The sequence below is a fragment of the Haemaphysalis longicornis genome, unplaced genomic scaffold (genome assembly GCF_048455015.1).
Source record: "Haemaphysalis longicornis isolate Haplotype H1 unplaced genomic scaffold, Haemaphysalis longicornis Haplotype H1 scaffold_12, whole genome shotgun sequence".
NCBI classification, from domain to species: domain Eukaryota; kingdom Metazoa; phylum Arthropoda; class Arachnida; order Ixodida; family Ixodidae; genus Haemaphysalis; species Haemaphysalis longicornis.
The window spans coordinates 119,611,592-119,682,590 of NW_027526225.1; the positions used below are offsets into that span (position 1 = coordinate 119,611,592).

General features: G+C 48.3%; 3 protein-coding genes and 2 non-coding genes across 18 annotated transcripts in view; 3 read left to right on the forward strand and 2 right to left on the reverse strand.

Moving 5' to 3' along the window:
- The first annotated feature begins 5,188 nt into the window (after nt 1-5,188).
- On the forward strand, nt 5,189-5,970 carry LOC144161823 (uncharacterized). Its single transcript, XM_077692418.1, has 2 exons — nt 5,189-5,195; nt 5,423-5,970. Exons 1-2 carry the CDS (start codon nt 5,189-5,191, stop codon nt 5,968-5,970), a joined length of 555 nt encoding a protein of 184 aa, XP_077548544.1.
- Nucleotides 5,971-12,402: 6,432 nt separating this feature from the next.
- Nucleotides 12,403-34,634, reverse strand: LOC144163411 (zinc finger X-chromosomal protein-like). Of its 14 annotated transcripts, XR_013320914.1 has the most exons (8): nt 34,426-34,634; nt 30,251-30,352; nt 25,401-25,490; nt 25,011-25,066; nt 23,980-24,053; nt 22,418-22,577; nt 16,164-16,421; nt 12,403-12,967 (listed from the first exon to the last, which is right to left on the reverse strand). XR_013320914.1 is itself a non-coding variant. In XM_077694393.1 (7 exons), exons 2-6 carry the CDS (start codon nt 30,338-30,340, stop codon nt 16,292-16,294), a joined length of 510 nt encoding a protein of 169 aa, XP_077550519.1. In that variant the 5' UTR covers nt 30,341-30,352; nt 34,519-34,634; the 3' UTR covers nt 12,403-12,967; nt 16,164-16,291. The 14 variants fall into 14 exon arrangements, 3 of the variants coding, with proteins under 3 accessions (XP_077550519.1, XP_077550517.1, XP_077550518.1); XR_013320918.1 differs by lacking the exon at nt 25,401-25,490 and having other exon boundaries at nt 23,980-24,087; nt 30,264-30,352; XR_013320916.1 differs by lacking the exon at nt 23,980-24,053 and having other exon boundaries at nt 30,264-30,352.
- A 668-nt stretch (nt 34,635-35,302) lies between these two features.
- Nucleotides 35,303-35,375, reverse strand: Trnaa-agc (transfer RNA alanine (anticodon AGC)). The gene has a single exon. It is a non-coding gene; the product is annotated as a tRNA-Ala (tRNA).
- Nucleotides 35,376-35,689: 314 nt separating this feature from the next.
- Nucleotides 35,690-35,762, forward strand: Trnar-acg (transfer RNA arginine (anticodon ACG)). Its single transcript has one exon. It is a non-coding gene; the product is annotated as a tRNA-Arg (tRNA).
- Nucleotides 35,763-68,298: 32,536 nt separating this feature from the next.
- The window catches only part of LOC144163416 (metalloprotease TIKI2-like), a gene marked incomplete in the record, with an annotated part of 173,637 nt that continues 170,936 nt past the window's right edge, over nt 68,299-70,999 (forward strand). Inside the window, 1 exon segment of the mRNA XM_077694396.1 lies at nt 68,299-68,534. Coding sequence (XP_077550522.1) covers nt 68,457-68,534 — 78 coding nt within the window.

The following is a 70,999-nucleotide window of genomic DNA, read 5'->3' on the forward strand; positions in this document are numbered from 1 at the left end:
ATGGTTTAGCGTGAACCGCCTGGGGCGTTTTCTGCTCGCGAAAATGCGCCGCGCACGTCACAGACGCGCTGTCGCTGCCGCGGAACTAGAGTTCCTGTATATAGCTCCCGCAGGGAGCTATAGCTCCCTGCGGGAGCTATATACAGGAACTCTACGCGGAACCGCCTGCACGCTGCGCGCGGTGCTGCCGGCAACAGAAACATGGCGGCGGTTCGACCGCGAAGTGGTGACGGGAGCTCGATCGACCGCTTCTAAGCGCTCTCTAAAATGCCACACAAGGCACGCACGAAGTTGCTTGTGAGGTAAAGGTGCTTATAATGTGGGCGAAAACGGTACTATATAACATCATCCGCGCCGCTACTGAAAGCGCTCATGCAATACCTGCCGGGGTGGTAAGCCTAAACATCTCTGGCGGAGCCATCCGGCTGTCTCGAGAGCTTCGAAACTGCCGCCGTGAGGCGTGCGGCTCTCCATTGGCGCAAGTCGGCAGGCTCCTCCCACTAGCTTGCGCGACGCGCGTCATTTTCTGGACGAAGCAGAAGCTGCCGCGCGCGCGAATCGTCGACGTGGGCGTCAAAAAATCGCACGCGCAACGCCGACGCGCCCGAATCGCGTGCAAAAACCCACCATGCGGTTCACGTTGCATGTAGAGCCAGGACAAAAAAAAAAAAAAAAAAAAAAAAAAAAAAAAAAAAAAAGCAAAAGGTGCTCGCTAAAGCACAACTTGAAGCTTCTATCCCGCAAGATGAAATAAACTCTCTGAAGCCGTAACAGAGGCAAGCAAACCTCAAACTGAACAAACTGAAGTTAATCACAGTGCATTTTGAGAATTAGGGCACTTGCAACAAATGTGTTTTTCTTTGTGATAGAATGTGTTTTGTATATGCTTTTTATATGCTTCACGGACCATTTCCACAGAACGGCGCCTGTTGTATAGGTCAGGGAATTTCGTTTAAAATGGTCATGGAAAACATGGAAAAGTCAGGGAAATTGAATTAGGCAATTTGCTAGACACCCTGTTTATAAGACGCATAAATTCACTCGTTTGATAGCAATGCTCGTTGGATAAAATGAGTATTATATGACCAGTTGAGTTTATTTGCATGAGCTACAACTTCTCTAGAGCACGTTCACGAGCCATGCCAAGCTACATCAGAACATTTCTTCGCGCATCCCTAGGGAGCTAACATGAGCAATATGTGCGCGCCGATAGGTATGTACTCCCTAGGCCGCCCCCAAAGCTCTGGGCTGAACCGGGTTGTGCATGCATTCGCGAGATAAGCGGAATTGCCATGCGAATTCCCCGTGAACTGCCATGCGCACTTTTACAGAGCAGGCGAATATCGTACTATTTCACTCCTATTAACTATACAAGTCCACTTTTACACCAGAACAATGTGTGGCAGCGAGAGAAATGCCGCGTCAAGAAATTCACTACGGCAAGCGGCCGCCAGGCGCACGCGGCCATCTTTGAAGCGAATTATAAAAACGACTCGACCTAGAGCTAAAAATATTACCTTGTATATCGAGCCTACTTGCACTCAGCGCTCCTTCATTATCAGACAAAATTGATTAGGCCTTTAGTTATTTGGCGCCTTTTCCGTTCGGCTAAGTGCGACGGCCACTGTGGAATTACAGATACGAGGTGTCATCACCACAGTTACTGATACGCAACAAAAAAGTTCATTTGTAGTTGCTTTTAACTTTTATTCGTTAGCAGCCCACAGTTGCTAGCCTAGTCGTTATTTTTTAGCCTTTTTTTGGTCGGCGAAAAAAGCTGACGCCATTTTCGCCGCACCTTCCTCCCTCGTTTTGGCGGGAAAGCAATCATTGAGGTGACGTCATAGTTACTTTGGCGCCCTTTTTTAGTGGCCGCTGCAGGCGGTCTTCGCGATCCTTGCTTGTGACTTGGTGAATAGAATTGTCCAAGAAAGTTATTTCAAGGCTCGTAACTAACAAAGGCTACTCAGGAGACTTGCCCTTCGCGTTACACTAATTTTTCTTTCGTGGTTTAGGCTTGTTCATTTTGATCTATGCATTAATCAGCTACGAGCTTTGTCGCATAATTTCAATTTCGAGAATTGTCTACTGATGCGTAAGCAACTTCCTAGCCCCCCCACCACCGCCCCCCCATCCCCCCGTTTTGTAAACCTGACGTTACCTTGGTACCGTCTTGCGCGTCAAATTCGTGTGTGTTCCAAAATGCTCCCATCAGGATTCTGTGTGATTGGAGGTACAGAACTTGTGATAGCACCCGACTTTTTCCGCTGCACATACAACTGGAATAGGTTGCCTTGCTAATGCACCACAACACGTGTCCAGAAAGCTTTCATCCGTATACTGTGTGATCAGAGGTGCGAGGCGCGACAGCAGTGAACTATGACCCTATACCTCACCCCTAACTGAGCAGAGAACCCTTAAATGAGGAGGTGCGATCCGTCGGTATTGCCTGCCTTCAGCCCAATTCTTCCATAATATGTTCCTTGAACAACTTGATAGCTGGGTGGGAGAGAACACATTTTCTTGGTGACCCCAGCCACTTTGTAAGGTCACATTTGCTTGGGACAAGAAATCAGTCAGAGACACCAGGATATATACAAGTGCAGTTTGTGCTCCGGGTTATTCTGATTGTCCTCAATCGTCCACAAGCAAGGCCACCAAAGCGAATAAGAAATGTCCCGCTAGTGGCTTGACTTCGTGCTTTTCACACGACTCCATTTGTGATAGCTGCAGATATCACAGACGGTGGCAAATGGAAACTACGAAATCGGGCCACTAGGGTGACATTCCTATTAGCATTGGTGTTGCCTCAAAGTAAGTCTTGTAGGAGCAGTGCTATGAAATGTATGCCCCCGTTGTGTGTTTTAATCGATAGAAGCCAGCTGGATGGCAAGCGGTACATTATCTTTGAAGTGTAAGTCGTGTGAAACATTTGGGTTGTGTCTTGTGGGCCATTCCAATTAATTTTGTTTGTGCTACCTTTTTCTCGTGACTTTCATGTTCTTTCTGTGTATATGTTCTTTGTGTGTATAGAAGCTGAACGAAGAGCCAGCAGTCCAATGGAGTAGTTAAACCAGGCGGGTGAAGCAAGTCATTGAGATGAGGCTGAACACCGGTGACCATCTAACACAAGCCAGAAATCCTGCCGCCAGTGGTGCAGCCAACAAGTCACCTGTAGTGTGTGCACTGGCGCAGGAGCCTTGAAGGAACACTGAAACACATTTTGATCAAACAGAAAAATCGTGCATTTCACAGCTCTCTCGCCTTCTGTTCAGCGCACAGTGATGCCTTGTTTTTAAGAAGTAAATTGTTCAAGCTAGCATTCCTGCTCTCTGCAGTTCCTTTCCATTTTTTTCCTCAAGTTAAAAAGCACGTCAGAAAACCTCCGAGGCAAACCAGGGCCGACTTCACTCAATCATTGCCATCATCCTGAAAGCCTCTTTCCAGGGGCTCGTACGTTTGCTGCAAAGTTTGGAATCCAATCAGACTTGGTGTAGCTGCGTCCAGGCAAAATCAGCAATTCTAGTCCTTTGAGAAACTTACCAGAGAGCTTGCCACATGCAAGTGCCACACTTACGCTGTTGGCTGGCAACAAAGTTTCTGGCCGCCACGTCCTGGCAGCTGGCCAGTCGCACTGTACTCTGTGCCACTCAAAAACAGCGACAAAAGTTGCACCTTATCACTGCAACTGGCAGTTGCTCAGGGGGGCAACAGGTGTATTATTGCGAGTATTTTTCAAAGCACAAAATAAAAGTGCCAACAGAAACCAAGCAAACTCAAATGCTCTCGCGAGCGCAGCATTGTACCGCAACCTTAGAAGTCCATAATGGTGGAAAGGGGCCAACACAGTGCTTGCCTGTGCACCTTAAGAATCAGCATAATCTTGGTGGTTTCTCTCTTCCAGCATCGATTGTGGTAGTGTACGTGTGAGAGATGTGATAAGGAAATCGTCGAGGTTGGTCAATGCTTTGTTTTGCAACTTGGGCCTGACCTGCAGGTGGGCTTTTGGATTTGGGTGGACTTTTGAAGAGACTTCCACCTCAACCTTGGTAATGGGTCCATTCCATTGCGCGTTTGGCTCTTCCTAGTAACCGTAGGCCATATAAGGCGTGTGCGGGCAGGTATTTGTCAGTACATCGAGTAGATTCTGTTGCACACCTTCAAATTCATGATGATGCTGTCTTGCAGGTTGCGCTTCTAAATTTGGTCAGATCAATGAGATACCCACGCAGGATCCAGGTTTTGGATGCTCTGGTGGTCCTGCAGTGCCTGCCACAGAGTCGGACCCAGCTCTGACTGCAGAACTAAAACAGCTATAACAACTTGGGGGGTTCGAATTATGGTCCTGAGTTTTTGCATCACTGATTCGGATATGTATCTGTTCATTTCAAGGAAGCCCAATCATTAATGCCCCGAAATGGATCGTGTGCTGCTCCCGAAACTCTGCGCAGCTCACATCAAGGGACTTCATCCATTATGCTGCCTTTGCCAGTATACATTCTGCATCCCTCCCCTACGTCAGTGCTAATCAAAATTGAATGGTCACTACTTAGATCAGTGGTCAATCTCAACCACGAGTATGCTGGGGCCCCCTTTCAAACGTGCAAAAGTGATAGGGGACCCCACGGTAATTTGTGTCGATAATTTGCACCAATTGCAGCTAAAGTCGCCTGCACACTCATTGAATGAGTTTGTATTCTGACTCATTCTGGCTCAAGGCATGCCGCATTTCCCAACAATTTACTCTTGCAGCTAAAAGTTACCCAAATGCGTACATACTGCTGTTTGTCTGTCTTGCTTTTTTTTTGCGCAGCTGGCATGACATGCAAAAAGCCCCAATAACACGCGCTATACGTAAGTACAAGTCATGCAGTGAAGCCACCTTTTTGCATTGCCAGCATTGAGTGTGCAGTGCGCAGTCAACTTGTGCGGTCGTGCTTTTTTTGAGCTCCGGCAACAGCGTGTTTCTACAGTGAAGGACAGTGGAACTTTCTCAAGTGTAGAAAAGTGGTACACTGTGGTAGCTGTTCGCGGCAAGCAGATGCAGAGGAGCTTTAGCGGGCAGATGAAGAGGCAGGTGCGTGCCGGTTATGCTGAGTGGTGTCGCGGCTAGAACACGTACAAGCGGATAACTCGGGGTTAGCTAAGCGGGTCACAGAACTGGAGGCAGCGCTAAGTAACGAACGCTATGAACGGTGGGTCGTTGAGGGAAAGTTACAAGCAGCTGAGAGGAAGCTAGAAAGGAGCATCATTTCGCCAACAAATGACGAACACCTCGGCCCATGCAGCGAAGCGGAGGCATGCACCGAGGTGACACCGGGGGTGGAAGCAACGAAAGGCAACAGCTACTCCCACGTGCTGCAAGATAGGACAGCAAAACCAGTCGATAAGCCGGGTACCAGTAAAGAGCGGCACGTGGCAGATGATAGTGTGGTAATCATTGCGGGTGACTCTAACATGAAAAGGACCAGCGCTGCAATAGTGGAAAGGGTAGAAGGGGATAAGCCTGTAAAGGTGGGGTGCTTCCCCGGTCAAACGATGCAGACGGTGATGACACAAGCGAAGGGGCAGCTGGCGTTGTCCAGTAAAGCTAGAAACCTTGTGGTGATTGCCGCGGGGCTTAACGATGTTCTAAAGGGAGAGGAGGGAAAACTTGGCCAGGAGATAGCGAAGGGGGTAAAGGACCTGCGGGCGACGGCCCCAAATGTGCGCATTGCAGTCTGCACCGTGCCGGAGGTGACGAAGCAGGGCGTGGACACCGAACGGGCAGTACTCGCTGCTAACAGCGAGATCATGAGGCGCGGCAGGGAACTTGGGCTTGAAGTGATAGACGTGAACAGGGTAGTGGGCAGCATCGGACATAGGCAAGCTTTTCAGTGGGACGGGATTCACTTCAGCCCCAGGCTAGGAAACAAGGTGGGGTGGCGCTTAGGTGGGAGAGCGGTAGCTTTTTTAGGGGGCCCCACGTAGCTAAGCAAGGCAAACTAGGAGACAAAGGGGAAGCGAGGGACACTTGCACACTCAACGCTGGGAGGCAGCCAGGCCTAGAGCTAAACGGAGAACCTACGGACGTAACTGAGAGCGTGGACAGAAGCCATTTGGGTGGAAACAATGGAGCAAACAATTCTGTAAAAGACAAACACAGACCCCGTAAGCGGAAAGGGAAAAACAAATGCAATAAATATTTAATCAGCTACATAAATATGCAGGGAGGCAGAAAGCCAGATAAGTGGGTGGAAATTCAAAAGCAACTTGAACGGGAAGGAATAGACGTGTACGCTTTAGCCGAGACTCACCTCCGGGACCTAGAAGCCCCACCTATCATAGACAATTATGTCTGGGAAGGTTGCAACAGGACCACAGGAATGAAGAAAGGGGGAGGTGTTGGCATGCTCATTAAACAAGGGACCGACTGGCAGAGAGTGCATGAAAGCTGTAAAGAGCATCTATGGGTTAGAGGCACCGTAGCGGGGAAAAATACATGGTTAGGGGTTGTGTATTTATGGACCGGAAGCAGGGCTAGGGAGAAAAATGAGAAAATGGTACCCTGTTTGAGAAAAGATATAAACGAGTTCAAAGATTTGGGTGAAATAATCTTAGTTGGAGACATGAATGCCCAGTATTTGCATGGATACACAGATCACAACGGTTCTCTAGTGATAGATCCATGTCAGGAAAACCGGCTTGTACTAATAGTAAACATAGAAAGCAAGTGTGATGGACAAATAACGTGGGAAAGCGGTAACAGACAGTCTAGCATAGACAATTGTTTAGTATCCGAGACAGTATACGAAAGGTTGCGGGAAATGAGGATAGATGAGAATGGAACAGACAGCTTAGGAAGCGACCACAAGCGACTTAGCTTGCACTTTGGAGGCGTAACCCCGACAAATGTAGAAATAAGTACAATGGGAGGAACTAATTTGAATAATGAGCAGTTAAAGATCATTGATTATAGAATGGAAGATGAAATCAATAAATACCCATACAAGAATTGGGATTACAACGAAATGATTGCGTTCATGAAGGGTAAGATTACTGAAGTAAAGCAACGAAAGCGATGGAAAGGGAAGAGAAAGCTGAGAAGCTGGTGGAATAAGGAAATAAAAGAGGCTATTGACCAGCGAAGAAAGGCGTCGAGAGAACATAGAGAAGCAAAAAGAACTGGTATGGAACCGGAGGTAGAGAAGGAAAAATGGGATATCTACCGGGGGAAAAAAACTAGAAGTGCAGAAAATGGTGAGATCAAGCAGAAAAGCGAACAATAGATGGCAGAAATACGGAAGAAGGACAAAAGCGCATCCAAGAAGTTTTGGAACCATGTAAAATTACTAAGCTCAAAAAACGATACCCACCAAAAATTCTTGGTCGATGAGGAGGGGAAACATTTAGAAGGAGAGCATGCGTTGGCACATATAAGTGATTAGTGAGAAGTTTAGGGCAATAGTGGTAGGGAAACCAGCACCGATAACATCAGCGTCACAGAAGACTGCAAAAAGGGAAATAAGTTTGAGCAACCTTTATTGGAACAAAGCAGCGCAAAAGGTTCCCCCCCCGACAGCAGTGGGCCCGGACGGAATACCAATGCAACTGATAAACCTGCTTGGACCTAAAAGTAAGGATTCGTTTATGAGGGCAATAGATAAGGTGATAGAAACCAAACAAATACCAGAGGACTGGTTAGAAAGTAGGATGAATTTAATATATAAAGGCAGAGGAGACAAAGCCAGTATTGATTCATACAGACCACTCACAGTAACGTCAGTGGTGTATAGATTCGTAATGCAGGCGATAAAATCAGAAATTCAAGCATGGATGGAAGAAAATTAAATACTTGGGGAACTGCAGAATGGATTTAGGCAAGACAGGCGACTGGATGACAATTTGTTCGTGATAACGCAGTGCATTGAAATTCCGAAAGCACAGAATAGACCATTCTGGATTACGTTCTTGAACATCAAAGGGGCATAGCATATGACAACGTAAACAGACAACTGCTGTGGAGAATGCTGAAACTCTAGGGATTAGATGACGAGCTAATACAGTTCCTTGTAGCAATCTATAAAGACAATAGAGTGCACCTTACATGGGGGGATGGACAGAAATGTGCCCAGCAGGTCAACACCCATCGGGGACTGAAACAGGGATGCCCTTTGAGCCCAATACTGTTTATGCTTTACATGGCAGGGTTAGAAAAAAACTAGAAGGAAGTCAACTAGGGTTCAACCAAACCCACATGCTACAAGGCGAAGTGGTACAACAGTGTATTCCGGGAATGTTATAGGCAGACGAACTTGTTCTTTTAGGTGATAACTAGACCGATATGCAATGGCTCATAAATATTAGCGGTCAGGAAGCCACTGACCTCGGGTTAAATTTTAGCGCAGAAAAATCGTGAATGGTTTTCAATGACGCTACCACTGATGCAGTGTCAAACCAGCATGGCGGATTACCCAGAGTGAAGGAATATAAATATTTGGGAGTGTGGATAAACGAAGGGGATAACTACTTTTAAGAACTCACGAGGAGCAACTAAAAGGTAAAGGAAAGCGAAACGCAGCTATAATGAAGCATAGAGTTCGGTGGAGGTATAACAATATGAAGTAGTGAGAGGAATGTGGAAAGGAGTAATGGTTCCGGGTCTCACATTTGCGAATGCTGTACTCTGCTTAAAATCAGACGCTCTAGCAGGAATTCAAGTGAACCAGACAATGGTAGGCCTTTTGGCCTTAGGTGCGCATGGAAAAACAACTAACAAAGCAGTGCAGGGAGATATGGGCTCGGCGTCATTTTAAGTTCGAGAAGCGCAGAGTAAAATATGTTTTGATGAAAGGTTGACAGCAATGGATCAACGTAGGTGGGCAGCTAAAGTTTTTAGGTACCTACACTTAAAAAGTGTGGACACGCAGTGGCTAAGGAAAACTAGAAGGCTAATGATGAAATACGGAAAGAACAGTGGAGAATCCAAAACAGCCAAGGTAACCAAAAAGGAGGCAAGGCAGATAGAAACGAATAAATGGAGAGAAAAAATGGAAGCTAAAACGCCGTTAGAGATGCACAGGGCTGAGAAATTGCACATCAGAAAGGAAAATTTCTACGATAATTCCCAGGGCAGTGCTTTGCTTTTTGAGGCTAGAGCAGGTTGCTTGCAAACTAAGAGCTTTGTGGGGAAGTATTCACAAAATGATGGGGTATGCGTGGCCTGCGGAAAAGAAACAAACTATGCGACACATGGTGTTAGAACGCGAGGGTATCCCTCCAAATCTACATGAAGGGAAATATTTGGCTTCCAGAAGCCCTAGGATTTAAGGGTAGCACAGAGAAAGTTAACTTCAGGGCTGTCGAGGTGACGGAAAGAAGGTTAGAATGCTGGTGGATGAAAAGCAGAGGGGAATATTGGCTAGGACAGCTACCACCCGTAACAAAAAATAAGTATTTTGTGCCTAACAAGTTTTTTGTGCCTGCTGTAAGAGCAGAGCTAGTATTAAAAGAACAGAGTCAAACATAGGTATGTTAGTTTTTTCTGGTAAGATGACACGTCATCACCCTGCTACAAAGGGGATACCAGTAGCAATCATCATCAGCAGCAACAGGTTTGGCAAAAAAAGAAAAAAATTGGGCGGGATGGTGATGGTGGAAAAAAGGGAAAGGCCATGCAACCCACTCGCTCATTTCCCGCAACAGAACCTATGATGTCATACCAGCCAGCTCTGCGATTGGCGGAGGCTGGCAAAAGCAAATGCAAATTAGGCAGGGCTTATAAGCTAGGCGAGCAAGCTATTTGCTCTTAAATTTAGGCCACATTCTTTTTAAAGCAGTAAGAATGGTGGGACCGACAGTGGAAGTTACAAAGGCACACGTAAACATAGAGGTACTGATGCGTATTGCTGTTGGTACTGCGCTTGGTTTAGCTGCACAGGACTGCGGGGCTTTGGGGTAGTTTTAGACACTGGCCGATTGACGCAGGCAACGGTGTCTTACGCGACCATATTTGTTGACCGAGCACTCTGTTTCACGAAACGATTATTTTCTCCCTGAACAAAAACAAGCAAGGTTCAAATATGGTCAAAAACAAAGCAAGAGGCAGAAAACGGCTTGCCACGGTATTGTGGCACCATCTAGGTTTACTAAAGGTAAACAAAGGCCTTCCAATCAGCTGCAGAGCGGTCGGTTCCTGTGAAGTCATTGCAGACCACGAAAACACACAATTTAGTGGGAAAATCGAAATCTTAACTTAAATTGATTAATTTCTCAGTGAATAAAACATCGTTTGCATCTGGACAAGCGATGGGGACACTATAAAACATGAAATCTTTCGAACAAAACAAACTTGTATTTGTCTTCATGGCTCCTTTAAATATCCCCAGTGATTTCCCGCATGACTTAGATGTTTCGCCTTAACGTAAGATCCGGGAACATACTTCTGGACACATTAACAACCAATCTGGTATAAGCAGGGCGAGCTCCTGCTCCTCAGGGGAAGTAATTACTACCTCTACTGGGTGGGCCGTGTTGAAGGCGTGCCCGCAACAAGCAGGCAACAGGCGTAAGCATAGGCCCTCCAGCTTGCCGTTATGACCAGACTGCAAAGTTCCGCATGCTCTCTCTGGTTAGCAGTATATGATGAAGATAAAAATGCTTTTTCCGTTCCCCACGTTTTTGAGGGGGTCAGCTCTCTAGGTGTTCCCTCTGTTTTGGATTGCGAGGCCAAGTTATGCCTGAAAGCTCATTCATGGGCGATGATAGGATACACACCTGACCTCCTTAGGAGAAAATCAATTATATATATACATGTGTACTGTAAATAAAAAGTCTACTTCTCACAAGTACATGACAGTTTTAGCGGCTACTCGGGTTACACAGCTGCAATTGACTCGACAAAGCAATTGGCCTGTAATGATGACAATGCTCAGACGAGTCTCATGGGTACGCACTCTGAGAGTGTACGATACTTGCATAGCCTGCATAGAGGCGTCTCTCTAAAAAAAAACTCCAAAGAACCCATGCCTACCCTTGTGACGGTGCGCAAAACTAGATCAGGGCCTTTCTACAAGGCCTGCCTGTGCACTGTTATGCATCACACCTTGAATGAGAAGCTACAACTTACTACCCTGACTGCAGGGTTCCCCAAGGGCTCTCAGTTGGGCCCTCTGCTATTCAACTTGGCCATGACCAAAGTAGCCAGACAACTTGAAACTGACTCTGCCACCCACTTCCTGTATGTGGACGGTGTTACAGCCTGGGTGGAAGTGCCTGATTTGGATTCCTTTGAGGGTTGATAGTTTTGTGCTTGCCCTGGTTAGACTAAAACTAAAACTTGTGCTCTCAAAAAAAAAAAAAATCTACTGGCGGTACTGTAAACTCCAATTTTTGGGGCCGTGAAGACAATATGCAACTTTGTCTCAAATTTGAAAGAACTTAGCTCCATTTCAGCCATGAAAGATGCTTTCAACCGGAAAAATGCAAGATTGAGAAACCTTCAAATTTCATGCTAAAGAGAGCAAAAGTGTTCTATGTCTTAATCACAAAAATTTGTTGTAACCAAGCTCGTCCTGACAAGTCGTAAGCCACCTAACCCACACCAAGAAAATCAAGTCAAAATTGTTAACTGATCCATATAATATTTCTAGGCCCAGGAAGAGTGTTTGTGGCCCGGTGTCCACTCAATTGCAGATCCTTGTCAGACAGTTTCATGAACGACAGGATGAGTGGAGTTGTGAGATGGTAATTCTGTGAGGGCATCATAGGCGTACAAAAGGATGCGCATAAAAGGTGGTAAGGTGGGCAGGAATCGGAAGTGCTGAATTTCACCGCATGGTTGATGCCACACAACTTCGCAGTGAGGCTTAAGAGTGGTCTGTCAAGAACTACATATAAAGTACTTCAGAGTTCAGGGGTCTCAGGGCATTTTCAAGCAAGCTCCAAGTCACGACATTTTAGCTTTGCTGTCTCTGAAATAACTGATTTCAAGCTAGAACCCATCCATTCGAAGATATAGGATTCACCTTATCAGAGTGATGTATTAGTATGCTCTATCGGTTTACAGTGCATAGAGGTTTCAAGTTGTAAACAGTGAACGTGACTACAGCAGCTGTTTGCAAGTCCCACAAGGTTGAGGCGTGGGACATTTACTCGTTTTATTTTTACGTGCCTGGTATATTTTTCAGTCATATAACTGCTGCATAGAAAACATTTATAATTGAACCCACCAAAAAAGCATTTTTCCAATCATATAGAAAAGGATAAAGAACAACCATGAAGCCTGTCATTGGCAAATCAATGAAAAATGCAGCAATCCCCAACAGTGCAGCAACTGTATACTGCTTTGCTAGAGTTGAGAACTAACTCTCTAAGAAGCTCATATGTCCATTCCTTATCAATAAAAAAAAATGCAAACAGCACTTGCCAGAACCTCAACAATTTATTACCAAGAAACAGTCTCCAACATTCTGTGCTTGCTTCCAAAAAAAGCTCACTAATTTATCTTGACTGGCTTCGTCACAAGCTGACATAAAAAAATAAACTCTGAATTTACTCGATGGCATTGTAACTAGCACTCTTGGTCATGAAAAAACTTACTTTCCTGCTTGCAAGGATCCACCCACCCTGCATTTCAAATGCCTTCACGTGCTTTTTTTTCACCTTTGGTTTGATTTCATGTTCGCCCACTCAAACAACAAACTGCTCATTCATCCCGCTTGCAATGCTTTTTCTTCTTGCATATAGATACACCAAGCCACACTCGCGGCTACAGGCCGACTTTGTTTCGGAAGCGTTTTACCTATTATGTCATCAAATCCTCGGAAATTTCTCCAACTTACTCCCGACTCCCTGCTTTAGTCAAAACTGGCTTCACTTCTTGATATTTACATCCTGCACAGGTGCCATTCTGAGCACCTCACCATGCAGCTGTTCAGCACTTGTCTCCTTTTCGCGCCTTTTAAAGAGTTCCAAGCTCAGTTCAAGCCTGCAAAGAAAAGTTTGGCATCCACCTGAATGCAGCCGTACGGCTACAAAGGAAAGCTATACAGCTTCCTCAGAAACTTCGCAGTTGAAGAAAAATTCGTCCTGGTGCAAGATGAACTTTCCTTTGCAGAAACTTACCTACTCCACCTTGGGGATTTCCCCTAAATCTGGTCGATTAACACCTGTCCTTCACTTCAAGTTTTTGATCAATTCAATCTCGCGCTACAAACAACTAGCCTCCTGGTTAGCTCAGTTGGTAGAGCAACTGCTCTGGTTAACTCTTTCGTTACCACGCCTATTCAAATCGATCACCGGTGATCGATGATTTACGTGGCCCGTTTCGACAGGTTGTAGTCGTTTTTGGTACACCTAATGCGGCCAGTGGTTAGTCTAGGCACTGCCCTTTTAGAATCAGTTAAAATTTTCCCGCTCCGGCGACACAGATTTTTGACGGCGTTTTTTGCGAGCTGAGGTGCGTGTGTTTTTGAGGAAGGGGGCGTGCGTGACTGCTGCACTTGACAAAAAAGGATGCAGATCGTGGTTAGGCTGCACTACCATAGTATTTTTTTGGTCAAAAGGCTCCCGGCAAGTCAAATACCAAATAATGTTGTCAGCTTTGTAATCCGACAGCGTTGAGAGGTGCTAATTACTTGAAAATGGCACCAGATACTCACTAATGATCTTTGGTTCGGACAAAGGGCAGCTTTATTCTCCCAAAGCTTATTTCTGATGGTCCCCCGCATGTTTAGCAAGTGTGCCTGGCATTCTCAACGATTTTCCAGCAGTTTCGGTTTCGTTTTTGCATTGCAAAGTTCATATTTGGCGCTACTACGCAGTTACCCAACTAACAGCTCATTTGCCATGGTGCCTCCGTTGCCCGCTACTGCTCCTCAAAACAAGCATGCCGCTCGCGCTTCCACTTTATCCAAGCCTTGCTTCTGCGATAAGAGCTTCCGCTGAAAGTCAAACGATAACACCAAGTCGTCGGGTATCAGTTCAGACGAGGAGAACGCTTCCAATTGGCCTTGAACGCCGCCAGCTGTTCACCGGCCAGTTTCGGTTTCATACGAGGGTATTTCCGGAGGTCTAGTGTCGCTTCTTAGTAGTACTGTCTATTCTGACAAAGTTTCCAACAGCCTTGTATTTGCTTCTTTTCAAAATTGTTAGGTGGCGCTGCAATGTAGTAGGCTGGTAGTGCTGAACTCGCTTCATATCCCGACGGCGGCTTGGTGAAAGCTTGCTGGGCATTATTCTAGCGCATCGTACCTTATTCCTGCAAGCAGGGCTGCCATAGTGAGTCAGAACATGATTATAAACCGCAAATGAAAGTTCTGACTGATAAGTGATCATCAGAACGTCAACAAGCATCCACCAAAGAGTTTGGTTTTCAACTCCAAGCAGACTTTTTCACATCGCTTGCTTGCCTTCAATATTGTGCCGGTCATAATCACTGACAAGGTGCTTTTTACATCACTTGGAAGCTAATTGGGGCCTTTAATAATGTCAAACCACCAGATTTCTTCTAGAGAACCATCCAAAATAGCAAAATTTGAAATAATGGTTGGGCTTCACCACATAGCACGGGCACCTTGCGGGCTAACATTTTCTTTTATATCTGACAAATTGTACTGCGCAACTCAATTTTTTTTCTAGGGCGGGTTTTTGAAATGTTTACCTACGAAATGTACCGTATTTACACGATTGTAGATCGACCCTTTTTTTCAAATTTGACAATCCAATGTTGGGAGGTCGACTTAGAATCGAAGTCGAACCGTCAACCGCTAGTAGCGGCAAAAAAAACGAGAAATTGGGGGTGCTACGAGGTGGGGACTGCTTTGCACCCTAGTTCCCGTGGTTATGGTCTAAAGTGTGAACCGCATGGGGCGTTTTCTGCTCGCGGAAATGCGCCGCGCTGATGCTGCCGCGAATTCTACCCGCATGCTGCGCGCTGCGCGATCGGCGGCGGCAATATGGCGGCGTCACCAGCCGCGAACAGGTCTGCGAACAGCTCCACGACCGCTTTTAACCGCTCTTTAAGATATCACTAAGGCACAAACGAAGACGTTTGTGCAGGAAAGGAGCTGATAATGTGGTCCAAAACGACACTATAAAGCATTATCCGCGCCGCTAGGGAAAGCGCCAATCAAATATCCGCCACCGTGGTAAGCCTAAACATTGGCGGCACCAGCCGGCAGGGGCAAGTCGTCAGACTGCTCCCACTGCCGCGCTCGTCACGCGTCATAACGAGGTAGAATGGTAGAACTTCAAAGCAGCAGAAGCTGCCGCGCGCGTGGAATCGTCGACACCGGCGTGAAAAAGTTGCCCGCGCAACGCCGACGGGATGGTGGGAGGTTAGTAAATCGCGCGCGGCCGCTCCCGTCAGCCGCCATGTTGTTTGTTTTGGTATCGCGCGGCTGTGGCCGCTGCCGGTTGCTTCGATGATTGTCATCTCACAGTGGGTGTGCTCTTCCCGCTCAACCCACAGCGCATGGTTATTCCGGGTGCTTTTACAAAAGCTTTTCTTTAACAAATACCGCGCATACCGCGAGCGCACGGCTCTTGTGGGAGCATCGATCATTGATGGTAGGGTAGAGACGCCGTGTGGGTTGACGGTAGAGCTTCTCTTTGATACGATTTTCTAGGCGGCGCTCACATTTTTTTTTTTTTTTAGAGATTCAATTTTGTGGGGGTCGACCTACTTTCGAGTCGACTTACAATCGTGTAAATACGGTATATTCCAAATTTTTTCTAATATTGGTGGTTCATTATACACAACTTACTTTTTTTTATTTTCTTCGACGCGTGGACAAAAATTTCGTATTCGATAATTTTTTTCGCAATCATTATTTGGGAAAACATTATTAAAACTGGTGTCGTTGGAAAGCGCGTGGAATAATCTGCATGTTATGTCTTTGCAATGTGTGCCTAACCAATATGTATAGCACAGAAAAAATGTTTTGTTAGACCCCTCAAAATTGGTCAATTTCCCGCGGTAACGAAAGAGTTAAGCTGTGGTCCCGGGTTCACATCCTGTACCAGGACGAATGTTTCTTCAACTGCGAAGTTTCTGAGAAAGCTGTGTAGCTTTCATTTGTAGCCGTACGTCTGCATCCAGGTGGATGTCAAACTTTCCTTTGCAGAAACTTACTACACCTCGGGGATTTCCCCCAAAATCTGGTTGATTAATCAGTTCAAGCCTGCCTCCCTTCCTGCATGAGGATGCCTCTTGGAGCGGAGTGTTTCCTACACTCTGAACGGGTGGTGTCAGCTGTGTGTGCAGCCTTTCTTTAGAGGCCCACCAAAGTGAAGCTGACGCACTCTCCAGTCACCTCTGCCTTGAGTGAGCCCTCACGTGGGCTTCGAGATCTTCTCGGCGGCGGTAGCCCTTCTGGCAGACTTGGCACACGAAGGGCCGCTCTCCCGTGTGCCCTCTTTCGTGCCTGGTGACGTGCGACCTGCGTGGGCATAACAGAGAAAAACAGAGCAAAGTTAATTCCTCTTTTGCAAAATCACCTGTGCAAGAATCGGTAAGAATAAAGACTTTGATTGAAAGTAGGTGCATTCACGCAAGCACATGCCTTTAAAGGGACCCTGAGGTGAATTTGTCAAGCTTCTGTTTTTGCTTGCATTGTGTAGGCTGGCTCAAATAAATACACGTTCCATCGTTTATCCGGTCGATAAGGCGACTATTTATTTTATACAGCCCGAAAGAAGAAAAACTACCATGCGCGGTCTGCGGCGGATGCACCAACTAAAACAGTGACTGCGACTGAACAATCTCCAAGATTAGAATTCAAACCAGTTTTGGTTTCGGTTTTGTGAAACTTGGTATCCAACATTATCGTTGGCTGGGCATACAGTTAAGCCTGGATATAACCAAGTTGACAAAAATTCGCAATTTTTCGTTACGTGCAGGTTTTCATCACATGCAGGTTTCGAGTTAATACTTGAAAGCGTGGATTAGTTTTTGGTCACTGCTACACTTGGTTGCATGCTAATGCACAAGTAGAAAAAAAAAATACTATGTCTTTGATGCTTCAGGCTCGAAAGTATCATCACCAGCACTCTCCTGCCACACCAAATCTGTGGTGATTTCAATGCACACAACAAAATTTGGGGGAGCGCACAAACAAATTCTTGTGGGGCAAGACTCGCCGAGCTGAAAATGAAATATTGTGTACAGCCACTTAATGATCGGCAGTGTTATGTCCCTGAAAAACGCAGCAGTCAGCACCTGCATTGATATTTCGTTTGTATCAAGCCATTTCGTATGAAAATTTGCTTGGAGAACAGATATATAAATGAGAGGAAGCGATCACTATTCCACTTTCATATCCTTTCCCAATACGGCCATGCATCGAGGTGGAAGGAGGATCAAACTCAAGGACTGGAAAGCCTACAAAGCCCAGGCTTTGTAGGCTTCCCAGGAGACGACGACATTTCAACCACCGCCAACTGCCTTCAGGAGTCTTCCCAATTCACAACTGAGCATCTCAATGTGAAGATAGACCAAAACTATGAAAGATTATGAGCCCTTTGCAGGCGTGCAGAATGAAAGGCGTGATGCACTAAGAAATCAGAAGAGGTTTGAGAGGCTCGCAGAACGCAGAGGCAGGTGAGACGCCACTTTTACTCAAAACTGGACGTTCGCAAGCCTCTATCGCGAATTTGGCATGCCGTTAAGGGAATGTGCAACAGTGCTCAGCAGCTACACACCCATTCCGAGCGCTATCATTGCACAACGGCATTTTACTGAAAGAGGCGACAGAAGAATGTTGTAGGTTACCGTCTAGAAGATCAGTACCTCCAACACGGCCCACAAGTGCCCCCTCCGAAGCCCCGCTTGCAGATTGCCACACCAACGACCTACCTTTTTTCATACATGAACTCAAAGCAGCCATTTCTCATGCTAACAAACGTTATTCACCAGTGCAAGACAAAATAACCTACGAGGCCATTTCTCACCTGTCCCATCACTCTCGATTGCGTCTCCTAGAATATTATAATTCAATCTGGCTCTATGGCACAGTACCTTCCCAATGGAAACTAGCTAAGCCATCCTAAAACCTGGTAAACCACCAACGACGTATGATTCTCATGACCAATAGCTTTGCTAAGCTGTGACGGTAAAATTAGGGAGAAAATGATATTCAGAAGAATGGCCTGGTATATTGAGAGCAAAAAACTCTATCCACCTCAGATGAACGGTCTTCACGAAAATAGGGAAGTTATTGACAACGTGATTGCTCTAGTTCCATCTCTGGAAGAAGAGCTGCATAATGTATGCTTTCCTATTGCCGTATTTTTAGACATTAAATAGGCCTTTGATTCAATTTTTCATGACTCCATTCTGACATCCCTTGCTACTCTTGGGTTTGGTGGAAAACTTTACGCTTGGATTTCAAGCACCGCCAAAGTTGCAAGGGCAACAACTTTTCATGACCATGCCGGAAGGCCCAACCTCTTACTATACTATACAAAAAGGAGTACCTCAAGGAGCCATATTGATCCCTCTGCTATTTAACCCACTTTTATCCACATAAAGCAAGCACTCCCACCTGACGTTCATGTCACAGTTTATGGGGATGACATCTATATTTGAAGTGCGTTGCGATCGCGTCATACTACGAGCAAAAAGTACAGAAAGCTCTTGCAAAAATATCTGCATACCTCTCACCGAGAGGACTGCATCTTCCAAGAAAAGTGTTGCAATTTTTTACTTGCAAGCACATGAAACGATATCCACTAGTTCCTGTAGGCTCTAACCTGCAATATATACGAAACCAAAGATTCCTCAGAATCTTAATAGATCGGAATCTTTCCTGGGCTCCTGAAGTAAAAGAACTCCATACGAGAATAACCACAATGTCAAAAATCGTTGGGTATCTTGCCGGCAGTCGCTGGGGCAGTGACTGTTGCTCTATGGTAGTGCTCTGCAAAGAATATGTCGACAGCCTGCTGCGTTACAGCCTCGCTGTTCTCCACAGGCTTCCGCAAACAAGCAGAAAGCAGCTAGATGCGGCCAGACACAACTGCCTCCGCATCTGCCTCAGCCTCCCAAAATGGATGTTGTGCTTAGGTAGGATCGCTGAAGCTGGCTGGCTGCCCTTGGACAGGATTCGGCTCCAGGAAGCTGTGCGAATACATCTACAACATCGGCTGCACGCGAAAACCCATATACTAACACACATGGTTGAAAGTGGTTATTCGAGTTTAAGCACTCATGACATTAAATCTTTCTGTTCCCTCCCAGGCACCAAAACCAATGCCATCTAACTTCCCACCCTGAACCCTTTCGCTCCACCGTATCAGATGCGGCATCCCCGGAACTGACTCCAAAAACAAAAAGAGCATGCCTCAAGGTGTACTCCTACAATTACCACTTCACTATATTAGCCGGCTGTCATCATCATAATCATCACCATCATCATCAGCCTATCTACGCCCACTGCAGGGCAAAGGCCTCTTCCATTATTCTCCAATTACATCGGTCCTGTGCCAACTGTGACCAGTTTATCCCCGCAAACTTCTTAATCACATCTGCCCATCTAACTTTCTGCCGCCCCCTGCAACGCTTGCCTTCTCTAGGGATCCACTCTGTTACCCTTAATGATCAACGGTTATTTTGCCTGCGCATTACATGCCCTGCCCACGTCCATTTCTTCTTCTTAATTTCTACTAACATGTCTTTAACACCAGTTTGCTCCCTGACCCACTCCGCTCTCTTCCTGTCCCTTAATGTTACACCTATCATTTTCCACTCCATTGCCCTCTGAGTCGTTTTCAATTTAAGTTGAACCCTCTTAGTGAGCCTCCAAGTTTCTGCCCCGTAGGTGAGTACCAGTAAGATGCAGCTGTCATACACTTTCTTCTTCAGCGACAATGGTAGGCTGCTATTCATTATCTGAGAATGCCTGCTGTACGCACTCCACCCCATTCTGATCCTTCTAATTATCTCTGCCTCATGGTTGGGATCTGGGGTCAGAACTTGGCCTAAGTAGATATATTCGCTTACCACTTCCACTGTCTCGCCACCTATCTCAAACCGCTGTGCTGTCCCGAGGTTATTGATCATTACTTTAGTTTTCTGCATATTAATTTTAAGGCCCACGGTTCTACTCTGTTCGTCCGGTGCGGAAAGCATGCTTTGCAATTCGTCCCCCGAGTTACTTAGCAACGGAACGTCATCAGCAAATCTGAGGCTACTGAGGTATTCTCCACTAACCCTTACTCCCACCTGTTCCCAATCCAACGTTCTGAATACTTCTTAAAGCATGCTGTGAATAAAATTGTAGAGATTGTGTCTCCTTGTCTGACACCCTTCCTTATAGGTATTTTACTGCTCTCCCTATGGAGGATGATGGTAGCTGTAGACCCATTGTAGATATCCTCTAGTATTCTTACATAATGCTCATCTACCCCCTGGTTCCGTAATGCCTGAATGACTGCTAGGGTTTCGACCGAGTGAAATGCTTTCTCATAATCTATGAAGGCTATATATAGGGGTTCAGTATACTCAGGGCACTTCTCTATCACCTGATTGATCGTGTGAATATGGTCCACTGTTGAATAGCCTTTACGGAACCCTGCTTGTTCTTTAGGTTGACTGAAGTCTAAGGTTGCAGAAATTCTGTTAGCGATTACCTTGGTAAGTACATTGTAGACGACTGAAAGTAAGCTGATCGGCCTGTAATTTTTCAAGTGCTTCATGTCGCCTTCTTCATGTCATGTAGCCAGCTGTAGTCTGGGGCAAACCACAGCTTTACAGATGGCTCCTGCACACCTGAGCACAGTTCCTCAAGAATATTTATTCCCTCTACTGGCCAGACAGTCTCCTATCACCTCGAGCGGGCGACATCATCTACAGCAGCTGAGCATTACGTCACCAAGGAAGCTATAGCCGGTATTCCTTGAAAAGTTTAGCTGTCAATTTCTTCGTTTGGCAACACTGAAATGGCCACGGACATGGCCGAAGAGCCACAAACATGGCGCGGCTTATGCCAGTGCGGCCGCACGCCGAAGAACAAAAAAACAACGCCGTGCGTCGTCTGTTCTGTTTAAACCCGATTCTCAACGGTGGTGCCAACGGAGTTGTTATTTATCGCACTCACATTTGAGTCGAGGCATTACTTTGCCTTCGCCGGGCTAGAGCTTGGAATGTCCAACCCATATCATGCGCTTAGCGCGGACAAGTACCGCCATCTCGCGGAGCCCGACGTAACCAGTGACGGCGCATTCACATGGTTGCCTACATGCGCGCCTCGCTATTGAATACAGGCCATACGCTACATTTTAAGGCAGTGGCAGAGGCAATAGTCCATTTTCACAGACTCGAGGGCAGCTGTCCAAAGCCTGCAACGCAGTGACTGCTTCACCGTTCGTGAACATGTCTCTCATGACATCACATACCCGCGCCACCTTGCCAACGACGCTAGACACCATCTAACGTTTCAGTGGCTTCCCAACCCCTGTGGTGTTCTAGGAAATGAGAAGGTGGATGCGACTGCTCGCAGGGGCCTGGAAGATTTCCTTCACTAAGCGTGATGCCACAATTATGATGAAGGTGCTTGTTTTCACAGAGCGGAACCATCTCTGGTCCCTTTTAGAGCACCCCCATGCCTTTCTATGCTGCACAGACCCTGAGCTCAGGATGAAGCTTCCAGAGGTAATTCTGCACCGATTAGAGACGTTATGTCACCGACTACGTCTCAACACAGCACTCACGAAGTCATACCTTTTTTGACTTTGCACCACCACAAACCCTTACTGCAACAACTGCGGATCGCTGGAAACCGTGGAGCATTTGCTGTTGGAATGCCCCGCATATATACATGCAAGGTACAGTCTTGTGCAGAAACTAGAGAGCCTCAGCCCAGGACCAATGACCTTGAAAGTACTTCTTGGTCCACAGCCCTCTCCACTAGCTCAACGCAAAGTTTTTGTGACGTTGTTCGGTTATCTGGACGAGATTGGTGTCATTGAAGTGGTTTAGAGTTTAGAAAACAGACTTTTTAATCACACTAATGACGCAAACTGGACATTCTGATTTTTCTATCTCTTATTTTATTTCTTCTCTTCCTCTTTTTTCTGCCCTGTAATCTAACAGGCCTTTTTCTTTGCTCCTTTCCACGCCGAGTAGCATGTCGGCATCAAAATTCCGGCAAACATCGTGGCTTTCTCTTCTAATAAAGAGCTCTCTCTCTCTCTCTCTCTCTATACCTACCTTCAACCGCTACTTACCATCTCTTACTAGACATTAAACAAGCGTGTGCAGGTTGGCAACGCCTTACTGCAACTGTTGCAGTATTTGGCCAACACCTTGCCAAAGCACCATTAATCATTTCAAACGAAAGGTCAGTCAAGTGTGCACAAGTAGCAAATTTTTCCCGTTGTAGCCAAGCCAAGGCAATGCATCAATTGTAGACTCTGCATCAGAAAAATTCCCGCTCACCTGTTACTGCTGGAGTAGGGGCAGTAAGCACACGCGTGCTTTCTGGCTGGCCTCTCTCTGTGCTGGCAATGCCGGTGGTCCTGAAGATGGTCAAGAGAAGAGAACCCCTTGCCACAGGTCTCACAGACGAAGTCCGCAGACTTTGAACCCAACCCAGTTACTGAAACAGACAATTAGAAGGAGGCAAAATGTTTAAAACATGATTTTTTTTTTTTCATACGATGTTATGCATGTACAGCTCAACTGAAAAATACCTTTGCATACTTAGAGCCCCCAGAACAAATGTATCCTGTTCACGCTATCCTCTGTGGTAACACAGCGCTTAGGCAAGAATAAAAAAATATGAAAGGCAGCAACCTTTAAACAGTGCAACCCAGTCGGTCACCCACACATGGAAAGGGGACGGTTGCGAACGAAAAATGTGGAATGCAGCTTCATGAACATGCACACATTGAGTTTCGCCACTTTAAATGCCAAATAATATCCTCGATGAGATTTATGAAAGTAAAGTTGCTGCCTCTCAAGTTTCTGCAACTTTGCATGCAAACTAAAGACCGCAAAATGCAGAAAAAAAAAGAGAAAATTTGGGGGATTTTTGGTGGATTTGCTGCTGCTCCTGCAGAAAACCCACAATTTTTCGTCAGATTTCTGAAAGTTCCGAAAAATTCAATCGCAAGTTGTAACTATTGTATAGAGGCAATTTTAATTCCTCGTTCCGATACAGGTGGAAAAAGTAGAAATCAAATTGGAGCCGCTTCGCACCAGTGGTGCGAAGACTGGGGAAACAGCGAGGCTGGAGGTCCCACCTAGTTTAACCTTGGTTCGGCTAAGTTTGTGCGTGGTTATGCTTGGAGACTCGGCCAAGTTCGTCGTTAGCCCCTCGAAGAGCAATGAACACTCGGTCATTACAGTACGCACAATGGATCTTCGGATCTTCCGCAACTCGCTGATGCTTTGCCGCTGCAGTGACGCTCTTCTTCAGCCACCCCATCTCTCCCTTTGTTGAAGACCCGTCTGTTGCACCTAACATGGATTTCCGGACTTGCCGCTGAAAGTTCTCCATTGCTGACAGGCTCGGACCGCTTTGTCCGCAGGCTCTCTCACTTCTCCCAAAGTGGGCCGCATTAGCATGCACTAGAACCAGCGGCAGCCAGCTTTGCAAACTCAGCGTCTGTAACACGAGCTTTTCTGTGCTTCCCGATTGAGCCGCAGACGCACGTAAACTTGCGAGGAAAAGAACAGGCGAGAGATCATGCCATAAACACTGGGCAGAATGTGCTCAAATGCCCAGCAGTGCCGGTGCGCGATGAAGTCATTGCTCAGTGAGGTTTTCTTGCGCACGTTCGCCGACCCAACACCAGCTTAAATAGCACCACCGTTATACTGTTGCAACGTAACAACTGTTACGGTAAAATGGCTTCAAGCAAGGTAATTTCCTTCCACATTTCATCTACTTTAATTTGGGGCAAGATTTTAGAGCACGGAATCTTACAAGATTTTACTGCCTAATTATCGGCTTCTACCCGTCAGCCTTCCATTCATGCACCGTCCTTGCGACGTACATTCGAGGCATCGAGTGCTTCCCAAGCTGCTCACTGTCCTCTCCAATGTCCTCTCCAAAGCCGAGAAGCCCACACTTGGTTAAAAAAAAAATCCCAATTAGTTGCCTTCTGTAATGCATTGTAAACACAGCACCGTTTGTTTCAAAATCACATTTAAACAAGGTCAGTAAATCATACATCATCAGACATAATTTGCAACATCCCCAGGTAGTATTTCCGGCTAAGTACTATAGTATTGCACGGTGATGGTTATTTCCATCCTCTTGGAACTTTCTGCATCATTCAAAAAGTTCTGCTGATAAATGTATCCTCAGCACTAATCTTCCGATAAAAGCCAACCAACTCTTACACCTTCTTCAATGACATGCTTTTCACACTAGATTAATCAAAGAGAAACTAATTTACTTCTACTGTAAAAAAAAGTATGCCCTTGTAACAACAAAACAATGTAGCACATTCGTACACCAAACGATAGAAGCTGATTCATAACTCTGGCCTCTGGAAGCAGCTTAGCAGGGTATATTCTAACTTTTACAACAAGTACCCTGGGAAGGATTCCCTGCTAATCATTTAACAGCTGTGTTAAGGCTAGGTGGTTACAAACAAAATTTAGCCCTGTATGGCCACAGCAGGGGTAAAAAAGTGCAGCACACGAACTACCGAAGTTTCAGTTTGCACAAAGCCCCAATGATAAAAAATAAGCAGTATTAGAGCAAACAAGACATGTACAACACCCCCACCAAGCCTTAATCGCATGCATGGCAAAATATACAAGTAGCAATGACAACACAGAATAAAATGAATACCATGACATAAAACAACCCTTCATGCATGGTCAAACACCATGAATAGAAGGCAAAAAGTAAGCAGCCACAGATCAAAACCAAAATGATATAAACAGCATGACAGAGCTTAGTCATGCACATGGCAAAAGTACATTAATGGCGATGAAAGTACTGCTGGCACTGTACACCTATCTGAACTCAACCATGCTACAAGCCACAAATGAAGATTTTAAAAACAGGCGCAACCTATTTTTTGGACAGTGTCGGTATGCACTTGAAAAACTTGCACAGCCTTTGTTTTTCTGAAAGAAAAGAAAGGAATGTACACATTGCCACTGTGCCACTGTGATAGAAATGCAGTTATGCAATCAGCACATTCATGGCAGGAGGTCTATTGAAGGCCTCGATCTATCAGCCTTGCGACCTACCAGTGTATCACCACCTGCCATTTTATTTTTCAACAACAGCGATCCACCAGCAAGCACCGCAGCTGCTTCAACAAAAAGGAGATGGCGGTAAGGCTGCACATCGCGGTGTGGCTAATAAAATGATGTATTTCAGGCAGTGTAACCAACACATACAATGCCGCTGCTCACTGTAAAGACACAATGCAGTGAATGTGGTAATTAAACTGGCAATTTCTTTCACATCTATGCGTCATCACAGGCAGAATTGACGCATCCTTGAAACGCTGCCAAGTTCAAGCAGTTTCCGGCACATCCCTCCCTACAAAGGAAAGAGTGAACAGGAACCAGCATCAGTCACAGCAATGGACAATTTTTCAAAAAAAAAAATGGCGCACCTTTTTACAGCTCAGCTGTCAGTTCAGAGGCTCTTTAGATGAGATCTCGTAAGACCATCTCTATGTTACAATGTACTTCTGTAAAAAAGAGGGACAGACAGCCTGCGCATAGTTCTTCCTGTACCGGCTCGCGGATAAGCGTTTTTGTCCGCAAGCAATGCACTCCCTTTGGTATTATTGAATAATTTTTCCCTTGTGATCTCCTGCTTCCCGATTCTGTAGATATCTAAGGCCTTCTTCGCATCCATCCTCTTTTTCCAGGTCGTTGTTTCTGTTTCTTTCACTTCATTTTTTATTGCCTTGGTCGTTTCCCCTGCACTTCCAGGTTTCATATACTTTGTCCTGAGCCTTCTGGTTCTTTTCCTCCATTGTGTGTCCACGCTTTTCATGTAAAGATACCGTAACACTTTGGCCGCCCATCTCTGGCCATCAATATTTCTAAGTCGTTCTTCAAAACATATTTTGCTCTGTGCTTCTCTCACTTCGAAGGATGCCCATCCCATATCTCCCTGCACTGCCTCATTTGTTGTTTTGCTGTGTGCTCCTAATGCCAATCGACCTACGGACTTCTGATTTACTTCTAGCCCTGATTGAATCTACGCAGCGCAGATACGCAGATACGCAGCGCCACCTGGTGGGAGCACCCGTTGCCACGGGCCAGCAGCTGCCGCACTCCACGCAGCACCCCAGCAGCACGTCTCTGTTGGGCCCGCACGGCTGGGGTACAGGTCAGCCGGCAGTCCACTAGCAGGCCCAGGTACGTGACTTGTAGGCGCCATGAGAGGGGCTTGCCGTTTAGGACAAACTCCGGCGTTTGACGGCGGGCGGTCTTCCTGTAGGGGCGCCGCATGAAGGCTTGTGTCTTGGCCTCGGACAACACCACCAGGCCGCGGCTTGCCAAGAAAGCCGCGACCGAGTCCAGTGCCATCTGCAGGCACGCCCTCACGCGCCTGTTCTCCCTGGTGGGCCCGTGCGTCCAGATGGCGATGTCATCAGCATAGACCGCAATCCCCACTGTGTACTGGAGGTCAGCGGGGATGCAGTCTGGAAGGCGGGCCAGCACCAGGTTGGACAGGAATGGGCTCAGCACGCCCCCCTGGGGCACCCCAGAGCAGACGTCCCGTGGACTGCTGGTTGCCCGACCGACCTTAACCCGGAAGGTTCGGCCAGCCAGGAACGCCTGCACGTAGCCCCTGATGTGCCCCATGATGCCCATGCTGTCCAATGCCTCCAGGATGGCGCCGTGCGGGACAGTGTCGAACGCCGCCTTCATGTCGAGCAGCAGGAGGTAGGCCACCTCCTTGTCGTGGCGGGCCTGCTCGCGCATGGAGATGACGTCGCCCAGGGAGTCAGCAGTGCAGCAGTGCCGCCTGAAGCTGCACTGCTGCTCCCGGAACACTGCCCGTTGGTCGGCGATCCACTGCAGGCGCGCCAGGGCCACGTGCTCCAGGACCTTGCCCGCCGTGGACGTGAGCGACACCGGCCGGTAGAACTCTGGCTCCGAAGGCGGCTTGCCCACCTTCAGGATCGGAGACACCAGGCCCACCAGCCAGGCTGCCGGGAGGATGCCCGTCGTCCACGCACAGTTGAAGAGCCGCAGGAGTGGCCCCAGGTGGGTGACGTCCAGGTTGCGCAGCATCTGGTACGTCACCCCATCGATTCCCAGCGCGCTCCTGCGTTTAGGGCAGCGGTCCAGGGTGGCCTGCAGCTCCCGCAAGGTCAGCTCCGTGATGCACAGGGCCACGACCCGGGGCTCCGGCAGGACGGCCGCAGCGACGTTCCGCCGGACAGGAGCAGGCGGGCGGGCCTAGACAGACTGGGCGAACTGGTAAGCAAGAATCTCTGCCAGGCCCGCCTCGGTGATGTCCCGGGCGATGGCAGCAGTTTGCAGCGGGCGCCGGCTGGTGGTGGCAGGGCGCAGCAAGGCTTTGAAGACACGCCAAGCCCTGGCTGGGTCTCTGCCCGAGTTCAGGGAGGAGCAGAGGGACTCCCAGCCCTGCGTGCGTCGCTGCCGAGCCCGTCGTCTGCACTGTGCGTCTGCCCGCCGCTGCTCAGTCCAGTCACCTGGCCGCCCGCTCCTGATGGCACGCCGCTGCAGCTGGTTGCGGCGCGCCCGCAGCCGAAGGAGCTCCAGGTCTGGCAGTGCCGTGCAGAGGGGTACCTCCCCTCGTACCGTTGCCTTGTCGGCACTCCGCACGACAGCTGCCAGGTAGTCGGGCTCCGGGTCCTCCAGGCACTTGGCCACCTCCTTGTGGAAGTTGCCCCAGCTGATGACGGCATAGACCCTGGTGTCGGCACGCCTGCGGTCGCCCCTGGGGGTGACCAGTATGGGGTAGTGGACTGACCCCCAGGTGCTGCTGGCAGTCTCCCAGCAGTAGGGCAACCGCTGCGACACCAGGGTCAGATCGATGTGCGTCTGCTGGGTGGTGCCCCGTGGGCCAGGACGCACGACTAGCCATACTTCTTCAGTAGCAGCCATTCCCACTCAGTGACAGCGTCGTCAGTTGCTCGTTTCTCCGCTTGCTTTGCACTTTACAGTCGTCGATGGGCTGAAATGTCAGTTACAGGGCCGGTTTTAAGTCAAAGGCTGTGGAGCCAGCAGTAGAGAATGGAAAGCGTGCTGCTGGTAGGCATTTCGGAATTGACAAAGTCCGCTCGAGTTACTCGAGGAATGACAAGCTGCGTGCTGCGAATCAGGAGCAACGTGCCTTCAGGGGATCGAAGCCTGGAAAGTTTCCGGGTGCGGAAGAAGAGGTCTTGGAATATGTCCAGTACGTGCAAAACGCAGGCTCTGTCATTTCGCAAGAAATGATGAGGATGAACGTGTGAGCGCATGCTAAGAAGCATGGCATCGTCTCACCGCTTTCAAAGCAAGTAATGGGTGGACAACACGCTTCATGTGGCACAATGGACTGCGCTTGAAGCGGCGCGCATCACTGTGTCAGCGACTGCCCCCTTGCTACAAAGAAAAGGTTGTGGATTTTCACAAGTTTGTGATATGCTTGCGGCACGACTGAGAGCTCGTCCTGTCGCAAACTGCCAAAAAGCAATGCTTCACGGTAATGGTGGCCATCACAGCAGATGGCAGAAACTTGCCACCGTACGTTATATTTAAGAGGAAACAGTGGCGAAGATCAATTTTCCAGCCGGCATACATTTACGAGCCCAAAAAAAGGCTGGATGTTGGCCGACCTAACGGCAGACTGAGACCGTACTGTCTGGTGTGGCGACCTGGTGCCCTGCCTTTTCCGTCTCTCATATGTGTTGGACAGTTTTCGTGGCCTCCTGGGAAAGAACGTACACCGGGAACTAAAGCACCTGTGCACCAAGATGACCATCATCCAGGGTGGACTCACTTTGGTGCTGCAGTGCCTTGACGTGTGTGTGTGTGAACAAGCCGTCCAAAGAGAGTGTGCAGACTGGATGGCCCAGGAAGGGCACGCTTTGACAGCGACTGACAAGAACAGCAGGCCACCTGTTGAACTTATGTGCTCCGGGATTTTGTGTGCATCGCGCTCGGTGCCGCCTGATTTGGTCTCCAACAGTTTCAAGAACACTGGGACCTCACATCCATCAGTTGTGGGAGTGCAATTCGGAAGTGGCCGGCAACCTGAACGACAGGTCGAGCGACTCGGACAAAGAGTGAATCGTTGAGAAGTGAAGATGAGTGTAGTGCAATAAAAGTGCTGTCTGTTTACCAATAGTGTACGCATATATTTGCTGCCAACGGTAGGTTATCTAATGCATTTTTTTTTTGTTTTGCATTACGGCCTTCTTTGATTTTTCTGAAAAAGTGTTCGGAAAATTGCCCCGCATAATAACTGCACCCTGAACTTTGCTTCAGTAGTACAGGAAAAAAGTGCATATACTACATGAGTGATTACGGTATTCGAAACAAACAAGAGAAGAAAATGCAGTTTCACTTCTTGAAAAGGAGACTGTGCATTTTTCGTACTTAGCAGGTGCTGTATCAACACACAGCAGATGATGTGCTGTCTCAGTGCCCATATCGTTTCTGATAATCTGTTTTGTATATGTTGTGCAATTGTTCTTCACCTTGTTCCCACATATTCCTGCCACAATAAAGCACACTCAGTTGTCCGTCAGCACCTGTGTAGAGTGGTTCCCTTGCCTTGTCCTGTCTGCACTGTTCTTTACAGAAGTACAGTGTAGTAACTACCCCTTCAGCAAACCCTTCTGTACTCCGCACTGCCTATGTCATTGAAAGCTGACAGTGTCCAGTCTTGGCACACAGGCAGCAATGCCATCTCGATCACATGCGCAATAGACATAGCAGACGAATGTGTGCGAGACCAGACAGCCCGGTGTGATGCAAGTGTTATTGGCAGCTTACTAAAAACCGCGTTGAGCATTTGAAGTACGCACATGAGCTACAACTGCTCTTCGTCAGCAATTGGTAACAAAAGGCCTCCTGTTTGTGGGACCATCCATAACGGGGTAACCACATGGAAATCTTTTTGTGAGAAACGTGACAAGCATAACCCAATAGTTCACAGTGGACTAGCAGTGTGGACAACAGTGACCACATTACACAACAAACTGCCGTCAGGCCCCCTTGTCGCTGTCACTCACTTTTGGCTGGCCATAAACATCGCTCCTTGCGGTTACCCTTGCAATCGATTACCAGCCAAATAGGCCCCAATACAGGAGATTATATATTTACATATTGAATGTACATTGGACTGCAGGCAACAACTCCTGTCCGGCCTCCATAGCGTTGCACCAATGGCAGCACTGACCTCCAATTTGCCATCCACTGGGACACCTGCAACACCGCAAATGGACAAAACAACCTCCAAGCATGCAGTAATCAGTCAAATTATTCAATTTCATAAGTGCTTGTGATGAAAAACAGGGCAAGGTAAACGCAAACATCACTTTCTGAGTTAGCTGCCATGTCTACTAGATATCAGCGCACATTTGAGGACCGTTCTTCTATAGGGACCGGGCAGCTGGGCGGGTGGCGCCACCACTCGGCTGTCCTATCGTTAGTGGGATGAGCCAGAGCATTGGACTATGCAGCCTTACGTTGTTTTTGCTGTGTTTGCTTCAGTGCTTTGAATGTTTAGTGGGTGTTGTAAGCAGATATGGGCCGTGAAACGAAGATTAGAGTGAGGTGTTGGGTTCTTAGATGCACTTACGGCTACGTAAACTTGTCAGATGCTTGTAAGGTTGGGTATGGGCTACATTGACATGAGTGCTCTTTGCAGCGCTTTATACTTGGCTCCACCCGATCCGAGTACGAATAAAACTATTGCTATTAGTATTCATTTTTACAACTTCAAATTATCTTCACAGGTTACAATGACTACGATTTCCACGCCAGCCTTAATGGTGGGATACCTCGATACGTGTGCTTTGAAGAGAAAGGCACTTATGTACGAATTCGATTACTGTGTGGCCATGGAAACGTCGCGGCAGTTTACACTTTCTGTAACCGTGAGCTTTGTGCCTTCGGTTTTCGTGAGTGACAGACAGCATGGGAGTCTGAGAGCCAAAGCGGAACTCTCACGTTTGTAGTGGTCATTTCATCAAGAGCCAACGTAATTAAACCACCAACAGCCCAACCAACTCTGCCTCCTCCCCTCCCCATTTTACCACCGGCGTGGAATAAAGGCTGGCACCAATAGTTAAAAATGTGGCAGATTGTAAACGTCAGCCTGGGCTTTTTCACGCTTAAGCATTCTTTGTCGAGTACCTAAAAATCGTGTAATGCCTTGTGAAGAAACCAAAAATGCGCGACTAGCTGCCTCAAATAGAGGTGCGTGAGCCGGGTTCCTCCCACACAGACACATTTCCGACACGCTGGAAGCACTTAGGATTTGGAGAGGGGTGCATGGACGTGCAAAAGTAAACAGACATATCATCTAGCCCTCCGTCGAACGAAGATGATGGTTGAACGCGAAGCTTTCTTCGTGCGAAATAGAATGAGGAAGGGTCGAAGTCAAAGACGCTGCGACCTAAAGACCACAAACTCATGCTGGTCAAATTTAAAGCTGAACTAGCCAAAGTTTAAATCAGGAAGGCAACCAAGGAAACAATCACGAGAAAGCTTTGCGATAAACCATCGTCGTCGTTTGACGGAGGAGTGCATGATTTTTTAAGCGTACGTGGTAGCTTGTTGTAAAACGTGACCGCAACCTTCATTTGTCAAACTGAGGGCAGGTTTTTTGCACCCTCCTGTCTGTCGTCCTTCAGCCAATTGTTTTCTGAGAAACCATTACCCAACTATCCAGTCACCATTGCAAGTCTTATTACAGCCATAAAGCAATGTTTTTCGAGACAAGCAATCACGTTCTATTGTCATGCGGTATTTATTCTGTAAACGATTCGCGATGGCTGTAGACGTATTTCTGTGAAATTAAACACATTTCTAGTATAATTAATCAAGTTACATAGCGTCGTTTATCAGAAGTTTTGTTTTGGGGTAAATAGCGAGTTCAACAAATAGCTGCCAGGTTTATTTATGCAGAATATCGCAGAAATCAGTCGGTGACGGCCTTACTTGCCAAGGCAGAACTTCCGTTGCTGGCCTCGCGTAGAATAATGGCAAGACTTAAATTCTTTCACGAACTGTACAACGGCAAACTAAACTTACGTCCTGAGTTATATCTGCAAATTTCCACACAAGTCTCTCCTCGCATCAATCATCCGTATGCTGTTTTCCCTTATTCTCCAAGGGTTGATATTTTTAAGCATTCCTTTCTTGTCAAAACTATTGTAGACTGGAATAACCTTGACCCGCGAGTGTTTGTGGAACCAAATACCACTGATAGCTTTGTGAAACACTTGGAAATATTTCTAAAATAATGAGTTCTTTTCTTGTACTTTGTCTTGAGCAGTTTTTGTGCGTGTGAGTGTTGTTTATGATGTACTTGCCCACTCCTGTAACAGCCCGTAAGGGCTAACAGTATCTATAATAAATAAAAATAAATAAATAAATAAATCTTAGAAAGCACCCCCAACTTTGTCTTTCGTTTGTGCACGACGTCGTTTCATCATCAACTGGTAAAGGCCAGCGCTGCAGCATTCTTGCATCAGCTGCACAGCGGCTTTGCCCGAGTATTCAGCTGCAGTATATTTTTCGTTACACCAAACTGCACATAGGCATGAAAAATTTGCGCGAAGGAACAGACTTGCACTCCCAGCTTGACTTCCCGCTTGGCGCATTGAACATCGTCTGCTTTTTATAATTACTGCATAGGGGCGAAAATCATACATATGGAATGCCTCGTAAAGGTCGCCTTTACTTTCAAGATTTATGATCTGAAAAAAGTCCTTAGGGTTGTCGACGTTTTGCAAGCCGCACCACAGCAGAACAACAGAAAGCCACGCACAACTACACTGCGCTGTCCGCCACCAGCATTCCACTGATGAGCAGTTCGCCACGGGCGGCACTGTTTGCTGAAGCGACGGTGGTGCCATACAACGGCCGCCCAGTCCCTATAACGAAACCACAAATCAGTGTCAAGGTCACACAACCTCTCACACAGGCTTGAAAATAATTTGGTATAACAAAGTGGTTAGGGTCCCCAAATATTGCTCTACAGCCATTTACCTCACATGCTCCACAGTTCCCGCTTGCATCAAATCAAGTTTGTGACACTTTTAAACGCAGCTAATCGAGTTGCTGCAGTTGTGACTGGCATGCCATGACGACCCCTTGCCATGAAATGTGCCCAACGGCAAACAAATCGACGGCCTTCTGTTGACGTACAAGTTAGAATTCATGGCCTCACATGCACCCCCCCCCCCCCTCCCCCCCATCTAAGGACAAAGATGGTTGAATGCAAAGTTTTCTCGAGACGAATTCTTTGGTTGTCATCTGAGTTCTCCAAACTGCTTCGACCATGTCGAAATGGAGCAATCGGACAGACGCCGGCTTCATAACGCAAGGGACCCAGGTTCGCGTGCGGCCACCGCAAGTTTTTTTCTTTCACTTCATCCACGATCATTCATGGATGTCCCGTGTCCCGTTCACTTCGTTCGTCCTTGTTCATTTTGCGCTTACTTACACCATTCATTATCGTCAGAGAAAGTTTGCTTTCTTGCATGGCATTTTCACGTTACAGACGCATCAGTGAGAACACTAAAACTTCCTTTAATAAAAGAAAAAAAAAGGGTGATGCGCTATGCATCAGTCACCGATTAAGAATAACACAGAAGGCTCGAGAAACGGCGCCGCATCCTAGGGCGGCCAGGTAACGTCACAAGAGCTTGGCCTAGGTTAAGCTAGCGGCATCTGTCGCGGGAGAAGAAACTGCACGGCCGGCGCATCAGCATTTCACTGCGCAATCGTCCATCGGGTGCCGCTACTCTCGTTGGCCGTGGCAACCAGCAGGAGCAGCTAAGAATCTTTGTAGTTTGTAGTTCGCATTGGCTTTCGATTGATTGTGGGGTTCAACGCACCGACGCAACGCAGGCGATGAGGCGCGCCGTAGTGGAGGGCTCCGGATTAATGTGGACCACCTGGGGATCTTTATCGTGCGCCGAAATCTCGTATACACGGGCGTTTTTGCTTTTCGCCTCCATCAGAAAAGCGGCCGCCGCGGCCGGGAATCGAACCCGCGACCTCGCATTGGCTTTCACTGTGGCATGGCATTATCTGGCCACACGCCGGCCGCAAAGGGCTATTCTTGCTCCGTGGCACGAGTTACTTCGTCTCTGAAAGGCTATCATCTAATATCATCTAAGGGCTAATTCAGACTGGTGAAATCGAGCCCGCTCCCACAATTTCGTACGTCAGAAAAGTATCAGCGGCTCCGCACTACCACGGCATGCGAGGTCACGGCAGAAAGCAAGAGCATGAGTGTACATTTACGGGTAGGCGGCACTTACGCGCTCGAGACAGGCCACCGCACGGATCACCAGCTAGTAAACCATGGTCCATGTGACAGCTGACGGCAAATTAACACAGCGTAAGGGCTTCACCTAAATACGTTTTCGTGGAGTCCAGACTGCAGTTGGTGTAACGTGCAAGGTGGTGACAGATGCCAGCCGTTTCAAATCTGGAAGGTAACGCACTGAAAACGCTGAAAAGTACAACAAAGACTGCATCACTGCATTACCTTCTGCTAGTGGCGGGCACAGAACAGGGGGGACAGGGAGGATTTGGCGGGTAGGAAGGAAGTGAGTAGGCTTGGTCAGCGCCTTCGTTATGGTGTGGTTTGAAAGGAGGCGCTGCCAGCTGCTGACTCGTAGAGTTCCTGTATGCGGGAGCTATATACAGGAACTCTACTGACTCGGTCTGACCATTCCCGTTGCTATCTTCGATTGCGCACAGACTTTCATACAATAATTAATGCGATGCGGGCCGGGGTTAAAAACTCCACAAATTTCAGTTGTAGGTCCCTTCACCTACGTGGAGTTTCGAACAAATAAGGTTTGGGCTAGGTTGTTGAACCACTTTGGTTAAAGGCAAAGTGATTTAAAAAAAGCAAACGCGAAACAATTTTTTTTTACTGAGCTCTTCGCCTAGATTCATCGACTCCATCGTAACAGGTGGTCGCTCAAACATTTCGGGCCAAATAAAGTCTTTTCTTTCTCCTGTCCCAGTAAGTTCTACTTGGTCCGAGCTACACAGCACATTTCAACATTAAGTTCCATTTGGTGTGCGGAATGCGCGCACTGATCACACCATTGGTTTAATGTTTTGATCACTACAGTGTTGCACAACGCAATTAAAAAAAAAAAAAAAAACACTTGATACTAAAAGTGGAGGTGCGGGGTATCGATCCCCGTACCTCTCGCATGCTAAGCGAGCGCTCTACCATCTGAGCTACACCCCCAGCAATTCCCGCTGTATTTACGAGGCATTATAAAACTTTGTCAAATAAGCACACATGTTACTTTGTAATAGCCGCTGCAACTCTGTCTTGACGGAATTGTTCGTGGAGGTAATCATCTTTCGGCATGGTTCTTCACGTCATGTTTATCCGACACGTTTCAGCATCGACACATGCTTCACATATGGCGAATAATGAACTTATAGCGGCAGTACACAGGAGTCTAGTTTTTTGAGTGTCAAACTTCGTTTGAGAGCTCAGCGTATTGCTATAAACTTCCGAATATCGCTAGGCCTGTATGCCCTTCTCTTCGTTGCGGGCCTGTGGCGCAACGGATAACGCGTCTGACTACGGATCAGAAGATTCCAGGTTCGAATCCTGGCAGGCTCGGACTAATTTTACTTTTTTCGCACACAAAAAGTTTGGAAATGCTGATTTTACGAATACCGTGCTTTTTTAACACTTGAAAGGGCGGGTTCTGTGGCTCCGTTTGCAGTGCAGGAAATCCCGTACTGTTCCGATTAGGAGATATGAATAAGTGCCGTGTGTGTGGCCTGTTCGACGCCTGCACACGGATACTTCAACGGACTTTTTCTGTATCCGTCAAGTATTTAACAATTTACGGAGTATTTAACAGCGTTTCAGAAAACCGGAAAAAAAGTTTAAATATACGGCAAACTCCTGTAAACCGGCAAGCCAGCGCAAGCCTCTGCCCCGTGGCAGAGAGGAATCTCTAGAGTTGTGTCGCTCGTATGCACGCCTCCTTCTGACAAGTGCCCCCTAGTCTCCTCCACGCCCCGCCATGTACTATAAGTCTATATTATTCTCCGTGTGTCCTGGCGTGTTCTCTTCCTGCGTTTCGTGTATGTCCCTACAATCTCTCTGCTGTCACTTTTTGTCTCTGTTGTCGTCTTCTTTTCGTTTGTTTGTTTTTCTTTCCAATCCTTGTCTAATTTATTCAACGCGTTTTACGCTCCCTCTACCCACTCAGTGGCGGGCTAGCAGGCGCACCTGCGTAAGGGTCTCTACCTTTCTGCCTAGCCGTGCACGCCACTGGGTGGGCACACTGACTTTGCAAATAAAATTACTTACTTACTTACTAAATTCCTAACACAAAAGACAGCGTCACCCCAAGCGCGTTCGTTCCTTTATATGCACATACGCAGTTCTGCATAAATAATTGATGAATTCCAACAACAAACAACGAAAAACAAAATGCAGACCTTGAAGATGGCGATGTCGCGTTAGAAAAACAATATAAAAAAAGGTGGTCCGGACAGTTTATCGAACGCCGTTTTATCGACGGACGTTTTATCAAAGCCGTTTTATTGAAAGTGTTTTTCCCTTTCTCGTGTTACAAAATTTGCAGTACTTTTTTTTACTTTCCTCCTCGCTATTTAAAATTGCAAATCTTGTCTCCATATCGAGCCTATTTAACCAGAATGTGTAGTCTTTGCACTAGTTGTATTTTATTTCCTGCGTGCTTTTTGTTTTTTGGGATGTGCGAAATTTGGCTTCACAATTTTTTTGTTCTGTTCATTGCGCAGGTGGTACTGCCATAACGAATCTCCTTGTGTACTAGCCGTCCCTCTGATCCGAAGCATATCACAGCATTGTGGCGTATAGACTAGAATGCCTCTACATGCTTCGTACTTCGTGTCGACAGATAACCTAATTATTTCGCCGCGCATGTTGTACATAAGTAAGACACTTCTTGGCGCTGGTGTCCAATGTCAAAAACCTAACTGGAACGCTAGCAAGAGTCTCCCGATTTCTGACTTCCTAATTCTTAATGGGCCCTGAGTTCAGTTGCTAAGAGGTTACCAAGCCTTGTCCTACTGTTCTCGATATGCCTATCTTAGAACTAACGAGAAAAAAGTTCGTTACAAAATTAGTCACCATACTGCAGGATGGTTCGTTTTCATCTCTCCCCCCTCATTGCGCCCCAGCATACCTGGGGTTTTTAGCCCATATTCTTTTGCCTTTTTTATCATAAGGCATAAAAAAAACAGTAAGATCAAAATAGTAAACCCCAAATGTAGAGAAATCGTGAAGGTCTACTCACTACAGCGTTGTCACCCGATTACCTGGAAATAAAAATGTAAAATCGGAAGAAACTGAGAACGCGCAAACAAAATCTAATATGGCACGTGCGATTAGCTGAACAAAGCAGAAAAAAAAAACCCAACGAAATGCGCTGTCTGGTCTGGCGTGTTCCTCCAAGACTGGTGAATCGAAGGAGGGGCGTAAGAGTGCACTGATGCATAAGTAGAGAATTATACGAAATCCTGTATTTTTTAGCATGATTAACAAAAAACGTAAATTGTTATGGGGTGGGCAATTGTACAGAATTGTCTTAGGTTACGAGTTTCCCTAGTGCGAGATGACCCATGACGACTTGTCCTACTTGAGTTGGCTGTGACGGGTTCCCTTGTGACGAGTTCTCCTGGACTACAGCACTTCTGTTTGGCCCTGACCCCTCCCCCACCTCTCACACACACACGCCCCTGTTCAATTCATAGCACTAATCATTCCGAAGTTCTTGGCACTATATTTCTCCAGATGCAAACAATGTGACCACATGGTCCGAGTAGGAGTCGCGTGCAAACCACGTGGCGAAAAATTGGGGGAGGGCAAGGCTTTGGATCACGTAATGATAAGCCATGGCGCAAGGGATATATGTGGCAACACGAGCCTAAATACAACGATATGCATCCAAGGAATATTGCGCACGAGATTAGGGTTGCTTGTATATTGGCAAATTCTGTAATGTAAACAAGGGGGGCATACATGCTTGAGTGCAATCAATGGAGACGTAAAAAATAAAGAATAAAAAAAAATCAAAGGGGTTCAAAAACACGGGAGAGACGTGTCAACATATATAGGCGGGTTTTTGTGTGTAATGCCCGCCAGAGACCATGTAGAATTGAAGCTAACTGCACAATAGGTTAATGCGATGGCCTGTTAAACAAAATAAACCCTGAAAATTACAATGAAAGCCAAAAAACCACCCTTTCGATAAAACGGACGTAGGTGGCTCGATAGAACGGCATTCGATAAAACGGCGTTCGATATATCGACAAAGTGTCTGGGAACCCAAAAAATCTATTTGCTACGTGTGCGTGTGTGACCTGCGATTTTCGGCCCACACATACCACACATACCAGGATTCTTTTTACACAGCAATATTATGCGCACAGAGGAGGTACTTCCAACTGGCAGTGCTGATCTCCAGCCATTGAGTGGCACGAGGCACGTTTGCATTGACAAGTTTTTTAAAGACGATAGTCTTTATTAGGCTACTTAAACCCAGAAATTTTGGTCTGTCTGTCTGTCTGTCTGTCTGTCTGTCTGTCTGTCTTGAAAGGATAAATTTATTATCAAAAATTCCTGGTATCAATGATACAACGTAACAACTAGAAACAAACAAGTGCAGCGCCGGTTGCTACAAAACTAATAGATCACGAAGGCTGCAAGTAACAGACACTTACAGAAACGCATAAACAGCTTCAAGTTGATTGTAGACAAAAGATTAACATACAAACAATTTAGAGTTGCTTACAACCAAAAGATTAACATGCGAGGTAAACAATGATACAAAAACATTCGCTTCAAGAATGCAGCAATATACAGAACAGGTTTGGTAATATGTCACAGCGGGTACTCTACCGCACTAACACAATTCTAACACCAAAATAACTTGTTACAACGAAAATCCCTAAGGACACAGGTCTGAATAACCCTTTTGTTCGAAACCTCAATAAACCGGGTAGACCAATGTCGCAGAAACTCTTCCTCGCCCAAAAGGGCCAACTCGCCTTCCAAAAAGGTCACGAGGTGTTGTCTGAAAAAGGAAAGCAAGGGCCACTGCATACGTAGCCTGCGATTCTGTGCTACAGCCCTGCAGTGATTACGCCATAGTATATAATCGCCAATTACGACGAATAGTTTGCCTAGGGGTGTGCCAAGGCACTGTTCTCTCAGTTGATACCGTTCAAGCCCAAAACTTGGAGCGGCACGGTGTATGATGCGCCAAAAGCAACGCGCAACACTGCAGCTTGAGAAAGTGTGAGCCATGAATTCTGGTTGACCGCAGTTGGGACAGGAGAGTTCTGTGTTACTCCCCAGCGAAATAATCTGTCTTTTGTGGGAAGAATTCGCCACGCTTTTTGCCACTGCAGGGATGTTTTTGGCGTCCTCTGGCAGCCTACCTGAAGTCAGCCGTAACCAGGGGAAATCTGGTGGATCCACACGTCTGCCCGATCTCGCAGTAACTATTTTTTCACACAGCCGGGCAGGTTGCTCATTCACAAAATCTAGATCAGCATCCAGTGCACGAATTTTCTTAGCTAAAGTAATGACGGACTTGAAGAGTCTTGACGGGATAGCTGCACTAGGGGGGGGGGGGGCAGGTTTCTGGCCGGAGTTAGTCAAAGAACCCGTCTAGAAGGACCGAGAAACTATAGGATCAAAGGTCTGCCCGGAGCTTCTACGTCACTGAGAAGTGAAGAGACGACTCTAAGGGCCAACAACTGGCTCATGAGGTCGATGCAAGGGAGACTATAACCCCCAGAGCGGCGTGGGAGGTGCAGGGCATCCCTCGCTAAACGCTCCGTGCTTCCATCCCAAAAGAAAGAAAAAATATCGCGGGACACTTTGAGCGTAACAGGATTGGAAGGCAGCATAATCCTGGAGACAAAAAAGAATTTAGCAAGAAAAAACGCATTTAATCAGATACGATCTCTCCGAAAAAGAGAGGTTGAAAGACCTAGCCCTAGCAACATTCTTTTGAATATCATCAACTAACTCGGGCCACATGTCTGGAGAAACACCTTCTTCGGTAAATTTGACGCCGAGAATCTTCAGGTATCAAACTATTGTTAAGTTATGGATGGGGGTGAATGTATCGTTTTCCAGAGGGAGGACAGCACTTTTTGTGACATTTAACTCGGCACCTGAAAGTCGAGCATAAGACTCGAAGTCCCCTAAAACAGCCGTGAGGCTATCAGTGTCCCGGATAAAAATAGTCACGTCATCTGCGTACGCAGACACTTTAACCGAGCCTTGTCCGGGCAGGGGGAGACCCCTAATTTTGGGATTATCAACGAGTTTTCTGGTGAAGGGGTCTAGACATAAGACAAAAACAAGCGGCGACAAGGGGCATCCTTGTCTGACACCTCTATGAATTGCAATTTCACCCTGTTCCACACAATTAATGACCAGGTCACTGGATAAATTATCATACAATTCTCGGAGAAGCTGAACGAATTCAGGGGGAAACCCTTATGCCAGGAATATGGCAAGCAGGTATGAATGATTGACCCTATGAAATGCCTGTTTTTGGTCTAAAGAGACACACAGGCCAGCAATACCAGTTTGGTGCGTATAGGCTAGTATGTCTCGGGTTAGGTTAAGTGCCGAAAAAATATTTCTGTATGGGACCAAGCCAACCTGTTGGAGTGAGAGGAGGTCCGGCCAAAGAGCTTTAATTTTGGACACCAAAAGGGAAGTTAAAATCTTGTAGTCCGAATTCAAAACGGTTATTGGCCTGTAAGGACTCTGTAGAGAGGGGACTTTTCCTTCTTTCAAAAGGAAGATTAGACGGCCTCTCTTAAACGAGTTTGGAAGCCGCTGATCTGCTAGGATTGAATTTATAAGTTGCACTAAGGAAGAGCCTAATTCTGGCCAGCAACGCTTGTAGAATTCTGTTGGCAAACCATCCGGACCAGGCGCCGATCCGGTTTTCATTTCTCTAGTTTTAGCTGTCCGTCCGTTCCGTCGCGTACGTAGCTAGCGTGTTTACGGGGACCCGTCTGGGCACTTGGGCATTCGTCACGGTAGGGGGATTAGTTCCGCGCGCCTGCCTTCGCCATGTCCGCGCCTCTTCGCCCTTCCTCCTTGCCCTTCCGTGCGCGCAGGCGCAGACCGGTCCCGGTAAACCCGGTAACAACGTAACGAACGGAACGGCCGGACTGCTGAGCTCGGAACAGGTTACGTCCTTCAGTATTTGGGAGTGTATGCTTTGTGGAACCTAAGGTAGGGAATTTGAAGCAGTACATAGTTGTTCTATCATGTGACTTTCATCTACCTCGAGCGAATATCCTGCAAAGACCTCAGAAAAGAAAGAAAGAAAGAAACCCTGATTTTACAGCTGATGGCTCTGTGGAGATGGTGTTATCCGGGCAGCGCACACACTGGAGTTTCACGCGTCACCAAAAATCTGTGAATTTCTAAACTACCGTGGCAAGGACCATGAATATTGTAGGAAGCAGATGGTTGCATTGCTTCATTTAGTTGGCGTTTGTACCGCTCCCTAAGGATGCCAAGATATTCGCTCATTAAAGGCGTTAGTTCTTTATCATATCTAACTATACGGATACGCTTGAGCGTGTTGTTAAGCTCAGCTGTGTCACGAACCTTTTTTTGTTGGCCAACTGTTTGAGCTAGTTGCCTCCATATGGATTTTAAACTGTTCCAGTGTTGTATGCTAACTACGACCGGCAGAGAAGAAGAAATATCTGTTTTAATGACAATAAAGCAACATCATCTTGCAGTATTCTAGTATCAAGCCTCCAGTGTCGGGCGCCATCAAGTCTACGGTGACCTGTAAATAGGGACAGGAGCACTGGGTAATGGTCGGAAATGTAACTGGTGTTGCGACCGAGTGGGGGCACCCGACCCGAGCTCCGTGGCCTCCGACATACGAGTGGTAGCGTGTATGATGCGAGCGGCCAGCCGCTGTTGCAGCCGTGAAGAAGTCCAGAAGCCGTAGGCTAACGTAACTGTTTACTTCATAGCGAGGGGTGAGCCGAATCCAAAGAACAATCCCCCGACGGGCGAGGTTACAATACAGGACTCGAGCAGAGTGACAGCATGGATTCGCTGCTCTAACAGGAATGGATTATAGCGCTTGCGGGGCTTCTTTTATACCCAAAAGCGGTAACGGTCAAAACGCCAACAAGCGGCAACACGCCACGAACGTCACAGACACACACAACGCTCTTTCCAGAGTTCGTGAGCAGTCGATAGCCTCGGCGGACGTTGAGTCCGGGAGAGAGGAGAGAGGAGGACTCCGCTGCGATCGACGGGGCCTCTGTGTCCTTGAAGCGAGGCGTCTGGCCCGGCTTGTCGAAACTTGAATGATGAGTCACCGACATGGTGGCGCCTGACGGCTGAAAGGCGCACGCAGTGGCTTCGCCGCACAGCCGAGGAGTGATGCGGGAAAGTACGGCGGCGCTGGCCGATTCGTAACACCGGCCACACTAGGGAACTGATTTACTTCTATGTTTGACACAGCGGTGATTAGGTCTGGAGTTATATAAAACATAAAACCTGTCTAGTCGGGACATTGAGGAATCGCGCTTCCACGTGGGAGAGAAATAATTCCCGCAATGGAGCAACCATACATCCTCCAGGTGAAAGTCTTGCACTAGGAACCCGAGTTCGCGTGCGTTCCACGTCGGTCGTTCCTGACCCGGCCGGCGTACATCACGCATGCTATCAAAGACGCAGTTGAAATCTCCGCAAATAATTGTGGGCACGCGCTCCAAAAGATAAACCCAGTTATCTTCGTCGATGTTCTTTTCCCCGGGGCTTCTCCTCCAAGCAGCAGTAGCGCTGAAGATCTGACCCCGGGTATCCTCAACCGACAAACTCAGCCTCCGATACAAAAACTGCACATTTATTTACAGCCCGGCGGGCGACTAAAAAACAGGACTCGCGCGGGGCTCGAAGACGACGGGCCGAGCTCTCCTGCGCCCGGACCGCGTCTCTCTGTCTTCATCTTCCCTTCCTCCTGACGCTGACGGCCGGGGAAGAAGGAAAAGCCAGTTGTCTCCGTCGGTGGCCATCGCATGTGGGGGTGGTTAAGAGATCCGGTGCGCGCAGGCGTTCGAAATGCGCGGCGTCGCAAGGCGCCGCGCGACACGTGCTTTTCATTTGTGCGCTGCTCGCCCCAGGGCCCCCGCCAGTTCGTGCGTCGAAGCGCCCGACACCTCTACCACCACTGTGAAACATAACTTCAGGAATGTTTCACACACGAAACACACACCAGACACACTTTTGGGCACGTGCACCATCGTTCCTTCAGTTTGACGACACAACAATCAGCACGGCCAGTGCCCCTTGACCCTGGCTGCAGGTCACCATGACAAAATAGGCACAATCCTCATCTAGCTCAATCAGAGCGAGCGGCCTTTAGCAGGTGGTACGCACCGGCCGTCGTCGTCTGAAAACCCCCTTGCCATGCGGATCACCCCGTCGCACAACAGTAACAGGGGCCCCTCTCCTCCCCGCTTTCTCGCTCGAGAAGGAACCGCTTCTGCCTCGCCGGCCTGCGTTGCAGCCACGCTGCACTGCGGTGAAGCTGGCTGACACTTCCTCCCTTCTTTGTCCGAACACCCCAGTTCAGCCAATCCTGAGCTCGGAGCGCCGTGCTGCCCAACGCACCGTTGGTTAGCGTAAGCAGCAGAGGGCTGCTTAGCGGTCACATTACCGCTGACACTGACTGTCGGTTGAGCTACGCCTGCAGTCCTACCTGACACTGCCTGCGGCTGCATTACATGAGCAGCCGTACACTGATTTACACTTTCCTCTTTCAATTCGTTGGAGCTCCCCATGGCGATCACATTTTCGCGACATGACATTTGTGGATTTCCAGAAACAAAAGATGCAGTGTGCGCGACACCAACTGCATCGGATTCCTCGCGCGATTCCCGGGTTGCTGCATCCTGCAAAGCTCTTGGCCGCTCGGCCACGCTCCCGGAATATTCTGCGTCTCCGCACGCTGCGACAACGGGCTCACGCTCGCCTGAAGCCAGCCAAGGCCCCTTCAGAACGGCTGATTTAAGAACTTCATTGTCCTTCCGCTCCTTTCTGTGGGAACCCTCGTGTTCGGCCGCTACCGAACCACTGTTCACGCACGAAGCGCCGTTGTCTACCACACACCATTGTGTGACGCAAGGAGTAGCGAGGGGCTCATCGGCAACATGAACACTAACATGCGACGCAGCGGAGCCTTTCTCTCTTGCCATCAGCTTCATCACGGGCATGCGCACACTCTCATTCACCTCTGACTGCCTGTCATTTCCAAATGCAGCCTCGCGCGTAACACCTTCCTTCACCTCCATCTTCATTTCGGTGAAGCTTTCTACGCGGGATGCTTCACTATCCTGCTCCCCGGTTGCAGGAAATCTAAGCGCCCACGAAGGAACGCGCGCTACTATCCTCTCTTCGCCTGTCCCGAATGACTCAGATCATGCCGGATCCCGCGAAACAGGAGGACTACGCGCGCCCAGTGAATAGGTTCCACCCCTCACATCTTTCGGCGTACCGGAACACCCCAGTCCACTGTCTCCCTCAGCGCTGAACATTACTCGTTGAGCAATCGGAGAGGCAGAAACATTGTTAGCTCTCTTAAAGCGTTCACTCTTGGAACGTTCCGCTGCTAACTCTGCCTCAGCGATTCTCAATTTCGCCAGCAATAGCGCCTTCTGCTCAGCGAACGACATGACTGACCTAATCCGGACACTTGCTTCCTCGTCAGCACTCACACTCAGCTCCATCTCCCCATGCCTGGCTAACCACCCCCCATTATCTCAGGGCTGCTCATGAAGCACCCCCTACATGTCATGGTGAGCCACGCACCCAGGATCAAGAGAGGCACTGACCTGCATAGTCCTGTGCCTGTAGAGATGCCGCACCGGTGCAGATGGGGTATCTATGTATGCGTGGCTCCTTCAGCCGAGGTGTCCGCCAAACAATGGCCAGCTGATTTCTCGCCTGCCGACAGCTCGCTGCTCCTGCCGCTCCTCGCTCAGTGGGCTGCTGATGCCTCCACTAACCGCTGGTCAAGCTGCTTCTCCGCTGCTCAGCAGGCCGCAGAGATTGCCTCGGTCTCCGTTGAGACGTCCGTTGAGCGACGGTCAAGCCGCTTCTCCACCCGGGTGGCGAGCTCCCTGCTCGTGCCGATCTCGTTCAGCAGACCGCGATTTCTCCGCCTGCTCCGTCCGTCGAGGCTCCGTCTCGCCTCGCCCGCCGGCCGGCTGAGTCGTCGTTGAAGATCCTGTCGACTGCGCCAGTTATCTTCGTGTTGTTCTTTTCCCCGGGGCTTCTCCTCCAAGCCGCAGCAGCGCTGAGGATCTGACCCCGGGTATCCTCAACCGACAGACTCAGCCATCCGATACAAAACTGTACATTTATTTACAGCCCGGCGGGCGACTCAGAAACAGTCCTCGCGCGGAGCCCGAAGACGACGGGCCGAGCTCTCCTGCGCCCGGACCGCGTCTCTCTGTCTTCATCTTCCCTTCCTCCTGACGCTGACGGCCGGGGAAGAAGGAAAAGCCAGTTGTCTCCGTCGGTGGCCATCGCATGTGGGGGTGGTTAAGAGATCCGGTGCGCGCAGGCGTTCGAAATGCGCGGCGTCTCAAGGCGCCGCGCGACACGTGCTTTTCATTTGTGCGCTGCTCGCCCCAGGGCCCCCGCCAGTTCGTGCGTCGAAGCGCCCGACAAACCCCTAGGCAACGAAAGAAGTTGTTTGTAGCTGTGACGCGTGCAGGAACATACACGTTAATGATTTTAAAGCGGGCACCAGAAAGAGAAAATTTCAAGACCAGCAATCTTCCCTCACTATCTGTCGTACTAAAACTGGAGCAATGGATGGTGTGGTTGAAGATTAAGACGCCCACCCCACAGCTGCGGTTAGACGCCAAAGAAAAATAAGACGGAATATTAAATTTCTGCTGAAATGTTCTGACGTCTTCAATTGAAAAAAAAAAGTTCACTTCTTGGAGGAAGACTAGATCTACATAATTTTCCCTGGCAAAGTGAATCACCTCTCTTTATTTGTCACTGTTTTTAAACCCTTGGGCGTTTAGGGGTTAGTATTCGTAGCATAATGAGAATAAATAAAACACTAGCACGTACTGGACTAGCCATAAAAATTTAAAAAAAAGCTCCCACCTCCCCTCGTGGGAACCCCTGTGTAGATGCGACGCATAGGGGGTTCACGTTGCAGCGTTGGACAGCGGAGGAACGGCGCTGGAACGATGAAGCGGAGCGGCGCAGGCACCGCGTTTTATAGCGCGCATAACGGTGAGGGGACGCGCTGGCGCCAGTGCGCCTGCCGCGGCTATGACGCAACACAAGCCAACACAATCCACTTTAATCCAATCAAATCCAAGCCAAGCCATTCCATTCGAATCCAATCCAATGCCCCTCGCGAGAGAGTGTTCGCTATCGGAGAGGAGACGGGGTGAGCGGCGGAGAGCGCAGCTCACGCGGCGAGGAGAATGGGGGAGGGGCGGACGCCGACAACAACGCCGACGCCGGATGCAGGGACAAGGCGAGTGAATGAGATGCAGTCGCATCTAAAAATTACGTGAGCTTCAACAAACGCCCTGAAACATCACGCGGGCCTGAACGCGGAGGTTGGGTGAACGCTAAGACCACGCGCAGCTCTCCAAAATGACTCCATTCAGCCTCCCGGCCAAAGCAAAGTAGATATTGCGCAATAGTCTTATATACTTACAGCCAAAGGTAAACGTCCAAGCCCAGTTTATATGTTCGTACTTGTCAACTTTGTTGAACAAGAACCAGACATTACGCAAATATAAGACAGGAAATTAGTACACAAGGGATATTTATATAGAGTTCCTTTATTAAAAATTAATGGATGCTTGGTTGTTCGATAGCAAACGATATTTTACATCTACTGCAGATAACCACAACCTGCTGTTGCCCGCGCCACTTCCAGGCGGCATATGAAAAATCACGCAACAGCAACGAATGATGATGATGATAATGATGTCCTCATTTGGCACGCACCCACAAGGGGGGATTGGCCAGGGCTAAATCGGTTGTTCCACTAGCTAGGTTCCACGTTCTGCTTCACCGCGCGTCACCGCCGTACTGCAGCGCTGGCATCGAGGAACTTGGTCTGTAGCAGTGGAACGCGGTAAATTCAAATCACCTTGAGCAAACCCTTGGTGTGTTTACCTTGGGATGGGCGCGACGGTACAGGAACAGCATGAGAGGTGAGCGGGAAAGCAAAAGGGGGCATTTCCTTGGGAAACATCTACAAAGACTATCGTCTTTTGACGGCGAGGGGTGATCTTTCCAAAGCGTCTAAGAATTCCGCCTGTAATGATTCGAGAACTGCTGTAATGAGAGCCTCTAATGATGTTTGGGCTTGTATGGGATAGTTTCCCCAGTTGGATTGCCAACAGGATAGCCCCACCGTTCCCTTCTTCCATTCCTGTGTGTGGGGGAGGGTATTGCAGACACGAAGATTGCCAGGGTAGTGCACTGCGTAGGTTGCTTCCGCTGTTCTTTCACACATTTCGGCGTCAGTGTATCCGGTGTTTTAGCATGGTTTTCGTAATTTAATCAATCAACCAATCAAAAGTTTTTGTTGCACAGGGTGACACGGTGGCCTGCGCGGGAAAAGGTAAGAGGGGAGTTGTTAATCGGGACGGTCAACGCCTGTGAAGCGAGCAAACTCCCACACAGAGCATCCTCCACTGTGTATCGATGACCTGCACCGGGCTTGTACAGTCGGAAAGGCGCCGAACATCTTGCGGAAGGTTCTTGAGCAGTTGCATTTGCAGGGAATTCGATAAAAAGAACTGGACTGTGGCCATGTGTTTTTTTTTGTTTGTTTGCTTGTTTTGTTATGTTAGTTTATTTTTAGTGCAGAGCCCCGTATATGCGTATACATGTTTCCTCTCTTACTTTCCTGCCTGGCTGTTTTCCCCGTCCCCTCTCCACCAGCAGGCGTTCCGGCATACACCCTTATGTGAGACAAAGTACGGCTGCAGGTGGACTTTCCTTTCCGTAGTCTGTAACAACGAATTCATTCATTCATACACTAGGTAAAAAATGTCAGCGTGCATCCCATGGTTGCACATGAACAGCTTTTTCTTTTTTAATTTTTAGGCCACGGCGAGCGTGGCCGGAGCAGGCGCGCCGCCCAACAGGGGCGCTGTGGTTTCGGCTGTCGGCTGGTACCGCCATAGAGTTTCTTTGTAAGTATACTAGAGAGGAAACTGCGCCTCGTAAGCCATGTCGTCATGAGGGTTCATGGGAAGACCTCCTTTTAAGTGCGAATGCACTTCTTAAGCGACCCTGAATCACGCGTCCACCGCCGTCCGTCCATCCGCACCACATACCCACTTAGGGCGATTGGCCAAGAAGAGTTCCTAATTTCTTTAGCACATACCCACTTAGGGCGATTGGACAAGAAGAATTCTTTCGCATCACCCTTGCATTCCCACTTCCCCATCGACGACTGCTGCTTCGCCAGGAGCGGAAGTCGGGGCGAGTACTGCGGCGTCAACCTCGTCGGTCACGTCTACGCGAACCTCGTGTCGCACGCCGTGTCCACCTCGCCGGTCAGGGACGAGTCGCCGTACAGTGCCGTCTACACCGACGCGTACTCGGGCGACGGAATCGTGGTCGTCACCCTTTACCTCGCGCCAAACATCTCGCGCGACGACGTCGTCGAATACGTGGACGCGGCGATGGAGAGTGTGGCCAGGCGCGTAAAGCCCTCGGACCCGGTCGTGGTTGTTGGGGACTTTAACGTGGACGTGCGAAAGGGCGGCGGGTGGTTGATGGAATACATGCTCGCCAACCACTCCATGACGCGCCTACCGCTAGAGGCTCCCACCACCATCAACGGCAGCTACATCGACCTGGCCTTTGCGAAGAACTGTCTGATACGCGCGGTCTTGCAACAACTCTTGACCGTATACATTTCAGTGACCACAAGGCGGTCATAATGACCGTCAACTACAACGACAATACCAACAAGTGCTGAATAAAGAATACTGTCGTTTCACTTTACTTGCGTGTGTGTGTGATCTCCTCGAACATACACTTTAATTCACCAAGATTTCCAGAGAACGACTAACGGGGTGTGTGAATCCCCTCTTGATCACGCGGGGGTGTTAAATGCAACTAACGGGCGAATGCCAACACAGTTCAACATAACTCCCCCTCATAGCATCACCCGTGCATTCGCACTTCCCCATGCTCCCCTTCGGGGAAATGCGGGTGAATTTTTTTGGCTTAGGCTTGGCATGACAATTGGATTCGTAAGCGGTTTTGGGGATTTGCTTTCTTCACTATGCATTAACACGTCTATGAGCTACAAGGAAGCCGAAATCCTCCCGTTTTTCTGGTAGCCGTGTTCAGTGAAACAGCAGGCAATGCGTGATCGCACCTGACGGTGCTCATGCCGCAGTCGAAGGACGTATGACTGAGCGGGTAATATGCCGCCGCGAAATTTGTAGCCGACGAAAAGAAGAAACAAAACGTACTTCGACGAAGACAAGATACGGCAGATACGGGCACTTGCATGCGTCCTATCTTGTCATCATCCCCGACTGTTTAACGCCACGTTTTCTTTTTTCTTTCCCAAGAAAACGCCACGTTTTCTTTTTCCAAATAATTTGTTCCTTCCGTTTGGTCCGGTATGTTGTCAGGGCATCTCGGAGCCACGTCATTCGAAAATAGTTTCCGCTGAATAACACTTTACTCGCCCGTACAATGATCTTTCCGACACGGAGACTTGCGCGGTCGCTACTTGTTACGAGTTGGCATACGTGAGGCGCGGAATAAATTAAATATTAGAGGCGCAGTTGAATTGGCACCCACATTTTAGCTATCAGAAACAGCTTTCTGCTTACATACACATCGCAACCAAGTAGAAACTGATATAACTTCGACCTTTTTATTTAACAGGAAGTGCAGGATTCCGCTAGTCTTTCCGTTTCGTCTTTTTATGAAGTTTTGAACACAAATTCTTGCAAACACTTTTCAGCAACTTAATATATCAATGAAGCATATACCAACTTCATAGCAAAAGCTAACTTTCAACATAATACAAACTTGGCCAGTTGGTACCTTGCGAAAACTAAAACTGCGCATAAGACGTGCGCACAAGAAGATTAGACCAACGTAACATCACAGACATAGCGTAGCTGACATAACCAAAGGCAGAAATATCAACAGACCTGCAAATTTTCATGGAACCTACGTCCATGCATCCGCAACCTCTGCCCGAGCGTCCGTAATTGTCATGCACCTGCACTCCACGTGACCCCAGGGAGCTGCCAAGCAGGGCAGGTCACGACTGCCGCAATACCTTACATTTGACGTAACCGGAAGTGATGGCGTCACTTCCGGCGACATCAGCACCGATGAAGCCAGCTTAGTGTAGTGGAGGTGCACTCGGTGCAAGGCCAGTGGATCGTTTTGCCAAAAACTAACGAGGACGAGCAGAGATGCGATTCGTTGCACTGCGTGAGAATTTATTAATGGGTGCTCATCAACAAATTCCCCATGGTATTGATGATGCAGATGATAACATTTGTCTCTGGTGAGCACGGTTTCATTAAGCGAGAAAAAGTTGCGCTCTCCGTCTCAAACAAACGTGCGTATAGGTGGCGTTCGCCTAACATCCCAGTTCCACAGTGCGGAAGATAGGTTCTTTTAGTACACGCGCGTGCACCATGCTCAAGCCGGCGTAGTCAGTGAGCTCAGGTGCCCTAGAAGAGGCAGAAGGTGTCCAGAAAAAAAATCTAGTTCCGAAAACTGAGGCAAAACTATAATAAATCCTGCTTTGATGTGACGTCTCCCTGTGGCGGGATGAACGTGTGCTGAAGTTTTCTACGGGAGAACACCGCAGGCTGGGACACTGGTGGACTCAGGTACGAAAAAAAAGAAGCCCTGACTGTTCCAGAATGTCCCCACGCACTTTGCTTCTCTTCCGAAAGCAGCACCTGAAAAAAAGTAACTACAGGATTCGTACCAAATTGGCCGCTAAGACGACTCTTTCGTGAGGCTGAGCTCATGTACTTCCCTAATTAGTTAGTACACAGTTACCACAATCGAATTGTGAACGTTACAGATTTCCCGTGTGCTGCCAGTACACGGGTGCCTACGGAGGGAGCATGGTTATAGAAAGCGACTAAATTTTATTCAATCGAAACTATCCCGAGACAAGTTAATTACAGTAAGCCGTTGAGGCGGCTCTGACATTACGCGAAGTTCCATCTACATTTTTAAAATTTCGAGTTCACTGCGAAGTTTCATATATTGTGCAATTCCCGTTTACTGTCAATATAGCGCCTACGGGAGGTTAACGGACAGCCCCATGTTCTCCCCCTTGAGTGTGGCAAGTTGGGCGAGTTGCATGCATATCATGAATGGAACCAGCGGAGAAGACACGGAGACGTATAAAGAAAAAAAAAAACACACAGGACAGCCGCTGCTCCCTCCAGCGGCTGTCCTGTGTGTTTTTTCTCTACGTCTCCGTGTCTTCTACGCTGGTTCCCTTCATGATTCACCCCTTGAGTAAAACTGTAGTCCTTTTAAGTTTCATTGAACTAATTGACTAGAAAGTATCCTCAATCGAAAATTAGAAACGTGTTCTGTTTCGTCCATTCCTTGGACTGCGCCCATCTTCGCGTATCATCCTTGTTCACAGACTGCAAGGACACCGATTTTTTTTTTTTTTGCATTGCCTTCCCCAAAGCAAGAGCTTGACAACATATGTAATAGACAGAGAGAGAGAGAGAGAGAGAGAGAGAGAGAGAGAGAGAGAGAGAGAGAGAGAGAGAGAGAGAGAGAGAGCAAAACGTGTTTGTCGCGAAAAGCAATGGGTATTGGGGGGGGAGGGAGTCATGTCAAATCTAACCACTGCGCAAAGACACGCGCGATATACGGCAATCGCGCAGATGGAAAATGGTGGCGTTCCACCGAAGGTCAACTTGTCCGTCCACGCGGGCGAACAAAACCTTGCATAAAGCATTAGAAGAGCCTTTGAGCAGAGCAGTGATTACAGCAAAACGCGGCTTCTTTCCCGCGTGGCAACGTAACAAAATCCCGTGCTTTTCCGATTCAATCGTTCACCAGAGCTGTTCCGGCACGTTCCTCAATCATGTGGAGGCAGCACGCGTTTCATTTAACATCGAGCAAATTAAAAATAAATTCTTGCCATAATTATACTAGCAGACACGTTGCGGTAAAGTGCGCCAAGCACTCGTTCTCTAAAATTGCTTTTTACGGTTTCTTTCCTTTTTTTTTTCCAGCAAGCAGTCGGTCTTCAAAAAATCTACACGCCGTCAAAGATGAGCAACACGACTTGCACGCCGAAATGCGCAGCAGTCGAGCGAGCGATACGTGATGCTGCGTCATTAAATCCTCCCAGTCATCTTCTAGCAACAAGCCGCCTGTTTTTCCTGCTGATATGTGATTAGAGGGTTGGCGTGGCGCACCGTGTTTTTTTATTTTTTGTTGTTGCAAGAGTCCTACATTGAACACTTGAAAAAGCATGACGAGGGAGTGCTGCGTATTGGCGGTGAGATCTTTGAGTGGCGCCCCCTGGCTCTGACGTCGGCTTAGGGATTCGCGCCGCTGTCGTCTGCTACACTCCGCTTGTGAGGGGCAACAGTGCCTGGGCTAGAAATCGCCCGCTTCGTTGCTGTAGTGCGTTAAAAAGCGTATTTCTAGCGACTCAGTTATTTTTCCAGCTTCTTACGCATCTGAATAATTGTAAGCTGTATCCCCCACAAGTTTGCAACACACGAAGAGATAGAGAACAACTTTCTTGAGAATATCGGTCAGAAGATCGTGTGTAACTCGTCATTTCTTGCTTATTCGCGAGGATCAGCGATCAGAGCTTCTCGATAAGTATTCAAAATGCGTAGGCTTCCCTGCAGTATTTTTGAGATGCTCCTATGGAGACTCAATTCAGTCTAATACTACGTACCAAGCAGCGGCCTGTACACGCTCATCGCACAGCAGGAAATAAAGCGGCTTTCTTCTGTTTCTTTCGTTGTTGTCTTGTATCGGATTAATGTTTCTTGCTTTTTTTTTCTGCCCAACGCATTAATTTTTCTGCGCCGTCACCAACTTCTTATTAGGAGGTTTCAGGATGTTTGGGAGCCTCACAAAGGTCGTGTGGATATTTCCTTCATTTTGTATGGCATACATTCCCTTCTTCACAAATTGGCTTTCATTACGGCTGCGTGCAAGAAGGTGCATATCCGCAGCGTGCTTTGTTTATTCACATGCAAATACAATGAGAAGGTTTGTGCTACGCCACCGCGATCGCGCCCTAAACAACGTGGTCCACAGTACTCGAAGGCGGCTTTTGTGCTCCGAATTTCTATCGTAATTATATCGTTATCATAACGAACTGACTGTCAACTCGAACAATGATGACATGATTACGGTGTTGAAGGCATGATATACTCGCTAACTAACGTAATAAATAGTATACCTGCATATATTACAAGACTCGAAACCGAAGAATTCCAAGTAGCTTTTTATTGCTTTTCAACCCTTCCAGGCGCGAAGAACAAATCCTTCTACTCGGGATGGCGTTCTATGATTTGAAGAAAATTACTTTTACTCTCTTGTCCTGGACAGAGGACCCGGCCCACTAACCAGATCGATTTAATTGTTAAACAAAGTTTTCCCCTCCTCCCCTTACTCCTCCACCTCCTCTTAAGTGCAGTTTTCTTATAACGCATATCCGAATATCGGGAGGATATGGCTGTGCAAAATGTTCCGAAATATCCCTCCAGGTCTTAACAAACATGTATGTGTTACTATAAATTTAACGAAGACGTGACTCGTTTTGCTCAATAAACGTCCATACTGGTTAGATGCCTGGTATAGAATCAGCACGCGCGTATATACACACTGGGTTGTTTGGAACTCAACCTACAGTTTTTGCAGTCTATAGTGCATGTCGGCAAACTTTCATGCCTTGACAACGTAAAGTGATGTGACAAAACGCGTTCGAGCGTTCGGCAAGGTTGCAAAAACGGTTTTACCTTACATATGATTACCGGGAATCGTGATGCCTTCTGCCAAAGCCGACAGCCCAGAAGGCCTAGAATTTGTTTTGGTCTTCCATTTTCGCTGTTGTCGGTTATTAGCAGATGACTGTTCCTTTTGTTCGAATGCTTACATGAGAAGCTGACGCCTAGCTCCGACTCTTCGCGCTCCGCACAGGACCGGCTTCGCAAGGAATGGGGTGGCGCCGGCAATGTTTCTCCCGTAGCGGTATCCAAAACTAGACTTTAATTGACACCATCATGAGCTAGTGTATGCGATTTTAAGCCTATTATTATGATAAAAAGTTACCCACACGCCAATTCTGGTGCGGACAAGCATCAGACGATGACCGAGCGCAAAGAAAAAGCAGGGAGAGCGATCCTGAGTGAAGCAGACGACAGATGCGAGAATCCCTAAACTGACGTCACGGAGGCGCGCTTCGCAGCGCCGCCTGTGTTCGCGCTCACCGCCAATAGAGTTCCTGTATATCGCGTAGCGCAAGAGTTGCGCGCCTGATTGCCACATGCCGCGGGTTCCAGTTCAACAGAAAGCCCGCTTTCAGTGCTGCGCACAAGACCCCGTTTTCAGTCAGTTCTGCTCAACTGTGCATGGGCGGTTGAGGAAGCGGCGGCAGCGCCAGTAGTATGGCAGCGCCAGCCGCTCATCTGATAAGCGGCCGAATATCGTGCGCCAGTTTTCCACCGGCCGCTCCTCGCCACTCCTCCTCGCGACTGCCACTCGCGCGGTGGCCCGGCGGCAGCTCGTACATGCGAGACGGGTGGCTTTCGCGCACGATATGGAACTCAAGATGGCGGATGGACGCGCAACTCTACTAGAGTGTAGTACACTCTAACTCTACTCCCCAAGGGGAGCTATATACAGGAACTCTAGCTGCGTACGTTTGGCGCGTTTGGTGGCGCCAGGGTAACAAGTGGGCCGATAACATGGAGGAAATGGCCGATAAGAAGTTCGACGTCACCGCCCTCGGCGCCATTTCTTGCTGGGTCCGCGCCGAGTGGCGACGGCTGAAATGCCTTCTTGTTATGGGCGGAGGCGTTGGTTGTGAGAAGGGTGTGCGTTTCCTAGCAGAGTACAGCGTTGTATCTGTGCGTGTGTTGTGCCTTTGGGAAAACCGGACTGTGACTTCGGAATACCGGACTGTGGTCCCGTCCATGGTTCGGGCAGCCTGGCGGCCATCTCCGGGCTCTTGGAACCATTGAGAGCAACACTGGCGTCGCGTCCTCGGCGACTTGTGAAATAGGCAAGTTCCGTGGCAAAGCCGCGGGGCGAGTGTGCGCGGGCTAAGGAGCCGGGCTTAGGTATAACATTGGTCTGCTTTGACACTGCCCTCTCGAACGGAGCGCCATTCGCTCGTGAGCCCACCGCTCCTTAGTCTGCCACTCGTGGGACATAGTCGTCGTGAAAGCCTCGCGGTGGGCGGTTAGGCTTCAGCTGTCGCGGCAGCGGCGCAGTGGTCGCGTGAACTCTGCGCTGCTGCCCCTAGGCCCTTTAGTTTCCGGGAGGGCAACGTAGTGGCCCGTGTGGGACCTATGCGTTGCGGCCTCGATAGGGATAGCTCGCAAGCCCTCGCGGGGTTTCCGCGACGCTCAATGTCTATTTCCGAACGCCGTAAGGACTGGGCAAGCGTCATGTAAAATTCTATTTTTATTTTTTTTTCACGTTAAACATACGTAAATGTCATGGCGTGTGTTCGACGCTAACGGCGTTCGGAATTCTCGCCAAACTCATCTAGCGCCACTAAAGCACGAATCCCTGCTCAACGGTTCGTCGCTTCCGAAGCTGTACGGAGCGGCGACAAAGGCGAGTGCTCGCTTTCTTTGTCCTCGGTTCGTTTCAGCAGGCCTGCCTGCAGTCGACCGAGCGTTCCCCTCCCTTTGCGTACTGTCTCATTTCTGTTCACCTTCACGCAAACACTCACTATGGGCATTTAGTCAGGCAGGCACACGTCTCCAATCTGTCCTGTCTTTAGCTGGCCGCTCTTTGTAATAGGTTTTCTAGCCCAATAAAGCTGTTCCTGTTTTCCCTCGGCTACTGTGCAACTGAATTGCTTTCCAGCTTCACTTTTTTCCCGCCTGGCGTGTTCCCTGGAACCCGTTATCGGTGAGTTAACGGCCTTGCTGCTGCGGGAGTTGTTTCTTACATCGTTTTTTTTTTCTTTCGCAGGTATACCTGGCCGTGCGGCGAATTGAACATCTTTTTCCTGGACTTCGTTCCGTTTTGCCGTGGTCCCGTTAGCCGTGCCCCGCACCAAAGCCCGTGGTTCCAGCGGCTGCCTGCAGTGTTCAAATCTTTGTGCCTGGACTCGTGTCACTTATAGTTGCAGAAATTAAACTGTTCGCACCATAACACTCAGTGCCGTGTCTTGAATCCTGTGCTCGCCGACTTTGTCGGCTTGAGCGCAGTGACCGCCTCCCAAATTTTTTTGTATAGCGGGAGAGACGACCGAGCGGAATGTCGGCGTCATACCACAGTGTTCAGCAGCGAAATAGGCGAGAGTACGTGCACGCGGATACGAGTGCTGTAAGAGTCATCTGCTACGCTGTTTCCTCGAGAGTGGTATACCCCCTGCCACTGCATCTGAATGAATGACTTTGTGCTCCACTCTGCTTAGCTACCTTCTGCGGTAGCGAAACTGCCTTGCAAGATAAAAACAGGTGGGTTGCCCAGAGAACAGCGGAGCCGACGACGCTTCCAGAAAAGATAGTTCTATGCGCGTGCGCGTACCCTCTCTTATTTTGCCGGTGAACACCGTGGTAAGGCGCTGAAATCACGATCCGTCGTCGCTCCCGCTGTCTTAAAAATTTGCAACGGTAAGGCCTGCCCATGTCATCGTGGTTGCCGGAAGGGTACGTATACTGTCACTAGGAAACTTATTCCGAGAACCATCAAAACCTAGTACTCCAATAATCCCCGCCGGATCCCTAAACAAGCAATTGGCACAGAACGCGGTGCTGGTGCAGGCGCCCCGAAAGTAAAACGGAGCATGCGAGCGGAGGCGAAGCTTGGAAAAAGTGCCCGTCAGCGCGCACTGTCCAATGCGCAGAAGAGCGAGGGGGCGTCGGCTGGCCCGATCTCTGCGGCTCCCCTTATCACCGACTGGAAAGAAACGGCGATTTGCTGTCATCACGGCTGCTCAGAAGCTGTTCCAACGCTTTATGCCATGCTGTTTTCCCGTAGTGGTCGGAAACGCTCATCGTCGGCGGATAGCCACCAATTTCCATCTTCGTGACTGCCGTGGTTCGGGCTTGGCTTTGCGCAGTGGTTAGATTTCGTGTATGCTGTCAACTAATTGCTTCGCTGAAGGGAACGCAAGAAAAAAAAAATTGCCCCCACCTCCCCGAAGGGAATCGTGAGGAAGTGCGAATGCATTTCTTGCGCCGAGAGTACACGGCGTAGTAATTCTGCCATCGCCTTGAGAGGCGCAGTACCGGCGAGGGGGAGCTGTCAGGCGAGGGGAGAGGCGCGCCAGCTGCAGAGCATGTGACGTCACAGCGCGAGGAGAGGGGGAGCAGACGCAAAGGCGCCAGCGCGCGGTCACGTGGGAGTGTGACGTCACGGCGCGAGTAGCGGTGCGAGAGCCGGCGCGGGCGCGCGCAGCCACGGCGCGGGAGGCGGAGCGCGCGCGGGTCACGTGGGGTGTGACGTCGCTGCGCCGTTGCTACAGACGCTCCTCTCCGCTCCTCGCGCCGTTGCTAGGGGAGAGGAGGAGGAGCAATGCGGAAGGCGGATTCAGGGTCGCTTATAAAGTGCATCGCACTTAAAACACGCCCGCATCTTCCCACGGGGGGAACTCGAGTAAATGCGTCGCAGAGTGGTGGGGGTATCGCGTGAATGTTGCGCAATTGGGTATGGTTTGGGAATGCTTAATTGTTATTTCGTCTTTATTATTCTTATTTATTGAATGAAGGAGAAGCGAAGGCAAGGAGTGTAAAGTCGGTGAGATGTTTGAGTGGCGCCCCCTGGCTCTGACGTCAGCTTAGGGACTCGCGCCGCTGTCGTCTGCTACACTCCGCTTGTGAGGGGCAGCAGTGTCTGTGCTAGAAATCTCCCGCTTTGTTGCTGTAGTGCATTAAAAAAGTGCATTTCTATAGTGCTTCAGTTACTTTGCCAGCTTCTGACGCATCTGAATAATTTGAAGCCGTATCCCCCACAAGTTTGCAACACATGAGGAGATAGAGAACAACTTTCTTCAGAGCATCGGTCAGAAGATCGCGCGTAACTCGTCCTTTCTGGCTTATTCGCGAGGATCAACGCTCAGAGCCCCTCGATAAGTATTCAAAATGCGAAGGCTTCCCTGCAGAATTTTTGAGGTGCTCTTATGAAGACCCAACAGTATAATGCTGCCTACCAAGCAGCGCGGGCGCCTACACGCGCATCGCACGTACAGCAGGAAATAAAACGGCTGTCTTCTATTTCTTTTGTTGTTGTTTTCTTGTATCAGATTAATGTATCTTGTTGTTTATTTGTGCCCGACGCATTAGTTTTTCTGCACCATCCCAAACGTGTTATTAGGAGGTTTGGTGGTGTTCGGGAGTCTCACAAAGATACTGTGGATATTTTGCTTAGGTTGTATGGCATACATTCCCTTTTTCACAAACTTGCTTTCACTACGGCTGCGTGCAAGAATGTGCATATCCGCAGCGTGCTTTGTTTATTCACATGGAAATACAATGAGGAGGTTTGTGCTGCGCCACCGTGATCGCGCCCCAAACAGCGTTGTCCACATTACTCGAAGGCGGCTTTTGTGCCCCGAATTTGTTATCATACCATCGTTATCATAACGAACTGACTCTCAACCCGAACAATGATGACATGATTACGGCGTTGAAGGCATTATATACTCGCTAACTAACGCAATAAATAGTATACCTGCAAATAACACAAGAATCGAAACCGATGAATATTTCTAGGCAGGTCTTTATTGTTTTCCAACCATTCCAGGCGCAAAGAACAAATCCTATTCTACTCGGGATGGCGTTCTAAGAATTAAAGAAAATTGCTTTTACTCTCTTGTCCTTGACTAAGGACCCGGCCCACTAACCAGCTCGATTTCATTGTTAGATAAAGTTTTCTCCTCCTTCCCTTCCTCCCCCCCCTCTTGAGTGCAGTTTTCCTATAACGCATATCCGAATATCGGGAAGATATGGCTGTGGAAAATGTACCGAAATATCCCTCCAGGTCTGAACAAACAGAGTGTTATTGTATCTTTAACGTAGACGGGACTCGTTTTGCTCAATGAACCTCCTACTGGTTAGAAGCCTCGTACAAAACCAGCGCGCGCCTATACATACAGTGGGTTATTTGGAACTCAACCTATAGTTTTTGCAGCCTATAGTGCAGGTCGGCAAACTTGCATGTCATGACAAAGTAAAGTGATGTGATACAATAAGACGTGGTACTTTCGAGCGTTCGGCAAGGTCGCAAAAACTGTTTTTCCATACATATGATTACCGGGAATCATAATGCCTTCTGCCAAAGCCGATAGCCCTGAAGGCCAGAATTTGTTTTGGTCTTTCATTTTCGCTGCTGTCGGTTATTATTGCAGCTGACTGTTCCCTTTTCGAAAAATTGCTTAATACAGAAGCTGACGCCTAGCTCCGACTCGTCGCGCTACGCACACGACCGGCTTCGCAAGGAAGGGGCGACGCCGGCAATGTTTCTTCCGTAGCGGTATCTAAAACTATACTTTAACTCACACTTTAAGCCTATTATTATGATAAAATGTTACCCACACGCCAATTCTGGTGCGGTCAAGCATCGGACGTTGACCGAGCGCAAAGAAACAGCAGGGAGAGCGAGCCTGAGTGAAGCAGACGACAAATGCGAGAATCCCTAAGCTGACGTCATGGAGGCGTGCTCCGCAGCGCCGCCTGTGTTCGCTCTCACCGCCAATTGCTTGGTGCCGTCAAGCAAAGCGAAAGCCAATCAAAGACGCCCTTGACTGAATTCCGAACGCGTGCTCCGCCGCTTATATACACACCGCCCGCGTTCGAGGGAGAGGAGTACGGGGGAGAGACGCGCATGCGCACACTTCCGTACACAAGCGCGCGAACTTTCCATGCACCCACCACGCCGTTATCACGTGTACACGCCCTGCCGCCGTTACTGTTGAGCGCGACGCAGCGCACGGGTAGCTACGACGCATGCGCGCACAGACGCGCTCCCCCCGCACCGCCGCAGCTGTTGTTGAGAGCGAGGAGGGTACGGGGGAGAGACGCGCATGCGCAGTGAGCGTGTGCACGGCGCCGACAACATCGAGGAGTGACATCGAGAGCCTAAGAAATGCTCCGCATTTAAAAGAAAGAAAACAGAGTCCATCCACTCTAAAACGAAGAATGGAGAGTTTTAGCTGATCGTTTCTGGCGGTCCGCTCAGCTCCGATAGCAAGCGGGAGCGCCATTGCGCATGCGTGGCGCGCTAGAGCGCTAGCGGCGATACCCCGCTTACGGCGATACCCCGGACCGTCGCAGCAGCTTACGTTTCCGCGCGGAATTCCAACATGGCTGCCCCCCGCGAGGCGAGCGCGCTAGGGCGAACTCCGTTTCTTTAGTTGTCACGCGAGCGGCGATATCGCTAAATCGCTTCCGAATAGGCAAAGGTGCCACACACCTCAACGGGGTTTAGAACGGAAGCGAGAAGACGCCCACCGAAGCGCTGCAGGGCTGCTTCTATGCAGCGCCAAGACAGACAGCCGTGTCTTGGCTATTCATAAGTTTATCGGCTTCTTTTAAATTATTTAGAGCCATTATACCGTATCAGCGGCTACACTATACAAAAAAGGCTAAAAGAGGCAAAAAAACATGGTATTTTGATTTATTTACGCGACCGAGTACAAATTCTTGTTTCCTTTTGGGTGAAGTTTAGTTTACACATCACGCAGGAAAAGACCAGTCACGCGAATCATTCCCCGTCGCGGGAGATATACGCTTATCGCTTAGCTAAAAGCCTTTCTGCTGCTGCAGACAATTCGGTTGTGCTAAGCGGGCCGTCGGGAGCATAGCGGAGCGTCAAAAACGGTCAGCTAAAACTCTCTAATGACCCGTAAAGCTGGGCGCAACTTGAGTGTCGCCGTTCAAGAAGTGAACGAAGCGGAACACATTTGCAATTTGCGTTTGAGGATACTGCCTAATCAACTAGTGGAATGAAACTTGAAGTGACTGCTGTTTTATCCGAAAGGACAAGTGCATGCCGGGTCTGCCCGTTTCCCTCCCGTAGAAGCCCATGTATTGGCAGCAGACGGAAATTTCGCAATATTACCGTATAAACTGGAATATAGGTCGAGTTTTTTTCCAAAAAAATCCGCACAAAAGTCACCCCTCGTCTTATATAGCGGTCATTGGCCGAATGTAAATCGTTGTCTGGCAACAATGTGCAAGCGTAGTCCGTCGCCAATCGCCATTCGTGTCAGACTGCTCTCTCGCTCTATCAGGCCTCTATTTGATTTCGCTTTTTTCTAGTTTTTCTTCTTTTATTCGTCTATTACGCGTGCGTGCGCACATTTTTGTACGTCTCTGTTCCGAGATGAGTGGCGGCAGTCGACGCCAGTTCACCGCGGCGTTTAAGCTGACGGCGATTGAGTCACCGAGCAGAATGGGAATATGGCGGCGTAACGCCAGTTAGGCGTTTCAGAGAAAAGTGTGCGGTACTGGCGAAGCCAGAAAGCTAAGCTGTGCGCGTGCAACCCCCCAAACCGATCGTTCTGTGGACGTCAAGCGGTGCACCCCGAGTTGGAGAACAAAGTGGCGGACTTCGTCCGGGAACTTTGCTCGCGATCGCTCCGGAGGCCATGCCCGGACCGGCTCCGCGAACTGTACAATGAGTGGATAGCCGGCGGCAACAAAAAGACCTATACGGGCCGGTTGCGACCGTGTCAAGCTGGGTGTCCTTCTCTGGGCAGTCGCTGCCCGACGACATGCTTACACGAGCGTTCAGGAAATGCTCCATCAGCAACGCGCCTGATGGCATGGAAGATGACAGTGCGAAGCAGTCATCCTCGGACGACTCTGAGAGCTTGAACGAGTGACTTCGGCAGGCATAGTGAGTGGCAGTGACAGACGGGCGTCGAAAATAAATATAGACATTGTGAGTGCGCTTCTGTGCCAAAATATTTTTTTGTCAACTTTTCCCACCTCAAGGTAGGGGGTCGACCTATATACCGGGTCGACCTATAATCCGGTTTATACGGTAACAACTTCACTTTCAACACCGTAATAACAAAAAGTAAATGGAACTCGGCGTAATTTTGAAGCTGTCTTAGCGGAGGATTTCCACTGTAACTTGTTTCGGGATTGTTTTCATAATACAAGAATTACAGCCGTTTCTGTAAAAATCACTTCCTACGTAAACGACCATGAAATGACAGCAGGCGGGAATTCCGTAACGTTTACAACTTACCTGTTGAATAATTACGAGCAGATAAAACTTGGCTTAATGATAGTCATTTTAGCGCCAAATTTCAGCGTGATTTTGGTGTTTACTTTTTCTGCTTTTTAAGGTGCTGCCTTCGTAGGAGAAAGGTGCGTGGGAACATGTTGGAGCAGTCAGGGATTTTTTTTCCCGTACCAGAAAGTCAGCCGGCGTCCCATCCTTCCTGCAGTGGCCTCCTGTACGAGACTCCAGGAATCCTTCCTCCCGCCACAGCGAGACGTCACACCGACACAGACTTTGAACTCAGAGAATCTTGGAATTAAAGCACTTTCCTGAACTACCCTCGCCTCTTCCATTGCGCCTGAGCTCGCTGGCTACGCCGGCTTGAGAACGGTGCGCATGCATGTACACAAATAACCTGTCTTCCGCACTACGAAATCGGGATGTTAGGTGAACATCGTCTTCTAGCATGAAAATTTATAGATTCATTAAGCTAATTAATTCAGAACAAGGCTAAATCTAGGTACAGAAACAATCAGGCTTCATTTCTCGTCCTCGTTGGTACTGCGCCCAGATTAATACGCTTGCAATAACAGGTCTATCAAATTTCAATTCAAAGCGCATTTGCCATTCATTGCTGAATATAATTTTCTGTGGTGTTTTAAACAGAACATGGTGCCAATCTTTTTCTTTTCGTCTGAAAAATTGCAACGATCGAAGTGTTGCGTCGCCGACAAATTTAACTCTTGGCAACAAAACACTTCCCCAAACCGCATCAGTTGCCTCGCGTTCGCCACTAGCCGCCGACTTCAGCGGTCCCTGACAAATTTATTAAGAAAAGATCCATACACGGAGCGGTTGTTTATTTGCGTTCGTTCAGGACGAACGAAAATAAGTTATTTAGGCTGCCTTTAATGTCGAGCTTGGGAAGCAACAACAAAAACACACGGACATGGTTGTTCCTCACTTGCGATATAGAATCCTCCCTAATTAATTAGTTTAATGCGACTTGGAAGAATGGAAGGACTACACTCTTATCTTAGCAGACAAACCACCCGTTCGACGGTTGCTTCGTGATGAGGCGGGCATTGCTTTGGAGCTAAAGGCGACATCGGTATTATTCGTATTATAAGAAAAAAACCGGGCCATCTACACAAGCGTAAGACCTGGGGAGTGGCGAAGCATACAGTGTATAAGTGTATTCTTGGAGCCTTGAAGTCGATGTCAAACGACTGCCGGAATTAGGTGGTGCCGTGAGGTAACGGACCCAAGTAGAGCCCGGCGTTCCGTCGTAGGGCGTCGAAACTTCTCTCCAATTACGTTATTCAAACGATTACATTTGGAAGTTCCGCGAAATCTGCATTATTGTAGAAACGCAGGGCGTTACACGGTTCGCCATGTTCCGTAATTATATTATATTTTTCTTATTTTTTCAGTTTTTCGCAATTTCGTTCGACTTATCTCCATTTACGCAATTATAACGATTGAAGGTGAAACTTTCGGCAAATCTGCATTATTGTAGAAATGCCATGCGGCAACGTTTTGACATTTTTCGTAATTTTTTTTTGTTTCTGTTATTTTCTAGCTTTTCAAAATTTCGTTCGACCAATTATCTTCATTTACGTTATTTTAACGATTACATTTGGAACTTTCGCGAAATCTGAATTTTTGTGGAAATGCAGGGCGTTACACACTCCTGGCTGTGGGGGTACTCGGCAAAGAATGCTACGCATTAAAAAGAACAGAACTCCCGCTGGCGCTGTTTCAGCCAGTGGGCGCGCGAGCACTACGGCGGCGGGAAATTTGAATTGCTTTGGGTGGTAGCAGTGAGCGGATAACGGCGTTACAGCCCATTATAGCGAATCACTTTCTCTCCACTTTCGTCAGCTTTCACGATGAGTGGAACGGCTTTAATTTTTTTTTTCCCACGGAGATGAAACCGTTGGGACTGTAAGAGTCTCGTGTCTTTGAAGCACAAAGCGTTCTAGCGCGAGGAGTTGGAAAACGAGTGTCCCGGTGTGTTCTTTTAGCAGGCGCTTTATCCCACGGAGATGAAACGTTGTAGCGCGAAGCGTTCGAAAAAGAGTATCCTGGCGGGTTCTTTTCGTACGCGTTACGTTCTAGCGCGAGGCGTTGGAAAACGGGTGTCCTGGTGTTTTAGTACCGTGAGCACATAAAACGACGGCGACGAAAGGAGATGCCGACAGCCCGTGCACCTGTCTTCGCCCCTAAAATTTCTTGCGGAGTAGTTGCTACAGAATACGAGTTACTGTTTCTCTTTTGAAAGCGGAGCATTCGGTGCCTCGCCGAGTCGCACTGCAGGAAAGCCAACCTTTCCTGACGACGATGATGATAGTGGGTAAATTGTGAAAGATGGTTGACACGCGTGGACTTCTCTGGTCGAAAGCCAATATGTGGTCGAAGCCCAAAGTCAAAAGTCCAAAATCCGAATCGTTGCGTCCACAACGCACTGCAGGAAAGCCAACTTACAAGATGGGTTTCCACAAAGGTACGTCAGCACCTCAAGGAAAAAAAAAAAAAGGCTTCCCGTGTTCGGAACCTAACCTGAGTCCAACGCGTTATGGAGCCGACGTCTATCTGATTGCACCATTACGACACGGTCGAAGGAGTTTAGATTTTGGACTTTGACTTTGACTAAGGTTGCCTGGGGGAGAAACCATACTCCTCCCGTAATAAACGCTGCTATTGGCAGCAGAAAGTTATTGTTTACCGTCGGCTGCCAATAATCATTTGTTTGTCTGTAACGACTTGTTTACAACTTCACGGAGAAGTAAGAAAGCATGACAGGCAACTGAAACTCGCCATATGATAGAGTAGTATCAGCCAACTGCGGCTTGATTTTTTTCCACTATCACATGGTATTGAGACGTAGTTGGCTTTGCCGCAATACGTAGTCTGCTGACGGATCACGACAAGAAAAAAGAAAGCATTTAGGAGTGAGCGGTATACAGCGTCGCTGTAAAGTACAAATACAACCGCCATTTAGTTTCATAAGCTAGGTTATTGCTAATTTTTAAAAGGAGGAATTCACGTTGATTGTTTTTCTTGCCAAATTCAGAAACGCTTGTGTGTGCTTCTTCGGCGCGATCTCTCTCGTTGCCTTATAGGTGGCGCCACAGATGCTGCATATCTCGGATGACTTCGGTCATCCAAGATTTCGCACATTCGGAATACTTCTCAAGTTGCCCCGCATGCTCTCCGCTCACGAAGCATATCCTCTGCGTGCATTTTCAATCTTACCAATGCTGCGTCGCGAAGCCACCGTTGAGTTGGCTTTTCCTATTTTGTGGCATTCTTCTTCGGTCGCCAAGCCCTGTTTTTTCTAAGAAAGGCATGCGGCGTGCGCACTGACCGACCGGGAGACGCGGCTGCTGAGGGGGACCATCGGCCCAGCTCGGGTTTCGGCGTGGCCACGGCGTACCCCCCGTGGCGTGTGCACTGGTCGCTTTCGGGCTCCGGGTCCTCGGTGTAGTTCAGGGCGACCTTGCTGTCTTTTCCACTGTTTACTTTAGTGTGTTTTGTCTGTATTACTTTCTCTGCGTCAATAATTCTCCAAGCGCGTGTTTCCGAGTTCAAACCTTGTGTCTGTGTTTGATTGGTTCTTTTCACTTTGGCGGGAACATGGCTGATTGGTGTTTACAAGCGTCTCCCCGATTGGCTGCAGAAAGTGGGGCCAGAATGGGCTTTTTTCCCACGAGTCCGCATGAAGCGAATATAAACCCTCTCAGCCGGCTTCACGGGGGAGCAGAGGGCAGCGGGCGGCCTGCATCAGGACTCACTTCAGAAACTCTGCCGCCCGTAGTCGGGCCATTTTCGCCGGGGTACCGCGATCCAGTCAGTCAGCCATGCCCCGTTAAGTACTCTTGTTGTCTCGATTGTGCTGTCCAGCTGTCGACCTGAGGACCAGCTACTGCTTGTGACCAGGGCTACGGCAGCCTGGACAGCACATGGGCTCCTGGACTGAGGAACCACTCTCGCATTATTGCGTAATAAAGTTGTCTCTCTCTCTCTCTCTCTCTCTCTCTCTCTCTCTCTCTCTCTCTCTCTCTCTCTCTCTCTCTCTCTCTCTCTCTCTCTCACTCCTTTATGTAAAAAGTGGATTGTTTCAAGTTAGTATGTGTTCAATGACATCAATGCTACCAGTAACATAAACCAGTTAACCTTAAAACCTCTTTGACGTCTCGAGTTGTTCACTGCGATTATCATGCTACCGTAGCAGCAGTTATATATGGTACAAATTTCGCCGTTACAGCTGCGCGATCTATAAACCCTTCGACATTACTAGAAGCTTCGACGTATAAGTGCAGTCCCATTGTCCAGCTGGTTGCTTCCGGGGCTTTGTGCGCTGCCTGGAGGAGGCGAACGCTTGAAGCCGTGTCGATGACGTGCCGAGGAGTGCCACTGACATTCACCGCACGTAATAGAGAGCTTCTCTTGCAAGGGCAGTAAAGCTGCATCAAGGGTGACATTTTCTCGGCAAAGGGCACCCGTCGGCGATTTTACTCGTTCCTTACTACAACAGCGGAAAGGGTTCTGTGGATCCCCAGTCACGTAGGCCATTTCGACACTAAACAATGAATCTTGGCGCGAATTTTTTCCCTTTATCGCCCCAGTGTTCTTGCAAAGCTACACCTCTTTGAAAGCTAAGGCCTCTAATAATCATGCTGTAGACAAATAATCGACTGCTGGGCAATTCCTGGTCACTTCCTGAGTGAGGGTGATTGAGAAAAATGAGCCAGAACGGTACATGTCCTGGTGTATCATTTTTGGCACTTTCACGCTTATAGTTGGTTGTATTTTTCTGTAGGCGAAGTGGCGGCTTAGTTCTTTGCGGCAGCGTTTGTCCAAGTAGCCTAATCAAATCATTTGCCTCGAATGGGCGACCATGAGGGAAGGAGGGACGTGGAAATCCGACAAAACGAAAAAGCAACCTCACATGTAACGCCACGACGATCGTTAAAGTATTAATCTACCGTTGCTGCTCTTACCTCTTACAAAACGCGCGGTGGGCACCATGGAAGAAGCCCTGCTTTTCGTCAAGCGAGAGGGATATTCGGCAACCGGACCTAGGGAGCTAGGAACTCGGGGTTCCCACCAGAAGCTCCCGGCAACACGCAAGTCTATGTTGATTTGTCTACTCAAGTGCCTTCCGTGGAGGCAGACGGAGCCTTTTCTGTTCCGCTTCTGTTCCCTGTATCGGCTCTCTCGGGGCAGGTGGGGTGGGAGGTGAAGCGATAAAGGACAGACGAAAGAGGAGGGAGAGTCGTCAACACCGGGAGGAAGATGAGGACGAGAAGGAGAAGGCGGACCGGTTGCTTGAAGTGTTCAAGGTAACGAAACAAGAGCACCGGAGGAAACAGTTGGACGGCGGGGAAGAGACTCAAGTCTCTCGTCGCCCGCTTGGAAAATACCTTCTAGGTAAAGAAGGCATTTTAACGTGCCACAGGTTTCATAAATGCGAAGATGCTTCTGATTGTCGTCAAAAGTAAGGCGAATAGCACTCACTAAAACATAACGGAGATCAACTAAACAAAGCAAGATGCTGAGCGGGCTTCTTTTGGTCTCGAGGGTGTTGCTCGCCAATGGGAGGGCGACGTCGACCGCGAAGCCAGCGCCGCCTGCCGCCGCTCGCCGCCCATCGGCACCCCCGCCTCCTCAAACCGCTACGATCTCGTGGCCGGTGGTGGAAGCGACGGAGGAGATCGGCGACTGGGGACCGTGCCGTGCGCGTCGTGCTCGACCGGAATGCGCCTGCCCAAGAGCGCCGGCCGATCGTCGGCGGATGCCAGCCGGCGGAGGCGTGCGTGCGGGGATACCTGAGACAGCATGTCGGCGTGCAGAGGCCACGGCCTGCTGCTGTGCGTGTCGATCGTCTGCTGCTGCTGTCTGCTACCCCACCAAGCGGTGAGTAGAGCAAAGCACGTGTCGCCGCCAGCAACACGTGTGAGCAGTGTTTGGACGCGCAAGGGGCGGACTGCGTAAACTGACAGTTCGGACTGGAAGCATGACACAAGGTTGCCCGTTCGCTCGATATTTGGCGGGAAAACTTGGTAAATATGAAGTAAATATGCGGAGAATAAGAGTCACTTAGAGGCCAATGCGAAGCCTTGCGCTAACGGCACAAAACGTGTGTTCCAGTCAGACCGGAGCGAGGAAAGCACGTGTTCTAGCTATACCAGAGTGAAGAAAACACATGTCACGCTGCCATCAGCAACACGTGTCACTAGTGTTTTTCTGCGAAAGAAGCGGACTGCGTTAACTGGCAGTTCAGATTTGGAGCGTGAAACTACAATGCCCGCTAATTCGATACTGGCGCCAAAACTTGGCATATTTGAAGCGAATACTCGGACAACAAAACCATTCAGAAGTACATGTGACGTGCCAGGAGGTGACATAAAAGGTGTTGGGGATATCGCGGAAGTATTTCCGTACCTCGGCTGACCGAATAATTTCAGTGATGACAGCTTTCAAATGAAACGTACGCAGTTGAAATTACATTCAGCTGTCGTCAGTTCCTTCATTACCTCAAACAACAGTTAGCGATTCTCGGCGGGTTGTACGTAATGCGTCGGGTCGACGAGTTTTCTTCAAAATGGTACAACGGGATGTGCTGTTTTTTGTTCATTATAGTACGCAGCGCAGAATGTGCTGTAGTTATTCCTCCTGAAGTGATTTTTTTAATTGAAATCTCCCCTTTCAGCCACAAAGCTACGTCTTCGGTGTACACGTGTCCAGCTTTTCAAGAAATCGCATCTTTCATAAAAAATTGCCCGAAGGCTCTTGAGTGCTGCGTAAAATTCTCTAGTACAGCTAGCATTGAAATCAAGCCTTTTTTAAACACGTTTGGGAGTTCTTCCACCAGGTCCTTAGGCGGTCTAAAGCCATCATGTCTATGAGAATTTTCGGAGGACAAGTAATTGCACAAACATGCTGAAGAAGTGTAATTTTTTTTTGAATAAATGCTTGAAGTAAGAGCCTGTTATGAGCGAAATATTGTCTTTATAAAACGGTTCTAGTCGGCTCGTGATATGCGCACCCTATGTCCGAAAACACTTAGTTTGACACGAAAAGTGCTCGTGAGAAAAAGAAATTCACACCCTGCTAGAAGCCTCACCGTTAATATCGTTTCGGTGTACAGTAACCGGGCCGTCTCTTCAGAAAAAATACGAAAAGGAATAGTGCTAAGACTCAATGGTGGGAATTGCCTAGTAAATTGCAACAAGGTCGAGAACTGGGCTAGTTGGTATGCAATCATGTTTTACCAGCGCAAATGAAACGGGACGAGAGAGGGGTGCACAACATGAGGCGCTGGTGTTGTGTACCCCTCTTGTCCCGTTTAATTTGCGCTGGTAAAACATGATTGCCTAGTAAATGCTTGGACCGCAGGCCTTCTTAAAGTGGGCTTCACTACTGTACACACGTGCATTGCTGGGAAGGCGGTTCTAGGCGATGATATAGGCAGTTTGATACCAAAGCGGAGAGGCCCTAGAGGATGTTCTTTTTAAATAACACCATGGGACCCCATATATCTTATAAAGCAATATATACCGAGCCCCCTTCAATTTAATTCAGTTCAACGCAGCTTGATTGTTCACAATAAACATAGTATACTGTTATATACCGGAGGAATTCTTAAAGCCGAAGACGGCATGGGGACCTCCTTTAATACTAACATTCTCAGAAAAAAGCTTCAACAAGCAGTGATTACATTATTACGCTGAAAGTAGTTTCAGACAAATGGAGGTATTACAGAGCAGTGATTGCACTTTCACACAAACAAAGCAAACAGACAGAAGTTAAATGAACTGAATACGCACGCGTAACCTATTCTTCAGGGAATAAATGTTTGACGCACTTTCTTGTGAGGTAAGGTAAGCATCAGCTCCACACGTAAGCTGCAGAAAAATATACACCTTGTTTGCAATAATTAGTTTAGCGTTTGGGAGGGAACATTCGTTATGCATGAAAGAACATGTGCGCTTTCAAATGAAAGCTGGTCCGTAATAATTACAGCGGGAAGCCTTCCGCTGATTAACTTAATTCGCTGATACAGAGAGATTACTTCACCAAATTCGAAGCTGTCAAAATATTACGCGCTCCAAGGAGCGATAAATAACTAAAATTGAAATGACTATGAGTAATGGTACGCATGGCTTGATTTTGGATTTGCATTTTAAATGGGGCCGGTCGCGTTGGGTATGTATTACACCGAGACGATGCGCGATATCTAGTGGGATGTGAATAAATGCACATTACTTTGTGACTAGTCTTTTCTGTCAGCTATTCTTTACTTACCAAGAAAATGTGCCTTTTTTATTCTAGACGTTGTCAAGCTCAACAATTAAAAATGTAGCCAAGCGCTAGAGAGG

What these genes read in the sequence shown, in the direction of transcription:
- LOC144163411 (XM_077694391.1), bottom strand. Translation starts at nt 34,477, where the DNA reads ATGGACCATGGTTTACTAGCTGGTGATCCGTGCGGTGGCCTGTCTCGA. An exon ending in GTTGTTGCCTGCAGTCCAAT is followed by an intron (nt 25,067 to 30,263) that starts GTACATTCAATA and finishes CTTTTCTTTCAG; the next exon opens with AAAAACAAAGGCTGTGCAAG. An exon ending in CCCTACTCCAGCAGTAACAG is followed by an intron (nt 16,422 to 22,417) that starts GTGAGCGGGAAT and finishes ATGCCCACGCAG; the next exon opens with GTCGCACGTCACCAGGCACG.